This window comes from Thalia democratica, chromosome 1 (genome assembly GCF_965202585.1).
Source record: "Thalia democratica chromosome 1, ktThaDemo2.hap1.1, whole genome shotgun sequence".
Lineage (NCBI taxonomy): Eukaryota > Metazoa > Chordata > Thaliacea > Salpida > Salpidae > Thalia > Thalia democratica.
In genome coordinates, this window is record NC_139165.1 from 43,509,621 (window position 1) to 43,564,151 (window position 54,531).

The 54,531-nt window shown below is 26.2% G+C and overlaps 2 protein-coding genes across 3 annotated transcripts; one reads left to right on the plus strand and one right to left on the minus strand.

The window, feature by feature from the left end:
* The first annotated feature begins 9,346 nt into the window (after positions 1-9,346).
* Positions 9,347-18,788, plus strand: LOC145845722 (trifunctional enzyme subunit beta, mitochondrial-like). Of its 2 annotated transcripts, none has more exons than XM_082952804.1 (12): positions 9,347-9,420; positions 11,380-11,476; positions 13,266-13,380; positions 13,746-13,863; positions 15,401-15,522; positions 15,627-15,701; positions 16,032-16,212; positions 16,482-16,606; positions 17,002-17,217; positions 17,485-17,559; positions 17,719-17,883; positions 18,247-18,788. In XM_082952804.1, exons 1-12 carry the CDS (start codon positions 9,366-9,368, stop codon positions 18,283-18,285), a joined length of 1,383 nt encoding a protein of 460 aa, XP_082808930.1. In that variant the 5' UTR covers positions 9,347-9,365; the 3' UTR covers positions 18,286-18,788. The 2 variants fall into 2 exon arrangements, with proteins under 2 accessions (XP_082808930.1, XP_082808932.1); XM_082952806.1 differs by having other exon boundaries at positions 9,360-9,420; positions 11,383-11,476.
* An 11,909-nt stretch (positions 18,789-30,697) lies between these two features.
* LOC145833836 (trifunctional enzyme subunit alpha, mitochondrial-like) lies at positions 30,698-38,041 on the minus strand. Its single transcript, XM_082941042.1, has 17 exons — positions 37,961-38,041; positions 37,714-37,752; positions 36,833-37,034; positions 36,406-36,535; positions 36,096-36,183; positions 35,803-35,937; positions 35,230-35,477; positions 34,922-35,088; positions 34,551-34,721; positions 34,279-34,414; positions 33,863-33,949; positions 33,548-33,688; positions 33,228-33,377; positions 32,406-32,589; positions 31,956-32,095; positions 31,647-31,701; positions 30,698-31,280 (listed from the first exon to the last, which is right to left on the minus strand). Exons 1-17 carry the CDS (start codon positions 38,019-38,021, stop codon positions 31,132-31,134), a joined length of 2,283 nt encoding a protein of 760 aa, XP_082797168.1. The 5' UTR covers positions 38,022-38,041; the 3' UTR covers positions 30,698-31,131.
* Between the last annotated feature and the right edge of the window lie 16,490 nt (positions 38,042-54,531).

Below are 54,531 nucleotides of genomic sequence, written 5' to 3' on the forward strand. Positions count from 1 at the left end.
GGCGTAGCGTGGTATTTTGGTCAGGGGGTGCGCAAATTATTTTCTCAAAAAATCCTTTAAATTAAAACTTTTGTAATTAGCTATAAAAAGCTTTTTATAAGTAATTTAATTGAAATAAATTTATTAAGTAAAATAAGTTCGAAGTCTGCTGAATATTCCACCAATGCGTCGCTGATTTGTTTAATATTTATGGCGCTAAAAAGCATAAAAGTTTATTAAATTTTTAAAATGATTACGAAACCAGGGACAAAATGATGCGATAACACTAAAAAAGCAAACATATTATTTATAAAAAATCTAAAAAAACTCTAATACTTTAAACTTAACTTAGATGTATTAAGTTAGCTTGAAAAATAACTAATCTAAGTAATATAACATTAAACAGTTAGTTTTAAATAATTAAGTTAGTGTTTTTATAAACCACTAAGTAATATTTAAATTTTTTAATAAAAACTTATAAAAAACCAAATATACGTAAATTTATAAATAAACAGTTAAAAGAAACGTATTTTTCGGTAAAATGATAAAGAATAATCAAAAGTGATTAAATTTTTCTGTTAAAACTCAAAAAAATAAGAAGAAAACCTATAAACGTTATAACTTAATCAGTTTCAACAAAAACAATGGTATTTAGTACATTTTGTCTATTAAATAAACAATAAAACATCGTTTAAACGTCATATATAAATTAATTTTTTGTATGTAAATATCAAAATATTATTAATAGATGTTTTGATGAGAAGTTAATAGAAAAACTAGGTATAAATAAAATTTTACGTAAAAGAGACAAAAATACACTTTAAAAACATTTTGAATTCTACTTATAACTCTTTAATACATAAATGACAGAATATTAAATATATGGTCAAAACAGGTTTACCAAAGAAATTAAATCAAGGTTCGTACATTCAAAAACTTTATTTTAAATTCTTATTGGTTGATAACCCGTTTAGTAATAAATTTTATTAATTGTTTGTACTTAAAAATTTTTTTTTTCATTTGTATTAAAGCTGTTTTCATTGAAAACACTAAGAGAAAACAAAATTTTAAATAAAAAGTAACACAAAACGCTTAAAAAACATCTTGATTCGAGATTTTTATCACATATAAACAAAAAATAGTAAAAAAAATTCAAGCAGGTTTTTAGTATAAACTTACATTAATAATTTTTTTGGCGAAAATAAACATAAAAGTGTAGTTAAAAAAGTTTTAAAATTATTGAAAAACAAAACTCTAAAAATAATTAAGAATTAGTTTAATAAAGTAGTAAGTTTTATGAGATCCATATAAATTAGACATAAAATGAGTGTAAGGGGTAGGCAAAGAATTTAAAAAAGTTTATTAATTGTAGGTTAAAATATTAAGTTTATACTTAGGCATAACAGTATAAATTAAAATAACTATTACTATTATTTAGTTTAAGTAAGTCAATTATCTTGTTTGTTATATGTATTACCTTATTATGTGTATTACGTATAGTTTTTGTTTAGTTGTTTTGTATTTTTTTAAATAGCGAGTATTATACTTGATTAAATACAATGATTAAATTAATTCAAATATTGATTTAGTTTGTTTGTTATGTTAACAAAATAGGTACATAATTAGTTATGTTATCATACTTTTATTGAATTAGTATTTATAAATAAATTTCAATGCAAAAACTTTTGACAAATTATTAAAAATGTTACATTTATATTCGCAAAATGTGCGTCTAATTCACAGGCAACATGGACGAGCGGTCAAGGCGGCATATTTTTGCTCAGAAACACCTGTTTTAGGGTTCAAAGCCCACCACTGCCATATTTTAAAAATTATGTAAGTAAGCACATATAATTATAAAAAAATAAATAAAAAGCCTATTATTATTTATCTATTACATTCAAAGAGTATCTTCAAGAAGTACGCATCCGTGTAAGATAAGGATAAGTTTAAGGACATAGGGGAGTTAAAACACTTTTTTCACAACGTGATCTTAATTTATATAGTTTTTACCGAGCTACAAGATGCTATTTACAGATTTTAATAATTCAAAACAACTTTTGAGATGTAGCCGGTCAAAGTCGGAGGAAACAATAGGTTCCTTATGAGAGGCACAACTAAAACAGTAAATAACAAGAAATCAATAAGAATTTATCTCCTCCTAGGTTTTTAGAGATAACTACCTCAAATTTTTAGGAAATGTTCCTTGCAATGTTTAGAAAAGTCTTTTGCAAAAAAAAAATATAACTAACAAACAAAAATTTTTTTTTAATTTTTTATATATATACTTTTTTATAATTTTAATAATTCCTTGCACCAGTATTTTTAAATATTGCAAGAAACATTTCCTAAAAATTTGTGGTAGTAATCCCAAAAACTACTGGGAATACTAGAAGATATATTTTTAGTGATTTCTAGTTATTAGCTGTTTTAGTTTTACATCCCATATGGAACCTATTGTTGCCTTTGACTTTGACCGGCTATATCTCAAAAGTTATTTTGAATTTTTAAAATCTGTAAAAAACAACTTGTAGCTTATTAAAAACTATACAAAACAAAATCACATTAAAACATAAAAAATGTTTAAACTCCCCTACACCCTAAATTTATTCTTACAGGGGGGTTTACACTTTATTTTAATGAATAACTGACCTTTAACTAATAATTATTTCTAAAAAAATGTTTTAACTCCCCTATGCCCCTAAGTTTATTCTTACCTTACACGGATGCGTATTTCTTAAAGATACCCTTTAAATATAAAACATATTTGTTTTAAAAATTTAGTGAGTACCTAACATGGATGTAATCCCCTGCCCTCTACTGTAATTTCCTTTTGCTTATTTAATGGAAGAATCATAGTTATATAAATATACAAAAACATGGAAGTGATTGGCTTTAACCCCCTATACCCTTAAAAAAAGTTCTTGTGGCAAATTAGATATCTGTTGTTCAAACAATGTTTTAGATCCAAAACAAAGTTATAAAAACATTCAGAGACCTAAGTTACCCTGTGAACTTTATTTTATAGATTTAACCTGAACTTAATTAAAATTAACTATAACTGTAATTATTATAAGGTAATACTTCAAGAAATAATACTTTATCTTAATGAATAGCTGACCTTTAACTAACCAAAAATTAACTCAAATTTTTCAAATCAAAAACTAAGTGTGTTTCACAAAAAGTATTTAAAAAATTTAATAAACTAACTCTAATATGAAAAAAATTACCTGAATGAATAACTGACCTTTAACTAACCAAAAATTAATTAAACCTTTTTAATTTAAAAATTCATGTACATATTTCAAAAGTATTAACAAATAAAAAAAACAAAATATTTTTTTTAACAGGCTTACAAGTAAGAAAATATTTTTTTTACGAACTTTTATATTTTTATTTATTTTATTTTTAATATTATATCCATATTTACATGAAGAAAGAAAAAACATAAAGTAAACAAAGTTGTTCTAAAGTGTGTGTGCATGGTAAATGTGAAAAGAAGAAAATAATTAATATGATTTCCTCTAAAAGGTTACTAAACTAAAAATAAGTATGCTTTAAGAAAGATATGTGTCTGTGTTGTAAATGTGGAGAGAAAATATTTCAAAATGAGAAAACTTTGGTGCAACTTCATCCTAGGTAATTACTGTGAATTTTTATACAAAAATAATGGACCCCACCACTCATAACCTTTTATTAGCAGTAAAAATAAATAATCCTAAGTTAAATTATTATTTAAAATTTTTTTCTTATCCTACATATGTATTACAGTTAAATTGTATACAAATTTCTGAAACTAGTAAGGTTTAATATTTGAGAACAGACTTTTAAATTTTAAACTAAGTGTTTTGCTAACTTGTAACAACTTGTGGTGCCAAAATATGATAATTAGCATCAAAATTTACGGTTGGATAGTTTTATTTCTATGAAAATAGATCAGCCAATCAGCGACACATGTGTAGAATATTCAGCCCGTTCGAAGTAACTGTTTTAAAAAATATTTATATATTACAAAATTAAACAATTAAATAAAAGTATAAATTCCATTAGAATTACTTATACTTGCAAAAATGTAAACTTACTAAATAAAAATTGTTTTTATTACTTATAGTAAAGTTAATATCTTTAAAAATTAATATATTCAATAAAACGAAAGTATCTGTTTTATTTACGAAAAAAATATCAATCTCTTTAATATACAATACAACAGTGATAACAACACCTCATTGCACATAATTTTAATAAAGTTACACAGAAGTTAAAATAGACCAACTTTATAACTGTTATTACAGTTTATTACAACTTTGTAAAATAGTTAAAAGTATACTTTTTAAATTTAATTCATTTGATTGTATTTGTTTAAAATAAAACATCACAAACAAAGTTTATTTCTCATAGACCGACACGCTTATCTTATATGTTTACAAAAATAAAGTTCAGAAAACTAGCAGTAATCTTAAAAATGTAGGATAAAAAAAAAATTTGTAAAATTGTTTAATTTTTCTTTAAGCGTGACGTATTTTTGTAAACTTTTTGTAGAAAAATAATCTGCCATAAGGTTATACTACAGCGGTGCATTAGGTTAGTTGCGTACTTTTTGAGTCTTAATTCTTATGAAGTTAATGAACTTATAAAATTTTTCCTTATGGAGTTTTTCATCAACATCGGTGCGCATTTACAATTACGCACCGAATCAGTATATTGAGTAATAACATGTACTTTCCTAACTTGTCACTAATTGGTATTCAAAATTTCGTTTAACTTTTTGAATACTAGATAAACATAGTTGAAAAAAGGCAAATTAAGCAGAAAAAATAAACTATTAAGGATAAAGATATTACATTCTTTTTACATTTTTCTTTTTTTGGGTGGCACGCATGCGCCAGTGTCCCTCCCCACGCTACGTCCCTGCTTCTAACTACATATTTATTAAAGTTATACATGCTAATTCAAGCACATCCTTTAGCATGTTATATTTATAACGTGTTTTTTTATTATTATTCCAGTTTTGATTCTTATACATTGAAAAAGACCTTAGACTTTATATAACTATTCAAACACGTTATATATAGCGACATTACTAAAAAAAATTCCACAAATTGCACTTAAAAAAAATTATGCCGAGCAATATTAATTTCTATAGTCGTTACAAAGGTAGATTTAATTGGGACATAAATCATTTACCGTAGAATACTTTGTTATAAAAAATAGTTCGGATACTAAAAATACTTGAATTTGCTTTGAACCTGATTTAAACTAAATTGTATTAGCCGTAAAAGCATTTTACAAAAGATTGGCCAATTTTCCTTGCCGGCCGCAAAAACCTAAAAAATCTAGTAATCAAGAACAAAAGTAATTTAGGTCTAGAGTTTAATAGAATAAGAATTATTATAATTTTAAATTCCAAAGCTCTTATTAAAGAAAACTATGTTGTACAGTGCTAAATTATTTTATTGTTTTAATTAATTACAAAATCTAAAATAAAATTAAGTGTCAATGTCAATTGTTCCAACTCGTACAAAAAAAAATAATTGGACATAAATTAGTTACCATAATAGAAAATGGTTCCAATATTAAAAACTTAAATATTATTTAAACCTGATCTGGATTAAACTTTAGTAACAATGATAGCATTTTACAAATAACAGACCAACTTTCTGTTGCTCGCAAGTCGTAATTATTTAATTATCGTAGTTATCAACAAACAAAACTGACATTAAACTAAAAACATGATAAAATAAGCAACAAAAACAATTTTAGCTTAAATTAAAAAATTGTTTTTACCTTACTAATTTCATATTTCAAATGATTTTAAAAAATACAAAAACAAAAATTTTAACGTGAATTCCAAACGTATTAAAATTTTTAACTCGTACAAGAATAAATATAATCGGGTTTGATAATATAGTGGGAATTGACCGGGTAGGAATTATGTGGATGGGAATAGATTCGGGTGTGAAATGATCGGGTGGGATTTGATCGGATGGGATTTGATTCTGGTAGATTTGATCGGATGGGATTTGAATCAGGTGGGAATTGTGCGGGTGTGAAATGATCGGGTGTGATTCGGATGGGAAATGTTCAGGTGGGATTTGATTCGGGTGGGATTTGATTTGGGTTGGAATTGATCGGGTGGGAATTGTGTGCGGGTTGGAACTTAACGGTTCCCATTACCCCTAACCCTTACCCTTGGTTGGTAACTTTTTTTTTTGTATTTTTGTTCTATCTAAATTTTTTTTGCTCTCGTGCAAAATTTTCTTTGTGCAAAAGTGACCCCTCGTACAAAAGTGACCCTTCCTGCAAAAGTGTCTTTGTGCATATTTGACAAGTTCCCATTAAAAGAAGTTATGTTCAAAAAAATATTGAAATATTATAGATTAGCTGTTTTTGCTTGTACAAACGTAATAAAAATAAAGCATAATTTTTGTTATGAGAACTATTAAAACTTTTTTCTAAAATTTATTTTTGATTATTCAATGTTGAATAAATTTATATTCGGAGCATTAAAAACAAAAATTGAATTGTTAAAGAAACATTGCACAGTTTTTTTTTTAATTTCTAACAACTGATAGTACACAATGCTACTTATCTAATTAAAAAAAAATTATCGTTCTGGACAAGACTTAAAAGGTGTCCAAGTGGTGTGCGACTCGATTTCCAAAAGGTTTTTTCGTACACCAAGTCCATGGACCAAATCAAACATTTTCTGTTGTTCAACAAACATATACATATAAACGCTATTTTTTGGTAAAAATTGAGAAACAGCTAAAAAATTGATTTTTTTTTGTTCTACTTAAGCATCAGTTTTAATGTAGTCTTAGCTATACGTTTTTAGTAGCTTATATACACAAGAAAAACTATTTAAGATGAATTATTTTTTTTATTCTAAACCCTCCTAGAACTTCGCTATAGACTGATTGAATATACTTTTAGCAAAAAATTGAGCTAAACTAAAGTTTTTGTAGTTTTTTCAACATACTTCTATATATCTATTTAAAATGTCATAAAGCATCAAGGGATAGTCTCTGCTATCATAGCAGTTTTATGGTTTTGTAACAACAATAGTGAATAAAGTTATTAGTTGTTAGAATTCTCGGAATGAAACTTACCGAAAGTCATTCAAGCGCGAAGTCCAAAGGTTGTAGCTTCACAACAGCATAACTAATTAATATAAAATTTCATATATAGATTTAACTTTGAGGTTCTTAAATTATCTACAAATAAGTTTTTTAATTTCTGAGCTTTTTTTTATCACGTAAACTATTGGAACTTCTACTGAATATTTTGTGATAAAAAATAAACACTGAATAATATTTTTAACCTTGAACATTTTTTTTTTGTATATGTGTGTCAACTATCGGTTTTGATCTTTAAACTTCAACTCAAAGTATTTTCAAAGCTGTAATTAGCACCCCTACACTGTCAGGCCACAAAGATGATTTCAAATCAGACTTAAGTTTACGAACACACTTAAAATAATCTATTATTAATTAAACACTTTTATAAAGAAATGTGATTTTAGGAAAATAAATGAAGATTTTTCTATGATTACATTCTGTTAATAGTACTTTTTAAAAGAAGCCATTCAAAAAGTTGGTTTTATTCATAACTTCATCACTTTATGGTTAATTCTATAACTATTATTATAGTTTATTGAAGAACATAAAAAAAGCACTCAAAATATTTGGTCCCAGGACCTGGTGCACAAAAAACCCCTTTTGGTTTTTAAGTTGCACACCACTGATACCTTACTACTAATAAATTAATTATTTTTCTAAATATAAATACTGCATGTCTATCAAAATGTTAAAAAATAAAAGAATAATTCACTGAAAAACATTTTTTACTCTTAAATTTACAATCATTTGAAAATTTCTATTTTGTAATTAGTTATTTTTAGTTTTCTTTTGTATATGTGTTAACCACCAGGCTTTGATCTTGCAAGGTTCAGCTCAGAGAGTTTTAAATGTGGTCATCAGGACCCCTACACCATCAGGCTATTTTCTCTCATAAGAGACAAAAATATATAAAAAATAAAGGGTAGCCGGTTAACCTGGGATTTGAAAATTTATGCTGAAATAAACTAGAATTCTATACTTACAAAAATAACCTAAAATTTTGAACAAAAATCATCTAAATAGATTTATGCAAATTGTATATTTTATTCGCGATTGGTTTTGGTGGCAGGAGATTGCGACCTTTATAGAACTTAACTATTGAACTATAATCATCAAAAAAAACTGGAATTTTTAACATTTACATGTAAGATAAATAATGTGTTTTAGATACCTATCAAGTTTTATGATGTAACTACAACCTGAACCTTGTTTAAAATTAATTAATTAATTTATTAAAATAATTTTATAACAAAGCTAAAACTGTATTGAATTAAGGGCATAGGGGGGTTTACAGTTTTTTCAAAATTTGATCTTATTTTATATAGTTTTGACTAAGCTACAAGATGCTTTTTACAGATTATTAAAATTCAAAATAATTTTGAGATATAGCTGGTCAAAGTCAGAGGCAGCAATAGGATCCTTATGGGAGGCTCAGGTTAAAACGGCAAAAATAGACTATTTCACTAAAAATTTATCTTCTCCTTTTTAAAACAGTTTTTTTTTTGTTCTTTTGTTATAAACTTTTTATTTTTTTTAAATTCTTTCTGACAGAATTTTCTAAATATATCAAGGAGCTTTTCCTGAAAATTTGAGGTAGTTTACTTAAAAAACTTAGGAGAAGATAGATTTTTAGTGATTTCTAGTTATTTGCTGTTTTAGTTTGCGCCTCCAATAAGGATCCTATTGCTGCCTCGACTTTGACCGACTATATCTCAAAAATTATATTGATTTTTTATAATCTGTAAAAAGCATCTTGTAGCTTTAAAAAACTATATAAAATAAGATCAAATTTTGAAAAAAGTGTTTTACCCCACCCTCTTATGCCCTTAAATAGATTGTATTGAAAAAAGTTTAGCCACCTTCTGGCTGTTATATAGCTATATAAATTTGGTTTACATTTTTTTATGATAGTCATAAAAAGCTTGTAAATACTGTTTAGAAATATTTTGCCACATGTATTAATAACTGTTATGATCCTTTTGTTAATTATAATGCATCATATTTAATTTCATTTTTTACAAATCATCTTTATTATAAATAACTTTAATAATTTTGTTTCAAAAAAAAAGGGAAATATTGTTTAAAAATTCACAACAGTATTTTATTAATGGGTGCATAATAATCAAGAAAAATACCAATAATACACAAAATAAATATTAAATTTGTCCTTATAATTGGGCTCCAATGCAAACTTTTATTTGTTGTTAACATAACTCCCAACTAAAATTTGTTATGAATTATTTTTTTGCAGATTACTAAATAGTCAGAATGTATGTTAGGCAAGTCAAACAATTGAGCAGAATCAGCACTCAAGCAGTTGCAGGTAATTGTTATATGTTTTTAAATATAATCAAAACAACCATTCAAAAATTGATACATTGAGAATTTAGAGATGTTATATTTATTAATGAATAAAAAAATAAGAAGCAGATTTTAATATTTTGAATTGTATTGTTTAAGTTATGTTTCTTAAATTGATTTAGTTTGCTATTATTATCAAACAAATAGTATGGTATTTATAATAATTAACAAAATAGGGCTTATGAAACTTTAGTCTTTTGTGTTCTAGACTTTTATACTAAAACATAATTTAAATTAAAAATGGTCAATTACATAAGAACAATAGTTAGTTAAACAACTTATTAACACATAAAAGTTATAATAATAAAGAATTTAGTTTTTTCTACATTTTTTGAACTTATTTGATAAAGTTCTTCATAACATCATTATCATACCCCTTCAACCACCTCTTAGTTATAAACATGTTAATAATTTGTTAATATTATTTGTTTTCTTCAAATTGGTTAAATTTAAAAAAATTGTATGTAACTATTTCTCTTTTGTTTCCATAGTGAGATGGGTGATTAACTTTTTATTTTTAACATATTTAAGTTACTACGTGCTTTTACTTTTTTTTTATGGAAACTAACTTTCGAAGAAAAAGTAATTAAATTTTGTTAGTCTCTACATGCAATGTACAAGCTAAGAGATTTTAGCTTAAAAACTGAAAAAAAACTAAAAAAAATTACTGAAAATAATTTTCTTTTGTTTATTTAGCAATTCTTCTTAAACTTTTCCATTTTGTTTAAATTTTTGTCTAAACTATGTTTTAGGGGGGGGGGGGGGGGGGGGTAAACACCCTTTTTTGGTTTTTGATTTTATTTTATATAGTTTTTACTAAGCTACAAGATGCTTTTAACAGATTTAAAAGATTCAAAATAATTTTTGAGATTTAGCCGGTCAAAATCAGAGGCAACTATAGGATCCTTATGGGAGGCGCAAACTAAAACGACTAATAACTAGAAATCACTAAAAATCTATCTCCTACGTTTTTTGAGATAACTACCTAAAATTTTCAGGAAATGTTTCTTGCAGTATTTAGAAAATTCTGTCGGAACAGAATTTTAAAAAATAAAAAAATAAAGAATTTGTAACAAAAAAACTAAAAAAAACTTTTTTTTTGATTATTTTTTATATAATTTTTTTATTTTTTTGTTTTTAAAAAAATCCTTCGAACAGAATTTTTTAAATATATCAAGGAACATTTCCTAAAAGTTTGAGGTAGTTCTCTCAAAAAATGTAGGAGAAGATAGATTTTTAGTGAAATAGTCTATTTTTGCCGTTTTAGTTTGCGCCTCCCATAAGGAACCTATTGTTGGCTCCAACTTTGACCAGCTATATCTCAAAAACTATTTTGAATTTTTTAAATCTGTAAAAAACATTTTGTAGCTTAGTAAAAACTATATAAAATACGATCAAAAACCAAAAAAGGGTGTTTACCCCTCCTATGCCGTTAACTGATTTTTTAAACAAACAAATAAAAGTTTTTATGCTTTGCTTCATATACTATTTATTTATTAAATTTGTTTCAATAGTTTTTCAAATATTGCAAAGAAAATTTTCTTTAAGTTCTAGGTGAATTGCCTGAAAAACAAAGTAGAAAAAAGATTTCTAGTAGTTTTTGAAGTTCTATTAAAACTGGCTATTAAAAAATCATCTCTTTACGCTTATATCAGAATTTATTCAAAATTGACCATATCTCAAAAATTAATTGAAATTTTTATAATATATATATCATAGAATATACTTAAAACTTAAAATTATGGCCAATACTGGGTTTTATAAAAAAATTATGTTGGACCCCTATGGCCTTAAAATAATCTTTTAAGGAATTTCTAAAGTCTACTAAAGTGTAAACTAGTCTCTTAATTAAACAAGCACATAAAAATAATATGAACTATTTAACAGTAATAAAAGTACTAACAAGTGCTGTAAATTTTAGCAGGTTCTCGTTCATTATCAACAACTTCAAGAAACAGCAGTGAAAATGTTGTTCTTGTTGAAGGAACAAGAACACCTTTTCTAATGGCTGGTACTCAGTTAGTTTCTTGATTGTTGTTAGTGTGAAATTAAAATTTTAACTTATTGTTTAAGTAGTTTGTCAAGAATTATTATTTAAAGTTGATATTTTTTCATACTGTGTGTATTTTTCTTAATAAACTGAGAAGTTTATTTAATTAACAAAATGATTAATAACTGTTTTTCTATAGTGTGCTATAAATAATTTATTTTTTACAATTATTATATGCGCATTTTATTTTTTTTATGCGCTTTGGTTTTTTTATATATTTATCTATATTCTAGTTTATATAAAGTAATCTGTTTAGTTTTTTGTTTCTATAACACTGCTGAATTATGTTAAATGATAATTCTAAATTTGCTGCTGCTAAGTTTATTTAAAGATATTTAACTAGAAACAAGCTGAAAACAAGTTCTAATTGAGGTTTATTCAGTCTATTACACTACTGAGTTTCAGTTTTACGCAATTAAGGCCATAGGGGGGAAAACACTTTTTTTACAAAAATTAACTTTGGCTTTTGTATACAAACTACAAGCCAGTTTTTATAGAATTCAAAAATACCATTAAACTTTTGAGATATTTTAGTTTTTGTAAAAAATTTCCAATACAAACAAATTGATAGAAAATTTTTCAAGATCAATTATCATGGAAAATTTAAAGATCACTAAAAATCTATCTCCTCCTTCATTTTTCAAGCAATCTTCTTCAAGTTTTCAGGAAATGTTACTTATATTAAAAGAAAAAAACATTACTAATAAATTTTTATAAGTTAAAGAAATAAAAACAATATTACAATAATTAAAAAAAAAAAATTTATAATTTATTATTACTTAGAATCTTTAAAGTCCAAAGTTACGTTTTTTTATTATTTTATAAAGATAAGACTGTAAAAGTTTGAAGAAAATTGCTTGAAAAATGTAGGAGGAGATAGATTTTAAATAAAATAGTCTTTTTTTGCTGTATAGTTTCCCTTCCCATAGGGAACCTATTATGCGGCCCGACTTTGACTGGTCATATCTTAAAAATTAATTCGAATTTTTAAAAACAATAAAAAGCATCTTGAAGCTTATAAAAAACTCTATAAATTAAGATCAATTTGTAAAAAACATGGCTTACCCACCCCCCCCCTCTTCCCTATGGCCTTAATCATGATATTCTTGTTAAGAAGAAGCTATTTTGCACATAATTAAGTGTGTAGCAGTAATGAAATAGTCTAAAGAACTAATTAGTTTTTAAGGCATTTACTTTTTATACTCTGCCATGATTACTATCAAAAAAAATTAATAAATTCCCTGTAAATTTACAATATAATGTGGATTTCCCTATAATTTTTTTTTGAAATTTTAGTAGGAACCCTGTATATAAGTTATCTTTATATTAATATACTCAAAATACTATATAGTTAACAAAGCCATAGTATTATTTAAGGGCATAGGGGGTAAATCACTTTGTTCACAATTCGATTGTATTTTCATTAGTTTTAACAAAACCATAAGCTGCTTTTACAAATTTTGAAAGTTTAAAACAATTTTTGAGACATAGCCGGTCAAAGTTGGGGACTACAATAGGTTTCTTATGGGAGGCGCAAACTAAAAAAGCAAAAAATGCCTTTTTTACTAAAAATCTATCTCTATGGCAAAAAAACAAAAAAAAGTTTTGTAGCTTAATAAAAACTATATAAAATAAGACTAAATCGTGAAAAAGTGATTAAAACTTCTATGCACTTAATAAAATATTTTAATTGTATTGACGTATTAGCGTACAAGATGTTTTATAAGACTAAACATTTTCAATAAATGATAATGCAGATACAAAAACCTGATGCCTCACGACTTACAGAGGGAGGCCATTGTAGGACTGTTGAGTAGAACCGGCCTGCCCAAGGATGCTGTTGATTATGTCATCTGTGGAACTGTTATTCAAGTTAATGCTTTTTACTCAAAATATCCATTTTATAATAAGCATTAAATTCACTTGATTGAATTTATTTAATTTTGTTTTGACTTTAATCAAAGATATAAACACAGGTTGTAGATATAGTGTTTACATTTGTTATGTAACATTTTTCTGATCTACGAGTTTTAGAGTTATCATTGAACAAGTTTATTTTAAACTCAATTAAATCCATTTAGTTTTCAACTTTTTTAAACTGGTTTTTTGTAAGCTACAACAACAGCTGCTGCAAAGAAATCAATAATGTTATAATTATATATTGTGTTTGTATAAAAAACTTTTTTTTATATTCTATGTAATAAATAACATATAATTAAATGACAAACAATAATCAGGAAGCGAAGACGGCCAACATTGCAAGAGAAGCAGCATTGGGAGCGGGTATCTCAGACAAGACGCCCTGTCACACCGTCACACAAGCCTGCATTTCCTCCAATCAGGCCATCGCTACCGGTTAGAGTTATTTCACTAAAACGTAGCTAATGTTTTGAAGTGCTACAATTTTATAGAAAGTAATAGTTAGAGAAATATTTATGTTATTTTTTTTTAATGAGTATTTTTGTTACATTTTGTATATTAAAAAAAAAAAATAAAGGATTTAAAAAATGAAACAGTAGCTTAAGCCATAGCTTTTATTTAGAATTTCCAAAGTTTTGAAACCTCCATATGTTTACACTGAAAAAAAAGTTCTGTGCACACTACAATATTAAAACAAAGTGTTTGTACAACAAAACAAAAATAATTTGTTTGAGATTTATTTGTATTAGTGACTATGTTAAGTACTAAGCAATCAAGAACTATAATAACTTAAAAACTACCAAGAAACTGTCTTTGAAAAAATTCTTACATAAAAAAAATTAAAAAAAAATATTTTTTACTACTTATTAAGATATGTTTTCACAGTAGACTAATTTATGTGCACATTTTAAGAAACACATGACACAAAATTAACAACTTAAATTGGCACTTGTTTATACAGCAGCTAACAACGTTTCTGTATGGAGTTATTTAAATTTTTCAAAATTTAGCTTCAAAAATTAAAAGTGTTTGTTATTTTCCAAAGCTATTTAAAAAATAAATTCATTGGGGACATGTTTAGTAAATGGCTAATTAACACTTAATAGCTTTAATTAATTCAAGTTTAGTTTACAGTAATTTATGATAAAACTAGGGCTTAAATTTACACTGTTCTAAGTTGAGGGTATTAGTTGTATGATTACAAACTAGAGCTGGAGACTAATAGTGATTTTTCATTGTATACCAGGTATAATACACAAATAAACTAATTATTATACCTAACTTTTTAAGTTGTTATATTTTTTACAATTACAAAAATGTAAAATGTGTTAAATTATTGTAAAAATACTTTGTTGTTGTAGAAAAAAAAACGATCTATCGTGATAAAAACTTGTCTATAAAGCTAGTAACAAGTCTTATTAAGTTGACAGATAAAAACTGTAGTTATCAATCGCTTTCCTGCTTAATTTCAAAACAACGTAGGTGTTTTTTAAGTTTGTTAGACTTTTATTTTGTTATAGCGTATTATAGTACACATTGAAATAAAAAACAGTTTTCAATTTCAAAGTTCGATTGTTGCATTGTTCAAAAATATTTTAACCAAAAAAGTATACTACAACTTTTTAAATTTAATTTTATTATTGATTGGTTTGCAGCTTAAGTAATTAGTATAAGAAAAATGTGATGTAGTGTACAAAGCTTAAGTTTACATTTATTTAACAACTGAAATAATAATCTTCATATTTTTCTTTTAATGTATTTTTTTCCTGAATTTAAAGTACATATGATTTTAGTTTATAACTTTTAACAACCTTATAATATATATTCCAAACTCTTTAGTTAAAACAGTTCAACAATGTGCTTTAACGAAGTTTTACACAATCAAAGTCAGTTATAAAGCTGTTTCACTGGTCACAATTTTTTAAGGTTTGTAAATAATTTCTGTTTACAAGCTTCCATACAAAATTTTCAGGATTCAACATGATAAAGGCCGGGCAAGCGGAAGTGGTGATCGCCGGTGGAGTCGACTTCATGTCCGATGTTCCCATCAAGTTCAACAGAAAGATGAGGAGCCTCATGCTCACCCTCAACAAGGTGTGTATTTATTTTAATGTTAATAAATCTTTTTTTTTGTGAAAAATCATGTTTTTGGACTTTCATTATTAGTAAGTTTTACTCAATTTTCACTTTTCAAACAGACCAAGTCGACCGGTGGGAAGTTGGGATTGTTGGGGAAACTGCTCGGCAGCCCCGGAAAGTATCTCGCCCCTGAGGTTGTTTGAAAACCTAAAAACTTTATTTTTAAACTATGTTTTTCAAAATGATCTTCGATTTATAATTATCATTTATTTGACTTTTTGTTAGATATAAAAAACTGCTTAAGTTACTTAATAAAAAGCTTATTTAAATAATAATAAAAGTGCGGAATAACCATTTTACTTATATTACCAGCTCCCGGTGGAAATAAGTAGATAGTTAATCTGCACTTTTATTATTATTTACCATAATTTTTTTTTTTACTGAAAAAAATAACCTGATCAAACTTTAACGAGCTTGAAGTGACGACTAAACAGACGCCAGTACTTACCAATAATTTTAAACAGCTCCCGGCGATAGCTGAGTTTTCAACGAACGAGGTGATGGGCCACAGCGCGGACAGGCTGGCAGCAGCGTTCGGAATCAGCAGGCAGGCGCAGGACGAGTACGCTCAGAGGTCGCACATGTTCGCCAAGCAGGCCACCGAGGAAGGAAAGCTGGCCGACAGGCTAGACTTCAAAGTTCCCGGTATGCCGTGATTTTTACCATCACTATTTATGACTTTTTTCTATTAATCTTTTGATAGTAATTACTACTTAATTTTATTTAATTAGTATTTCTATGCATGCAGGAATAAAAAAAATCTTCAATGACTCACAGTTCTTTATTTAAAATTGTAATCTTTCTGTAACTATTGTTAGTTAATACTTTATAAATAAAGAAGTATTTTTTCATTAACGAATTATAAGATGCCAAGTTTAAAAAGTATTTTTTTGAATAAATCCCTCCTGATACAGGGGTCGCCGAAACTGTGACGGCGGACAACGGAATCAGGATAACCCCCATGGAGAAAATGGCCAAATTGCGCGCTGCCTTCATAAAGCCGCACGGTACCATCACTGCTGCAAACGCCAGCTTCTTGGTTCGTTTTATTTAATATCACTCGTTTTAGTTTGTAAAGTTTTTGTCATATAGTAGAAGTTAGTTGATAAGTTTAAAGAAATTAGCAAATCGGAAACAATAATATATATTTTATACTTCACTAAAAAAGTTGTTATGTTGTTTTTTTTTTAGAATTTGATGTTTTCTGTGATTTAATTATCTTAATAGAAATTCTTCAACAAAGAATTAGCCAAGATGATTTTATTTTAATGAAGAAAAATGTACAATGTTAAATAAGAACAAGGTATAAAAAAGACAAAAAAAATTTTATGTAAAAAAATATTAAAAAGTGTAAAAAGTCAGCCTAAAAGATTCATTATCACAGCCATGTAGCTACATTTGCACACTTTAATTATTAAACATATGTCAATACAGACCGACGGAGGAAGCGCAACCTTGATCATGAGCGAGTCGAAGGCCAAGGAGATGGGTCTGAAGCCGAAGGCCATCATCAACTCGTACGTGTTCGTCTCCCAGGACCCCAAAGACCAGCTTTTGTTGGGACCCGCGTACGCCACCCCCCAGGTGTGCAAGAAGGCAGGGCTGTCGGTGAGCGACATCGACGTGTTTGAGTTCCACGAGGCGTTCGCCGTTAGTTTGTTGTTGTGCATTTTTTGTTTGTCACAATTTACAAAGTTTTTTTTATGTGATTGAAAACTTACTTCGTTTCATCATGAAAACTTTGCAAAACTGCGTTATTAGTTTAAGATAGAAAAATTGCGTTAGTTTAAAAAAACAGTACTTTGCAACTGTCGTGCTATATATTCCAACGAACTTGTTTCGTTGGATATCTATAAACTAGTATTACTAGTATTTAATATTTTTTGAAAATCTTTTAACCCAAATTCATTGTTTCAGGGTCAAATTCTGGCCAACTTGGCTGCGCTCGACTCGGACTACTTCACCCAAAAATACCTGGGAATCAGCGAAAAGGTACATTTGATTATGTTTCATAACTAGGATAATATTTGTAGTAAAAATTTAAAAAAGCCTTTATGTAGTAAAAGTGTTGGTTTCAAATCATTTATTTTTTAATTTAATAGTCAGAATCTTATTTGAATAGAAAATTATTCAATCTTTTCATGATACCAGGTCGGCCAGCTGCCGATGGAGAAGTTCAACTTGTGGGGCGGATCGCTCTCGATAGGCCACCCGTTCGGAGCCACGGGCAACAGGCTGGCCATCACGGCTGCCAACAGGTTGAAGGCTGAAGACGGCAAATACGCTCTGCTGGCCGCGTGCGCCGCTGGTGGCATTGTTAGTTTTGTTACAATGACTAAATATTTGTCGTAAAATTTCAATATCATATGTACACTGTATATCATACATAACAAAAAATGTATAAAAGATATGAAAAAAATAAATTAATATGCATTATAAATATATTCGTTTTTTAATGATAATTAATATAATGCTTCCAAAATAACCTTCATTCAATATAAAATCTTATAAGATATAAAATTTCGTAAATAATAAAGAAAGTTATCACAAAGTTAACATGACATATTTTTAAAGTTTAAAGTATCTTTTAAAACTATCTGAGGTAAAGACTATGTTATTTTAAATTGAGTTATGTATAATAGTATTAAAAATTGGTTACATAATCACATTACTTTTCAGGGACACGGTATGATTTTAGAAAGACATCCTGACTTCTAAAGAAAAAAGAAGTTTCCGCAACAAACTTAAAATGTTTTAGTTTTATAGTATTTATTTCAGGTATTTCTTTAGAATATATTTTGTTTCAAAACTAAACAATATTTATAATCAAACTTAAATTTAAAATCTTTAATTATTTCGAAGCGTTAGTAATAGTTATTAAACAAAAGTCTTAACTCAACAGAATAGTACACATACAGTATGTTTTAGTGCATTTAAAATTATTTATGTTTTACAAACATTAAATATTGTTAATATGTTAAGGCTTTTCTACATTCGGTTTCTACTTTATTGTATTGTCCCTAAATTTACATGCACTTTTTATAATTATGAAAACTAGATTAATTCTTATTTTTAAATTGCTTTTAATTTTTTTTGTTTTGAAATTTAGGTTATTTATCCATTCTGGTATTTTATATTCAAAAGTAATACATATTTTAACTAAACTTTTTCAAAAATAAAACCATTATTAGTCAAGTTTACTGTTAATCAAAAGTAATTAGATCAATCGTCCCCAGCGATTTAGGTTTTAATTTCTTTTATATCGATTTTATTAACATAAGTTATTTTGTTTATAAAATGTGACTTAATTTGTTAACTTAGCTTAAGTTTCTGTAAATTCAGAAAACAATAAAACTTTTACAGTACTATTGTAGTCTTTTATTTAGATCTAATTGTCGAACTGTAATATAAATTATATATTAAGATAAATATTACATGCATATCTTATTCATAGCATTTTAAGGTAATTTAGAAGTCGTATCTCTAAACATTTATTTCTCTAATTTAAAAAAAATGTATTGTTTAATTGTTTTAATATTATAATAAGCTTAGAAGCAATTAATTTATAATTTTTATGTTTATGAAACCTTGAAAATAAACCAATTTTTTTCAAATGAAGGTGATAATAATTATGTCATGTAGATAGTACTAGTAAAGAAAACAAGTAAAATATATAAACCGGACAATAAACTTGACATTTATTTGTCCGCTTAATGCTAGTTTTCGTTTACAATAAGTTTTATCAAAAATTAGATCATTTATAGTTCTGGTTTGTAATGTATAAGAGATAATTCCAAACTTTAATGTAAGATGATTGATCTTTTTTGGCGGAAAATAAAATACAATTTAAGTTATTCTCTCTCCATCTATCATCGAAAACTAATTATTGTAAGTTAAATGCATTTATTTTTGAAAATTTTACTTCAAATTGTTTTTGAAATTAGTTTGAACTGAAATTATGAGAGTAAAAGGAATTAAGACTGTTGGACGCGTTGCTAACTGTTTTAAATTTATATAGTGTTTGAAATATTTTTCTATAGATAAAATAAATGTTACTTAACTTATTTGTTAGCAAATTGTTTATTTTATTCTTTCATTGTTAAACCCTCTTTTTTTACTAATGACCATATTTGAAAAATCTACGTAAATAAAAGTAATATAGCAATTACTACTAATTTTTATCTTTTGTTAAATGGTTGTTATACCAAAATGTTGATGTGCTACGCATTTTAGGAGCTATTCACCTGCGTAACGTACGCACTAAATCTTTAAATTAAGGGAATAAAAAAATAAAAACTACAACCTTAATTTGAACGAATGAAGTTAAAAAACGAAAACATGGTTAATGCTAATGTTACACAGTTTTTTCTAGTGTTTGAAAAAGATATTTCGTTTGAAATATAAAATTATTTAATAAACTATAGTTTGATCTAAAGCAGGTTTTCCCATTTTTTTTTCAAATTGCTCCCTTGAAGAAATTAAAAAGGCTGTTCCCCATCTGCAACTTCCCTCCAACAAGACTACCACTTAAATCACCTAAGACCTTTTTTTTCTTGCTCTTCATCTGCAACTCAAGAATATCTAGTGTAAATTCTAAAATTACTTATGAATACACATATGTGACCTTTTTTTTTTCTTGCTCTTCATCTGCAACTCAAGAATATCTAGTGCAAGTTTCAAAATTAATAATGAATACACATATGACCTTTTTTTTCTTGCTCTTCATCTGCAACTCAAGAATAACCTCCAAAAATTTTTGAGTTTCCCCGTTTACCGTTTACTAATTATTGCCCCTAAACTTACTAAAATCGCCCCCAGTGAAACCCTTGTCTGAAGTGATAAAGGTGAGCACTTAATTGATATCTCTCCTGTAATTATCAATCAAATACTTAATGTATAGAAACTTATAAAACTCCATTACTTTTACTCTATATAGTTTTAAAACAAATATGTGTTTAACCCTTACGTAAAGCTTTATTTTATTTATAAAGTTAAAACTGAAGTTTAATCATATTGAATGAGTCAAACACAACTAAAACTATCATATTTTTATGCAATAAAAGCTACAAAACTAGTTTATGTACAACGCTGGCATCAGCTATTTGTTTTATAACGTATGCTCGACCATAAACAGGTGAATAAATGAACAGTTCGGATCGTTTGGTTTTTAATTAGTTTTAAGTCATGATTACTTTTTTGGTCTCGGAAAGTGTTTAATTTTCTACTTGGTTGCGTGAGATGGAAGTTGAAGGGTTACATGACTATTGAAATAACGACAACTTAAGTTTTTATAAAAAAATTAAGAGGCTACATCTTAAAAATAATTTACATTTGAAAAGTTCAAAACGTTCATGTAAGTCATATTTTAATAAGGTTTTTTAAAGGAGAAATAAAATTCAAAAAAAAAGTTAGTTATTAATAATAATCAAAATAACTAATAAGGTCTTGTTGATAAAATTGCATTATTATAATTTCTTGAACGACAAAAAACTTAGTTTTAGGACTTGGTGAACGAAGAACCTTTCGGTTATCAAGTCGCATTAATTAAAAACGGTTTTAAAAGGTATACTGGACAATATCTCAGAATTTTATTAGTTTAAATGGCTCTGCACAAGTATGTAATATTGTAAAAAACTTAAAATTCAAACAAAACCAGTTGTGATGATGGCATTCAGTATAAACTATTACTAATATAAACTAATGACAAAATATCTTGTATTTTGGGAAAATATCAAATTATTATTTAGGATAATTTTAATCCAATTTGCTTAAAACTAGCAATAGTAGTACAAATTTTCTAGAAAAAATTAAAAAAATTATCAAGCAACTATTACGTATTTTATTTTTATCTAACCTATATAAACTATTTTAGAAAGCTGTACACAAAACCTCTTAAAACAACTTTAAAAAAATAGATATTAAAGTTTCACGAATCTCAGTCTAAGATCTGTTTTGTTTTGGTTATGTATTTATCTTTTTAGAAATTAACTACTCTAAAGATTTTCATCTTTGCAGATAGTTCTTAAAAACGGCAATTAAAACAAATTTATGTCTATAAGAACTGTTTTCCTTACTAAAAAAAATAGTACTACTTTTAGTAAACAGACTAAAAATAAGTGTTAATACTATAGTGGGTTATTGAACAAAAACGAAAAACTGCTCAAAATTTTTTGGTTTAAGCACCTGAATACGCAAAAAGACCTCTCGGTCATCGAGTTGCATATACATGCTCTTCCATCCATAAAATCATTTCAAGGCAAAAAAAATTATAACAAAATCTGTGAAACAATTATTATAAAGGTTTAAGTATTTAGGTATAATACTCTGTAAAAAAATTTCTTGATAAGAACTTAAAGTAACTTAGAAAACAAACTTATTAAAACTAATTTTACTTTATATAAAAAAATTTACTATCTAAGTATCGGTTTTTTGAAAAAAAAACTATTCTTTAAATTCCTGGACAAGACATTTAACTGTGTCCGTGATATATGACTTGATAACCGAAAAGTTTTGCTCGTACACCAGGTTCTTTTTGTTCTTTTTGTCGTTAACAAACAATGTTAGCCATTATGTACGGTTTGGTTTATTAAACAGTTAAGTTTAAAATAATTTGAGGCTTTTGTGTAAAAGAATGAAACGCTTAAAGGTATCAACTAAAAATGATGCGATAATTAAGTAAGGAGACTAAAAGTAGTTTTATAAAAAACTACTTCAAACAAGATCTAGATCTCTTTAAAATTTTATTTGAAAAAGTTTTATTAAAAAACACAGGTAAAGTTTATATCCAAATGGTCTTTTTAGGGAAACTACTTTGTTATTTTGGACTTGGAAAAAAATATCTTTGCTTAGAATACCTAATGTCCTGGACATGACGTTAAACTGTTCTGGTGCAAGACTCGATAACCGAAAGGTTTTTTTGTGCACTAAGTCCTTGGACCAAACTTTTTTAGTGTTTTTTGTCGTTAAATAAATAATATATAATAATTGCTTAAAATGATCTTTGAACGTTTTAGGTTGAACTTAAGGGAGATTTTACTAAAAATTTAAGTAAAAATAATGGTTTTAGAATTAACTTATTTTCATTCAAAAAATAGGTATTGTCGAAATATTTAAAACTATTAAATTTATTAACTAGCGTTTTTAAGTTAGTCAATTTAAATATATTCTTTGCAGATATAAAATCTTCTTTTTTAAAATTTATTTCTTCTAAGTTTAGTTAAAATCAACTAAGAATTAATTATTTCAGGGATTAACAAACAATTTTTTGCTACTGATTCTGTGGAAATGACTAAACAACAATCAAAAATTCCTATTCAAGTTATGTTTAATAATTATTTATATCTTATAAAATGAGAGCTAACTTTTTTGCGTATTTTATTGTTTAGTCAGTCAAGGTTTGAATTCACACTATAAAACACAAATTATTGGTATGATAACAACTTAGTCTCCTACACACTAAAACTATATCAACAGAAGTTCTAAAACATAGTAAATTCACTTTAAAAAGATTACGCAAAATAGCATCAAAACAAAATAAATTCACAATAAAACACAGAATATTTTCTATTGAGAAATGTTCAATTCACAGAGCACTGTCGACTTATTTTCAACTCCGCATTGGAAAAGGTTTCTTTCATTATCCAACATATTTCCACTGAACGTCAATTGTATTTGATTCCGTCTTACCTTATATGTTCCATCTATTTGTATTTTAGCTGCAATCCTCCACTTAAGATCCGCAACCGTTTGGAGCCTGTGGAAGAAGAACTGTTGCATGAACCAGATTTTGGGGTCGTTAGAAGGACGCACAACTACCGTAAAATTAGCCCACGAAAGAGACGGGTCTCGGAGCCTGAGAATAAATTGAAGCCGTTTGTTCTTCGGAATTGCCTCGCGAATTGTACGATCGTCTTCAAGACCTTCTGAGCTCTGACCGCTCATCCAGACATGGTAGCTGGACAAGATCTGCTGCTGCACAGGTATACCACACTCATTATAAATGCGAAGTTTGAAATCTCCAACGGTCGCGTTTAGATTAATATTGAAGCTCAAGTTTGTCCCGTCAAATATCACAATTACATTATGGTCGTCCATGATTACAAAATAACTGTTTAGAAATGTGGATGTGTTTTAGTTTACGTTGGTTAGCTATGTTAATAAAGATTTCTTGTTATTCAAAGACGGACAATATTATTAATTTACTTGAGATGACTATTTAAATTAGATTTAATATTTTTATGAAAAAGCTTTTTGAAAAGTAGCTATACATTATATTATACTTTTTAGATCATGATTTATAAATAGATATACGAATTTTAAACTGTAAGTGTTTACTACACTGAGTTATTTTAGACAAAGAGTGACTTTTCACATTAGTTTAAAATGTATTAGCTTATAGAGGAAAAAAGTCATAAGCTAAGCCTAGTGTTGTTAAAATTTATTGAAGTAAAAAAGTATTTAAGGTATCGACTAATAATTATTGATTTAGTAAAAAGGCTATTTTATTTTAAGAAAGTAAAAAAATTCTTTTTAAACACACAATTAGTTTATGTATATTAAATATAGTAACCAGTTTTCAAGAGTCTGTTTAAAAAAACTCCTTGAAAATAAAGCTTTACAGATCATCTACATATAAGTTTTAAATTGATTACTTAATGACTTATAGTTAATACTAATCATACTAAATTTCCCTATATTTATAACTTAATTAACAAAAGTGTAATACATAACTAAGTTCGACTTCATTCAAAATTAAAAATCATAAAAAAACTGTTTAGCCTGTAAAAGGCTGAAACTAGCAAAAAGTTGAATTTTATTTCAATTTTACCTGGTAAAAAAACGATAAAAAAAATTCAAAAGCATTCCATTAAAAATATTCTGTAGTTCAACCTTTTTTTGACTTTAAGATTTTAAAAGACTTCGTAGATACTGTTTTAAGAATAAAATAATTTCAGTTCATTCTCTCAAAAACTTTATAGTTTGATGATTGGTTATGTTTCAAATCATCAAAAGCAGTAATTGTTTGTTAAAATTTACATTAGATTATTAACAAATTTTTAAATCCGAATAATTGTTTCTTTTTCGTGACTAACAAAGTACTTTAATTAACTATACTCTAGTAAACTTGTACGGGTTTAGCATATCAAATGAAAGTTTCAATGAGCTGATGACAAACTTACTTTTTTAAGAACTTCTTGGATTTTTCCTATGTTAATTCAAATTTTATTTGAAATTGTAGCACGAAAATACCGATTAAAAATTTAATTAGATTTATAAAAATAAGTTAATTAAATTAAAATAAAAAGTGTTTATTTTAAAAATGTTCTACAGTAATTATTGAAAATTTTTTTGGTTTCTATACTTTAGTTTGAAGGCTTGCTCTTTCTTTTAGTAAAACTTTAAATTCTTTAAGAAAATGGGTTGTAATTACTCATCACTCAGCAGGTAATAATTTCTAGGTTGTTAACATGCATTTATTGGTCAACTTAGACGGAAGAAAACTAGTAAACGGTGACGTAGAGCTATCTATCTCTAAAACTCAATTTATTATTTAGCATATTTACAATATAAGATTATAACCATTAACTAATTTATTTTAAAACTAATAAAGTTACACATCACATAGCCTAAAATGGGTAGCTGTATGCTGTTTGAGTTTTTGCTTTAATTAATGTTTGATAAACTTATCACCTAGTGCAGGGTTTCCCAAACTTTTTTTTCACTATGTCCCCTCTAAAAAAATAAAAAAAGTATTGGCTGCCTCCAATAAGATTTCTTTAAAAATCAATATTAAACTCACTAAGATCTTTTTTTTGCTCTTCATCTTCAATTTAAGAATATATAGCGTAATTTTCAAATTATAGCCGTTTGTACGGCTTGTACGGCCCCCTAATTTTCCTAAACCTAATTTTTTTCCGTAATATCTAGTAAACTTCAAAACTACTATTAAAAACGCCTAGGATCTTTTTTTTTTGCCCTTCATTATCAATTCGAGAATATTTAGTGTATGGTTCAAATTATGACCTTGAGGCTCCCTAAATTTCCTTCTATTATCTAGTATAAGTTTCAAAACTACTATTAAAAACGTCTAAGACTTTTTCTTTTGCTAGCAGTTTTCCAATTATTATTTTACTGATTAGTCATAAAAAAATATATCTCTAAAATAAGTACAAAATAAAAAAGTTAACATAAGAAACCTTTAAATTGTTAAAAATTGTAATAGCAATTGTTAAAATACCGGTAGTTAAAACATTATTAGTTGTTCTCAATTAAGAAAAAAATAAAAAGGATAGTTTTGTCATTGTCTCTTCAGAGGGTTAGCAGTTTTAGGAAAACATTTATATAAATTAGTAATTTACTTAATATTAAAAAATGCCATGTAAATTGTCTTTTAATGTATTTTAGAAACATTTAAGAAAAAAACTACTACGAAAAAGACTTTATAATAGGTTTTGATAAAAAACAATTGAGCTTTATTGGTTTCTAAAAATCATTAAAAAGTAACTACTAATAGTAGAAGGTATGCTAAACGTTGATATATACTGAAAAAAATATCAATTTAGACAAATTTTGTTACTATGGCCAACTTATAATTAAAAAAAAAAACTTAAAGTTTACCATGACAAAAATAAACATCAGCTTTAATAACATAAAACATACATTTTAGCTTTAACACTTATCATGTTGTATATTTTTTTTTTTCATAAAGTTATTACTAACAAACTTAAGATGTATATATCTTTTTATATAGTCTCAGGTTTTAGCTATTACAAAAGATTTATTTTTAGAAGTTTTAACGTCAAAATTGTTTTGAACATCTGACATTCTGTTTTAAAGCCATAAACTTTAGCAATAAAAAATTAATTTTAAGTTTATGAAATGTTTTTGAAAACTTTATTTGCTTAAGATTTACTGAAATATTCCTGTAAAAACCTAAATAAATTAAACTAAGTAGGTTAGTACGAATAACTAAAGTAAAAATTTTAACATCAACTATATAAAAAAAATCTTCTAAAGGCATTATTTATTTTTAAACTAAACTATAATTAAAATAATAGTTTACTTTATAAAAATTTTGATTAATGTTTTATGTTACCCTTCTAGTAATTACTTATAACATCTTTAAAAGTTACAAATATATCAGAATCTTTTGCTTCTTTGAAACAAGAAAAAACTTCAATTTTGTGGTTCTATAGCCATAAATAATATTTTTTATCAAGCTTTAAAGTTTTCTTTAATTTGTCCTTTTTAATGATACTTATTTACTTAATACACATATTTTTAGTGATTCATTAATATTTTTATATATATAAAACATTTTGTTACTTGCAAACGAAAAATGTAGTATATAAAAAAAATTACTTCTAAAGCTAGAAAAATTTTTAATGGATAACAACTCATTTGTATCACATATAATAAAGCATGAAAAGTTTTTATGTGTACAAGGTTTCTAGGTGTCTATAAAATTTAGAATTTTATAGCTTAGTTAGCTAAAGATTAAATAAGGTAGAAGTCGAATTTTTAGCACATGTGAAAATAAAGATAACTAAGCTTATCTTCTGGAATTTTAAACCATAATCCTTTGAAAATATATAATCTTCGAAACAATATTTTTTCTTTTAAAGAAATAATGCATACTTTCACAAAAACAACTCTTTATTTTTTTTTTGTTGGTATCTTCACAACTGTTGAAAAATTTTGTTTTGAACTAAAACGTGTACTGATTTTTTTTCTGTAATTTAAAAAAAATCTAAATGCTTAATCTTTTTAATACAAGCAGTAAAGTGTTACTCTCTAAACTTCAACAAGCCCAAAGTATCAAAAATGAATAATGACATCATAATCATTTCGTCATCAAGCGAGTACGAGGAAGATCCAAGGCAACGAGAAATTGATGACGTGTTGAAGCAGAAGCAGCAACTTGAAAATGGCACACTACCAGCTTACGTCGCAGCCGTGAAACACCTCGAGAGAAGATGCGAGGAACGCAAGGGAATTGCTGAAGCAAATTATGAAAAAAGAAAAGAAAGAATCGATCGAAAGATAAGTGAAGAAGAAAAAGAACTTGTAGAAAGCTTTGAGTTGGAAAAAGAGAACTATAAAAATAAAATGATAGGTAAGTTACAACATAAACTGAGGGCTTTAGAAACAGTCAAAAGAGAATCAAATAATTGGAAAATAGGTTCAAATTTTGAAAAATTTGACGATCTCATACAAAGACATGTTGAAAAAATTGTTGATCACGAGCACAAAAGTCCAAGCAAACGAAATAGGAGAAAAGTGACGAGATTTGGAGTTGTTGAGGAGGAGCCCAGTGTGACCGATGAATGCCCAACAATAAAAAGTATTAAAAGAGGATTGTCTAACAGGGAAAGAAGTGAAGATCTTAAGAACATAAGAGCAGATGAGGAAAAACAAAAAAGTATGGTTGATGAAAAAGCAAAGAAGCAGTCAATATTTGTTAGTTTATAAAACTAAAACGCTTGTCACTAACAAGAACAATTTTAAACGTCGTTTTCTTGTTAACTCGTAGCTTAAATTGATTTGCCTATAAAATTTTTATTGGTTTAAGTTTGAAAACTGTGTTTTATAAGTTATATGTAGCTAAATATTTTGAGCTTATAGTTAAAGCTACATGCTTTATATTAGTAGTATGTACTTGTCTTAAAATTTAGTTTATTTAGTTGTTTTTGTTGTTGTTATGCTTTATGTCTTATAGTCTCTAAACTTTGTTGATTTGTCTTTTTTAGCAAGCTCTTATCAAAAATAAATTTATACGTCTAATAATTTGTCAACTGCTTACTAGACGTTTATAAGTTTTACAAATAGTAGAAATTCAATAGCTATAATATAACACTAAACATTAAAAACAGTTTTTTATTATATATAGATTGAGAGTTATAGAAAAAAATTGTTGGGTAATTAAAAACCTACTACAAAATTATTCGAAAATATAGTTGATGATTTGAGATAAAGGGATTGAGTATAAATGACCACATAAATTTAGTCGACAAAGAAAATAAAATAACTGCCCGGCCCATTTAGCTCTGTGGTAGTTGAATATTGCTAGCTATAAAAATTATTAAATCTTCTATTTCTATAAAAGTAAAATTTTATAGTAAATTATGTAATAGTAAATCTATGATTTTTTTAATGTTGATAAAACACAGTTGTACGTAAAACCAACTAGAGTTAAAATTTTAAAATGTTTGTAATAAATAAAATAAACTTTCATTTGCTTTGTACAAGTAATTTTTAGCAAAAGTATAAGAAGCAGGTCTGAATTTCTATTTGCAGGCGGATACGTCCCGTGGGATGTACTTTGTTAACCCTTATTTTATTATTTACAAGAATATTTTACAAAAAAAAAATAGTTTTGCATGGCGCCTTGTTTGCAGAAGTTGACACTTATACACAGAAATAATTTTTGCTCTTGTATTTTTTATTTGCACATGATTTTTATTAAACTAAATTGTCTAAAAAATCTAATTAACAACAAATATATGCATTTTATACGTAGCAAAGAAAAAATCAATTTAAAAGTTTAATTATAAATAAAAAAGAACTAAACTGAAATCTAAGAAAAACTAAACTAAAATACAAGTAAAACTAAATGCCTGCATATCAATCTAGAAACAAGTTTTATTAAAATAATGGTTCTTTTTAGACTAAGCTTTCTATTATTATTTTGATCACTTGTTTGATATCAGGTCTACATATCTGGTACACTTACAATTCCCAACATTTTTTTCCATTAAACCTTTACTTTAACTGTTACCCCCTAACCATTGGTTAGTAATATCTCAGATTTGATAGTGGGTTGGAACTGAGCGGTTCCCACATATCTACTCTTTTTTTTTTGTGCTTTGAAGGACAAAATTGTTTTAACAAATGTTGCTTTTAGTATCAAGTTTATTAAACAAAAACGAAGACGCACAAAAAGTTTTTGTTTAAGGGCTTATGTCTACGAAAAGACCTCTCGGTCATCACGTTTTACTTTTCATGAAAATTTAACTGCAAAAGTTGTAAAAATAAAAACATGTCTAGAAATATTAACTAATTTCAAAGTAAGGTAATGTTTTAAGTATGTGTTCAGTTCAAATTTACTTTTTTTCTTAGTGTTTAACAAACTTACGCTAAAAACTTTGCAACTATACTCCAGCGTAATGATCAAAATGACTACTTGGGGCAGTAACTTTGAAGCTTTTACTCCTAACATTGTCACCAAGCAAATGCTATAAGTTCTTAACAGTAAAAATATTGTAAAGATAGCAGGCAAAATCAGTAAAAATTGCGAGAGAATATTCAAGCAGCGCGTAGAAAAGGTCGGGCTAAAAATTCAGTTGTGAAAGCAAAATGAACAAGCTTTGTAGAAGTAAATTCAACTAGAATTAAACTGTTATGTCATTTATTTTTTAGCTCTCTTTGAGTAAATACTTAATTGAAATTTTAAGAAGATTTGTAAGAAAGTTTTATCTATGTTGTGTTAATGTATTTAGTTTTGCATAATAGTTAAAATAAATGTAACAAAAACTTAAACAAGTAAATATAATTACGAAGAAATTGTTTTCATAAGTTTTGTGAATAGAGTGTTAATAAAATATTTTACAATAGTTTTTACATACATAAATATACTCAACGAAGTATCTTTATCCTAGAATACTTAACTTTAGTTCGAGCTTTTTAAGAAATACAGTTAGGTATGTTAGAAAACTTAATATTCTTTATTATTAATTTAATAGAGTTTTTACCGGGTCTATTTAAATCGTGTCAGTATTTTTTTATACCGTCAAACTTATGTACTCTATAGCGATCTGATTAACATTAGTAATGAAATTATACAAAAACTTCAATTAAAAAAATTAAATAAGAACTGTGTATGCTTATTTTAAAAAAGGAAGAACTTAACAAATGTGAAATTTCGCTGTTACATTTTTTAACCAAATGTCCTTATTCAATATATTTTTTTAATATAGTATACCTCTAAACCAGTTATTAAGACTAGTATTAATTTGTTAAGTTTCATCAAAGTATCGAATACTACTTTGCGCTTATTAAGTAAAAACTTAATTTGTTTTTCTCTTACTTAAAACCAACAATTACATTTATGTAAAAATAGTTTTATTAAATTAATCTAGAGAAACAAAACGTAACGAAGTTAATAAATACAAAACAAATTTCTTAAATGAAATATTTACTTAATAAAGTTCAATTAAATAAAATTAACTAAGTTTTAAAAACTTCCGTATAAAAAAATGAAATATATAAAAATTAAATTTGTTATCATTGGGATTAAAATTAAAATTTAGTAACAAACACTTACTACTATTGAATAAGTAACAATTTAAATAACATAATTTCAAGCGTTAAAAAAAAGCTCTGCATTACAGTTTTCTAATTTGGTTAAGTTTTAAGTACAGAAACCACTATAACAAAATGTTTATAAGTTTTAAAATTAAAATATAAAATAAAATCCGTACTATTCTCAAACTCTCTTTAAAAATATATAGAAGGTGGGCTTTTGCTAAATATAAAAAATCAAAAACATTTTGGATTTTAAACTCCTTATGACTTGTGGAACTTGAGGGATGGGTCTTTGGCGTGCTTGAGCAGAAGGTCGCACGGTTGGAAGGCGACCCCGTACGCGTCTGCGAACCTGTTCATATTGGCCACAAGCTGGTCCGCCCCGTACAAATCAACATATCTGAACGGACCTGTTTGAATAGTAAAGTGTGAAATATTTGTTTTTTGTATATTATGGCAGATTAATCAATATATTGCTATTAGGTCTTATTGATAACATTTTTAAGTAACTCTTTAGTTAGTATACGTATGTAGATAATCAAAAAAAAAAATTAGAAATATGAACAAAAAAATTTGATTATAATATAAATTACTAAACACGTTTAAACTTCAAGTTTAAGAATTATCAGTAACTTTTATTATTAATTGAGGATCTTCTGTTGATTGTATGGAGACTTAGTTTTTTTTGGAATTAAAAGCAGAATTAAATTCAGAGCTTTGTATTTTATGAAGATAAAAATACTATCAAGCTTATTAATGTTAAACTTTGAACTAACCTCCGAGATTTGGAGGGAATCCGAGTCCGAATACTGCACCAACATCACCGGCAAGCTATTGTAAAAATAATATTATCAACCATTTACTTTGTTGAAACCGTTTACAATACTTAAATGGGAATTTAAATAGTTTTATAACAAAAATATTATAAAATGTGAGTAATTGGTTTTTTATGTTTTTCTACTAGTACATTCTTGATGATAAGCAAAAAAATTAACAAATTTGAAAATAAATGAAAGTTTGAGTAAACTTGTATTTTGTTTAAAAAGCACAACATGAAACTAATTTTTAAAAAGCAAGCAACATACGGGGTCGGTGATGATTTCTTCTTGGAGGCACATGACGGCCTCGTTGACGAACCTCGAGATCAGTCTCATCTGAATGTCCTTGTCGGAAGACACTGCTGGATTTGCAGTCTTCTTGAACTCCTTCAAAATATCCATTGCTCCTGTTGCACAAGAAATATTGAATTATAAATTGTATAAAACTACTTTAATAACCATGACAATTATTAAGGATAGTTTGTATTAATATAGTATACAAGTAGTAAGATTGTAAGTATACATAGTTAACTATATTAAATTTATATTGTAACAAGAACTTTTGTTACAAGTCTGTTGAAAAAAAAATTTGAAAACGTTATTAAACTACAATAAAATTGATTGATTAAATAATAAAACAAAACAACTATTTTATTTTTTTATTTACAACTTGTTTTAAAAAATATATACACATCGTATTTTTGTGTAATGACAAACCTTGGTTGATTGGCCTCATCTTAGGGTTCTTGGCGTCGTACACGTACAAGCCCTTGCCCGATTTTCTCCCCACAAATCCCGAATCGACCATTTTCTTCAGAACTTGAGGATCGCCCCCGGCAAACCTGTCGCCGAACGCCCCGCCCAAGTACTCGCTCACGTGGTGCGCCACGTCGACACCTACCTGTGTGACGTCATAATACTTGTTAGTTTTTAGGTTTCAATTTTCGTGGGCACTTAATCAAAATAATTCAATTTGTTAAAACTAAAACTGTTGCTTTTAATTCTTATAGTAATACTAATGAATTTATTTACTAGAAACTTTCATGTAGCAGGCTTCAGCAGGTCTAATTAATGACGATTTTAATGTGACTTTTTGAAAAAAAAAAAAACAAAGGGATAGATAAGCTTTGAAATATAACATTAAAATTATAGCAACTTTTTTTAGACAATTCCTATTTAACTGATTCGAATAAATTTTAGACCGTGCGGGCCCTGATGTAGATAGTATGTTATCTATTTTTAGTAAATTTCAAAATAACAATATTGATTCCAATAACTAACTAAAGCAGTATTAAAATAAATACAAAATAAGCACAGAAAAAATAGTTACATACACTATTGCGAACAGTTTAAAAAACTAGTAAAAAAACAATGGCTTATAAAGCATTAAAATATATCTACATACGTATGTTTTGCTAAGTATTTAAGGTATAAGAAGCTTTTTAGTAACAAATTTTTTTTTTATTCCTAGAAAAAAAGAGTTATACTATAACCAAGTAGCAAAATGACTGATAAGAAGCTTATTTCGAAACTATAAACCTCGTCAATGAGAGTGGCAATTCCGACGGGGAAACCGAATGCTTTTGCGAGCGAATCAATTTTTTTCGGCTCAACACCTTCCTGCAAAACTCTCAGAACTTCGCTCAGTGTTGGAGCTAGCAGCCTTGTTGTGTAAAATCCCGGTCCGTCCTGCAAATATTGTTGTAAACAATATTTAAACTACAAGAGATGTCACAAAGTTAATTCATTTACTTAACTCAATACTCTACACAGAACAGTAAATCTAAAATACTTTAGCTATAAATTAATTCGAAATAAACAATCAAAACAAACAACATTTCAATTCATCAAACTCTAACCTTGACAACAATGACGAGCTTTCCTTGCTTGAGTCCGACTTGAACTGCTGATGCTACAGTATCCTTGGAAGTTTGCTCGGTTGTAATAATTTCTAACAGAAGCATTTTGTCTACTGGTGAGAAATAGTGCATACCGATAACCTGTTGGTATCAAAATTAGTTAGTTATTTGAATATTATCATGCATGAAAAATAATTCTTTAAGCATACATACACTACGTTTTTGTTGCGAATACAGCAGTTTGATTTACTATTTATAAATATCAAGATTAAATGTTTATTATAATATTACAAAAATTATGTTAAAAAAACAAACTTTCTCTGGTCTTATACTGGCTTTTGCGATTTCAGTGATTGGAAGAGCGGAAGTATTTGAAGCAAAAATGCAGTGCTCTGGAATAACCTGTGATTTGTAGTTGTTGTAAATTATTTAACTTAATTTCTATAACTTTATATGTATTTACAGACAAGTTATTTTTAAAAGTTATACAATTATAAGTAATAGTGGTACACTTTAGAATGTATAAGAGACTCCCTTTTTTGTTTTGATATTTGGTTACTATACTTTTCATATACAGTTGTATAAAATATATTTAGTTTGAACAATACTTGTTATGGATTTTTTTTTTATAAAAAAACGTTGTAGTTGTTAAATATTTATCTATACCTTTACTGAAAATACTTAAACTAATTATTTGTAATCGTTAGTTATCGTACATCAAGTAAACTTACGGCTTCTGTTTCCTTGACAACGCGGTGTTTGAGGTCAATGTCTTCAAATACGGCCTCGATAACCATATCTGCGTTCGCCAGGTCTGCGTAATCGAGAGTGGACTTCATTGAGCCTACGAGCTGGTCACGTTCGAATCTATCATAAGGTTTATAATTTTCAAAAATTTATTTTAATTAAAAAACGATAAACTGACCATTCATTAATAATTATAGGTTAAGTATTGGTAACGTAACCTAATTTTCTCTTAATAGACATTAAACAATCAACTAACGTTGAAATTTTCTTCTTTTTGCTCTGGAGGTTGTATCCCTTGTAAATTTGCTCCTGACCCCTAGCAAGTCCCTTCATACTGGCATCCTTCATAGTGACGTTGTAACCCTTGTTGACTGAAACCTCGCAAATACCGGCACCCATCAAACCTGCGCCCAACACAGAGATGTTCCTGAATGATGGAAAATATACGCTTTAAAAAACTTGTTTTAAAATGATTTTTATGGTATGAACAAAACAAAAAATTGAAATGATAAATATTTTACAATAATGCATACTAGAAAAATAATATGATGTTAATGTTTTTTAAATTTTAAGAATATTACCACCACGAGTGTATTTTAGTTGGAAACAAATACAAATATAACTTACTTTGCAGTCTTTTCTGGAGCTCCATACAAGTTTTTCTTTGTGTGAGTTTGTCCATCGAACAATCCAATGAGAGCTTTGGATTCTTTTGAATTGGCTAATTCACCAAAACCAGTGGCTTCAGCCTCATACCCCTTGTCAGTTGGTCCAACAATTCCAGCTTGAATAACCTGCAATGTTTCATGTAAAATAATTAAAATTATATAAGCTTTGTGTTTAATATAAAAATACTGTACTAATTAAATGTTGTTTTTAACCTAGAGAATTCTTGTTAAAATTGTACATAACTTGTAAATGAAAAAAAAACTTACATCAGCAATTTTGAGTGGAGCTGGGTAGAGACCTTTTGTTTGCTTCTTAACCTTTCCCTTGACAACGTTTTCAAAGAAGTAGTTTCTGATTGGACCAACGGACAAGGCAGACTTCATCACCTTGTTCTGTGTGCTCTCATTGGGCTTGGCCTTCTTTACGCTTCCACTCACGAGCCCCTTTGCTGCCTGCACGGCTACTTCTTCCAAATACTGCACTGTTGCCAACTCAGCGTCTTGAAGTCCTGGTCCTGACAAATTTAATTACAAATATAAATAATTTGATAGGAAAAAATATCAAAATATAAACATATTGATTAAAAACAATATCTAAGATAATAGATAATAATAAATAACTTTTTCTGATAATGTGTAGAGTAAACTTCAGTTAAATACGAAAATTCTGACCAAAAACTTGAACTATAAAGATCTTTATTAACTTTGAATTATTTTTCTGATAAAATATATTTTATAGAACATAAATGCGTGACTTTAAATATAACTTACTATAAAAAACTTAGTGTAATAAGTTTGTCAATTTAGAACTTAAACTTGTAACTTAGAAATATGGCAAACCTAGAGGTTCAACGATTTGGTTAACAAGACCCATCTTTTTAGCTTTCTTTGCCTTGATGTTTTTGCCAGTCAAAGCCATATCTAAAGCAGAAGGGATTCCAACAAGTTTTGGCAGTCTCTGAGTTCCACCAGAACCTGATTATATTTTATTTAAAATAAAAACTACAAAATATATATTAACCAAAAACAACTGTTATGAAAATATTTAAAACTGAAAATATTAACTAGTTAATTGTTAAAACCTCTCTAAAAATGCATAAGTGTTTTTTATTTAAATTTAATTGAATACATACCAGGTAAAAGACCAAGCATAACTTCTGGCAGTCCAAGATTTGTTTTTGGGCTATTTGTGGCAATACGATAATGACATGAAAGAGCTAACTGTTAAATATTTAAACAACAAATTTATAATGTTTTCTTAGTAAATAGTAAATAAAAATTGTTGTACTTTTTAATAGTATACCTTATTTGTTATTCTAAAACATTTATCTATATAACTTTAAAAAGCGTTTATTTTCAACTTCATTATTAGTTAGTCAAACACCATTATAACTAAAATAACTGCAATAATAATACTTTTTTAAGAACTCAAAAGTATCTTACTTCAAGTCCACCACCAAGAGCAGCACCATTGATAGCAGCAACAAACGGCTTGGGACTCTTTTCAATTCTCATCATAAGCTCCTGTCCTTTTCTGGCAATTGCTGAGCAATCATCAGCTGTCTTTAACATGCTGTAAAAATATTATACAGACCAACTATACAAATAAAGCATAGTTACTACATTTTAAGTCAAAAAACTTATTCAACTAAAATTTCCACTTTATATAGAGAATTAAGAGATAGAGAGCATTAATAATTAAATTAACTACAAGTGTTTAAAATTTTTCTAAAATATTTACAAATTTTATTATTATTTTTACTTACATACTTTTTCAAAAAAAAAAAAACTACCACATTATACTGTAACTTATACAGAATTTATTGTGTACATGTTTTGACTTTAAAAAGACAAGCACAAAATTTATTACTTAATATCTGCACCAGCAATAAATCCATTCTTCTTTCCGGAAATCAAAACACATGCCTTAATTTCTGGATTTGTCTCAATACTTTCTAATATTCCATCTATTTCTCCTATCATTCCCTGTCCTAAGGTGTTCACTTTTGAATCTGGTTGATCTATGGTTACTATGCCAACTTCATCTTTGACACTTAGATTCAAAATGTTACCTGATAAATTTATTTTTATTTTAATGTAAAATAACTTTATTATTCATAAAAATTCTGTTTTAAAAATTAAGGAAATATTAGGGTAAACTACTTTTTAGAGTTTAAAAAAACTTCAATACTTTTTTATTATTATTAGTAGAAATTACTAAGTAATTTTCTGTATAAGTTATTCATGTGCTACTATTGTTTTACAACAATTATGTTACAATATAAACTGAGACACCTTAAATATTGCAAGGAAAATTTCTTAAAAGTTTAAGGTACTGATCTCAAAAAATGTAGAAGGAAATAGATTTTTATTTGTTTACCTTTTTTTTCTCTTTACATAAGGAACTATTGTACAACTAGACTTTAAAGGGTTCTATTTTTAACATTAGCTTGATACTGTAACAAACAACTTGCAGCTTAACTAAAGTTCTACAAAATAAAATTAAGTTGTAATTATGTGATTTACCCTCCCTATATTTGGTGTTACTTATGTATTCATTTATTAAGTTAACAATTTTCTAAAAGTTTCATCAAAAAAATAGACTATAGAGCTTATTACAAAAATTTTTTTTTTCTAATAAACAATTATTTATGTAACACTGATTGTTTACTTGATTTTATTAAATTAAAAAAAAATAAATATAAATGCTATAAAGTAAAACAACTTTAATATCATAATAAAAAAACATACTTTTAGAAGCAGATAGTCCAAAGGATCTGCAAGCTGTGCCTAAAAAAAATATAATGTTTCAGTAGTTTATAATTTAAAGATAAAAAATAATCCATATGTTTTGCTCTTTTGAAAAATTCAAAAATGTTTATCACATATGCTCATAAAAGATCAGCTATTTTTCAAACTGTTAAAAGTTTGTCTTCAGAATTTAAAAATTAAGTATAATAATAATATCGATAATATTTTTAAGAATAAACAAACTCACCAACAGCATGTGACCATACATTAGGCTTAGCTACCTTAACACAGCGGAAAAGTGAAGACATTTTATTAATAAATTAACCTTTTAAAACATTAAATTCAAACAAAACTAACTAGATTATTACAAATCAAAACTTAATATTTTCATCAATATAAGATTTTTATTTCAAACAAACAAGCTTTAATATTTATTATTTATAAAATTAACAATCATTAAAACACTTTAATGTAAAAGAAACAAAGTATAAAATATATACAACTATATACTACTGTCTTTTTTAACCATAATTATATGCTAAAAATCAATGTTTTAAGCCTAATATGTTTAATCCAAAAAGAAACTGTTAAACAAGCTCTATAAATGTATAGAAAGAATAAGATTAATTTATGATTATTAAAATACTTAATTAACTTTATTTTACAATATTGTGATCAACATAAATTATTGTACTGATATATTAGCTTTATATTGTCAAATAAAAGCGATTAAATATTTTAGTTTTATTAGTTTCTGATAAATAAGTTTAATTCTATTCAAGTATTTATAGAATACAAATTTAGCTGAAATTTATGGTCAAAAATGACATCAAATATATTACATTTTCAGTTTGATATTGGTGCAACATCATCCTAGGTAATTACAGTAACCTCTCAGATCTTTACGCACTCGTGACGTTAAGCAATCTTGTTTAGTTACGCATTTCAGAATTCTATAAAATTCAGAAAATAAAAACTTTCATTATTTTTAATATTGCACAAATTAGGTTTAATAAATATTTTTGAATTAAAATATGTTTTTGAATGCTAACACACCTCTCTATATCTTAAGACTTTGTAAATTTATGTTCCTTGACTAATTGATAAACATTTAGTTATACCTCAGTATATCAGAAATTTTGTTAACAATAAGAGATTAAATCAAAATTCTGAAATAAACATGACTGTGTTTAATAATAAAAGTATAAAAAAGTAATGAGAGTTTAAAACTCAAAGAAATAATACAGCAGTCTTGCCCTATATATTAATAAACACCATTTTAATATTGTAAAGAAATGCTAATTATAAATTGAATTTGCTAACTAGAAAAGAATATAAATGTCACATATAAATGAAGATAATTTTTACTTATTATTAAAATGGTAAAATTATTTCTATTTGTATTATTTTTTTATAGAAATTCAAATCCTTTTTTTAATATATGTATAGTTTTATCTGTTGTTTTCATATTTATAATTTAAGTAAACAAATAGTTAAAAGTGGGAAAGTGCCCAGTCTGCTTTTAACTAAAAGCAATATTAAAAAACAGCCATTATAGTGAGTATATTTGGTACCTCTCGTTTCTACGATCTCTTGCACTTTTTCTGTGGACACAATGTGCGTAAATAAGCAAGAGGTTACTGTACCCAGAAATCTAGCTCCATTTTAAAAAGCTAACTGCAAATAAAAATAGCAATTAGTTCATAATAGTAAAGTCTTGCAAAAATTTGACAGTCACTATTTTGGCTTAGACCTCCCTCAACCTTGGGTGAAGAGGTTCAATCTCAGACAATACAAATTAGTATTTATTGTAAATAATCACTTTTAATATTTTTTTGTCCAGTTTTTTATTTTTCAAGTTTTTTTTTAAGTTACAGCCCTTTTGAAAAATTATACAAACTTGAGTTGTTGGAATTTGGGCTATTTTAATTTGAACAGTCATGCAACCCTCAACCTTAACAGCTAAAAAATATTTTAAAACACTAAATTTAAACTCTTAAACAAGTTTTTAGATTATAACAGACTAATAACTCGATAACTTTAATCATATATATTAAGTATAACATAATCACACTCAGGAAAACTATAAACCCTAGGTATTTTTTTGTACATGTGTAACCCAGAGAGCTTTCAAAGCTGTCATTAGGACCCCTACATCATCAAGCCACATAGCTTAAAGGAATCTGTAATAAAAACAAAGATATAAAAATAAACTACTAAAGATAAAATCTAATAGGTTTTAATAGTCATTTTACAATTTAAAGTACAGATACAATAACTTTAACACTTATATACAAAAAAAACTCACAAAAAACTAAACAGTAAAACAATTAACAAATTAAATACAGCTTTTACAGTGTAAACAGTATAATGTTAAACAAAATGGTCAAGGAAAAATAAAATTGTATTTAAATTGTTTCTATCAAATATATAACTACTGCTTTACAACTTCTTACTTGCTTGACCTTTAAAAAACTAGCGGTAGGGAGTACATCACATTTGTTTGGTCATATTGTAAAAATCTGTGAGTCCATACGATTTGGATGTGTTTTTGTTTCATTAAAAAGAATATTAAAAAAAATTGCAAAAAAAGTATGCCACCCAAAAAATAATTTCAACCCCAAAAATCACATACTTTTTGATTTTTTGACTTCAACAGTAATTAAATCACTTATACATATCCTAGACTTATAATGTATATCTTAAATGAAAGCTTATAATTAAAGGCATACAATTAAAAACATTTCACCTGCTTTTGAAATATTATAACGTCATTATTACACAAAATATGAAAATTTTGTCTGTTAAGTTGTACTTTTTTTTTAAATATCTTCTGTTGTTTTACATTTAGTTTTATTAATTTTAAATGTAAAATGTGTGGAGTCAGCTAGCCAGATAGATATTATTGATGTAATGTCATTTCAATTGCATTGTAATGAACTGCTGCAATTATCTACATTATTCATTGTTGAAATAAAGAGAATACTTAGAGCTTGCTGCAGTTATGAGAAATAAGGCTTATAATCAATAATGCAAAATTTCTTCAAAAACTTAACAAGTTACTGTTTTATGTGTGCAGTTACTGCTTTGTGTAGCTGATAGAAGGAACTCATGAACTTATCTTGAACTTATTTATATTTGCTAGTTTTAGGTTTTTTTAGATAAAGAGTTAATCTTTTGAATTGCATGTTAATTGCTTTAAATTATTTGAGTTACATTTAAATGTTAAATAGTTTATTAAGCTTTTTATAGTTTATTGCTCACTAAAAGATTTTATTTAACTGTTAGTTAATTTTAGCAAGGTATAAACTTTTATATTTATAATATATAAAAGCTAATACCTTGATAGGAGCACTACATTGGCAGGACTCCTAACCAACTACTCAGAATCTGAAAGACACCTTGCTGGATTTGGAAAGTGTGCAGCAGTGGCAAAGTTCAGGAACAAACACTTCACGGCAAAAGGGATAATAAATGACTGTACATTACTTATATTTGATTCTTTTCAAACTAAACATGAAAAAAAACTTGACAAAGTTGTAAAACTTCTGAATGAGATGGAGAAAAAGTTTTGAAGCTTAAACAGATAAAAGGCAAAAATAAAAAGGGTAAGAAAAGGGACCAATACCTGCAGAGGCGTCTCAAACTGTGTAAAAGCTGGTGTGGGCCTGTAGTGAAGTGAAAGAGCTGCATACTATTATAAAACCCCATTCTGATTAAAATGAAGTTATTGTTTGTAATGAGTTAATTTATTTTAAAGTCACAAATCTAAAGTGTTATACAATCCAGAACTTTTCTTTGTTAAAGTCTTTATTTTGCATTCATTAACTTGATGTTCAATGTCATATAACATTATCTTGCCTCTAATAAATCAAAACTTTTTAATATTTAGTTAATTTGTTGTAATGCTTATTGAATAATTATTTAAGGGTTTGTAAACATCTATAGCTAAATGAACTATGACATCAAATATCCCGCTAATATATATACCACATCACCTAAATTTTTAAAGATTTATAAATAATTCGCAAATCGGTCCAGGACACAAGTCAATTGTTTTTACTGGTGATTTTTTTCCCTGCATCAGAGTTTTAAATTTTCACTGATGAAGGACGGTTGTCCGAAATTAATTTGAAGAAAACGTGCAATAAACTGGTAGATTTTTAAACCATCGTTAATTTATTTTTTGTATTTCTAAATTTTTAAAGGTAAGTTAATATACCTAAAAAATTTTGTTTTAAAATAATTTTTCTAATTAAAATTACTAACAAGTTATGCTTTTAAATTTTCAAAAAAGCACCATTTTATAGACAAAATTTGCATATTTAGGGTGATTATGACATTATAATACATCAAAAACAGTTAATATGTCATTAAATCTATGTCAATTACTTTAAGCTTTCTTTAAGATATAAATTATAAGTCTAAGACATGTATAAGTGATTTTATTACTGTTAAAGTCAAAAAATTAAATAATATGTTATTTTTAGGGTTGAAATTACTATTTTGGGCGGCATACTTTTTTTATTGGAAGTTTTGTTTTTTTAGATTCTTTTTAATGAAGCAAAACCCATCCGAATTATATGGACTTATAGTCAAGCAAACATCACCCAAGCACTCCCTACCCCTAAAAAAATGTTTATCTTTTTAAGGAAAGAGTAAGATCGATTGTTTTCTACCATGAAAAAAAACAAACATGCAACTAGTATTAATCTAAAATATAACTTAAAACTGATAAAAACATATAAAATAATTTTAGTTTCACTTTCAAACAGTTATTAAATTGTAATAATTCTAAGTTGTGTTAGATTTATTTTTCATTAATAAAACATAATTAGCCTAATAATACAATATAACTGATTAAAGTTGTTGTTATTTTCCTTTAAGAAAAATAATTTCCACTGGTAAAAAAAGTTTCTATACTTTTTACCTTTCAAAATAACCTTTTCCTATGATATTTGTTGAAAAGTATAAAAACTTCTGATGAAAACCCTATATAATAATTGACAGAATGAAAATTTTACTACAGCAAGGACAGAATTTTGAGTGAGCTGTAAAAAGCAAGTGTTCAATATTCAGTCACTCTGAACAATGTTTGCCTTTTTAAAGATAGGACTGTTAAATAAACTCATCATTAAATTGATAAAAAACGAATAAATGCTTTAATTTGTTGTAAAGTAATTGCACGTTTCTTTTTTTAAATTTTAGTTCAAATCGTAAACCCGATAAAATACATAGAATAAAGTTTACAAGTAGTTTAAGAAAGTAGATTAGCGAATATGTGAAAATCAAAATCATTCAAGCGCTAAGTCCAAAGGTTGGACTTTCACAACACTACAGCTATTTTCGACAAAATCCATGTTGTTAGGTAAATCAAACTTATGAAGTCATTCAAGCATAGAAGCATATTTGAAATTAAGTGTTTTATTTAAGCAGCATTTGTTGCTAAGGATTTTTAAGAACTGTGTTGTATCATAAGTGATAAAGATGTACTGAGTATATCCATTTTGGCTCAGTATATGTTAATCAGTTTTTTAGCTTTTATCAAATATAATTACGAGCATAAAGTTAATTTTATAGGCAAATTTATTATTTTTCAAAAAACATAAAACTTTAATGTCAATTATTTTCCTTATCTTAAAAGCTATCTAAAAATTTTTATTTTACAGAACGCACCTTTGTTTTTAATTTAAAAAAAAATTTGGTTTGGGGTTGGAATTATTTCATGGGGTCCCTCCAAAAATAAAGTTTTTTTTTTTTTTTTAATTATTATTATTGCCTTAGAACCAAAAATAAATATTAAAAAAAAAAAAAAAAATCCCTTATTTTGCATGTTATTTACACTCTTAAATGTTTATTTTATAAATAATGTTAATATCTTTTACGATTTGGCCCCAAAGCAAAATGATGTATATTACACTATCATTTGCCTTGGCCATTTCCTAGATAAAAAATTGATAAAAGGAAAAAAATAATAAGAATGTGAATTACAACAAATTTAATTAAATTATTTTAGTTTAATTTTTTATCTAGAAAATGGCCAAGGCAAATGATAGTGTAATATACATCATTTTGCTTTGGGGCCAAATCGTAAAAGATATTAACATTATTTATAAAATAAACATTTAAGAGTTTAAATAACATGCAAAATAAGGGAAAAAAAAAAGTAAAATAAAATATTTATTTTAAGTTCTAAGGCAATAATAATAATTAAAAAAAAAAAAACCTTTATTTTTGGAGGGACCCCATGAAATAATTCCAACCCCAAACCAATTTTTTTTTTGTAATTAAAGACAAAGGTGCGTTCTCTAAAATTAAAAAAAAAATTTAGATAGCTTTTAAGATAAGGAAAATAATTGACATTAAAGTTTTATGTTTTTTGAAAAATTAATAAATTTGCCTATAAAATTAACTTTATGCTCGTAATATAATTTACTATAGTTATTTTTTATAACAAAGTCTTAAGCCAATACCAGGGATAAGTTTCATAGTTGTTAAATCACAGTTCTTAAAAAACTTAGTCCTAAAAGAAAACAAGTCTAGCTTGTCTAAGTAAAACACTGTTCATAAACTTTTGAAACTAAAAAAAATGCTAGTATAATATTTTTTGTTCTACTATTGAGTATTACATGATCATTAAGTACAGCATAGGAGTTGGCAAACTGGCTAGTTTGAAAATTTTGTGTCAACTAATTTAATATAATTTTGTTTTCACAAAATATTTTTAGACTTATCCATTATCTTTCAAAGATTTGCCTAATTTTATTGGCTAAAATATTGATAAAAAATGTTTTTTATGCACATAAAAATTGTTCCTTTTTTGACCTGCTGACCCCTGGTATAATAAAAGCTGAACAAAAATTAAATATAAAAAAAAAAAAATTATTTTACATAAAGTTTAATGTAACATTCACCAATTTAACCTTTCTAATAGAACTTTAATCAGTTTAAAACATTTGGAACAGTTTTAATGTTATACTTAACAAAAAAATTTGATAAGTACACCAAAACTTAACAATGATTGTCAAAGTGATTTTACCATTGTTGCAAACTAAAGGTAAGCAGTTTTATATAGTTATATTAAAATTTAGTTATAATATAGTAATAATCTTTAAACCAGTAAAATAAGTTGATAAAAGTTGTAGAAATATGAATAAATAAAATAGATACTACAAAAGCCTTGTTAGTTAATTTAAAAGTAAAAACAAAATAAACTACAAACTGTTAAAAACTAAAATAAATAAAACATAAAGAGTAGTTAGTTTTTTTTTTTTTTTACTTTTAGAGAAGTATTTTTTCACTTATAAAGTAGTACTGTTATTTACTTATTGTTTTAAAACAGATATTTTTTGTTTTAAAAGTTGTTCTTGATTGTCTGCAACTTATAACTATATAATTTTTTTTATTACATATGATAAGTATACTAAAATTAATAACTTTTAAAATATAGTAATTAATCAACTTAAGCCTTATTTATACTAGGACTAAGTATTAAGAACTAATTCTAAAACTAATAGTATATTATACAGCTTGTATTTCATTGCAACAAATTAAAACTAAATAAAAGAATAAAATGAATTTAGTTATAGGAGATGGAACTTAAATTTAAAGTAAAAATTTTAAGTAACTTTTTGTTACCCATTTTCTAATAAAAGAGCAAGTAGAAATTGTAAATATTGATAGTATAGTAATACTAAAAAAGTATAACATCAAACTAAATTACCTGTTTACTGTATATAATTAATCAAGAATTGGGTAGAATTAAAAAATGTTAAAGTGCTCTATGATGTCTTACTAAACTAATATCTGTTTGGATAAAATTCAATTTTGAATACAAGAACATTTTTATAATTCACTCTCACTAGGTCTTCAAAAAATGAAATAGTTGTTTATATTTTTCAGATGAGAACTTTTTCCCAAATTGGCATGGTTTATAAATTGTTTATGGGTAATTTTTGTGTAAGTATATTTTTTAAGTTTCATGTAAAATGTTAAAAAACTATATACTTTATAGTTACAAAATTAATAAATTACTAAAAATAAAAAAAATCATACAACTTTAAGGGGTAAGCCATGTATTTTACAAGTTGATCTCAATAAGTTTCTGAGAAAATTGACCCCGAAAAAATTGCAGTCCATAGGTTTGTATGGCAAATTTTTTACAAAAAATAAATATCTCAAAAGTTAAATGATATTTTTGAGTTCTAAAAAAACTGGCTTGTATTTTGTACGTAAAGCTTTCATATAAAAGCCAAAGTTATTTTTTGTAAAAAAAAGTGTTTCACCCCCTATGGCGTTAAACTACTTTGTTAAAATTTATTTAGTTACTAGACATTTTTTCGTTTCTTAGCATAATATAAAGTAGATTTTGAGATATATGCAATAAACATTGCTGTATTCACAAGGTATTTTATGAAGGCTTAAACTGAAAAGACAAAAAAACCATTTCAATAATAATATATCGTTTTCAATTTTTTACAGGGTTGTCACAAACTCAGGATTACTCAGGCTTGTTCTGATATTTTTTATAAAAATGAGACTAGTTTTTATGTTTTTAATATAAAATATTTAAGTTCATATGGGGGTCCAGCACTTTTTTTTACAAAAATTAGGTCATAGGGGGTAAACCATGTTCTTTACAAGTTGATCTTATTTTATAGAGTTTTTTCTAAGCTTCAAGATGCTTTTTATTGTTTTAAAAAATTGAAGTTATCTTTTGAGATATGACCAGTCAAAGTCGGGCCGCATAATAGTTTCCCCATGGGAAGGGAAAACTAAAACAGCAAAAAACGACTATTTCATTTAAAATCTATCTCCTCCTACATTTTTCAAGCAATTTTTTTCAAACTTTCACAGTCTAATCTTTATATAATAACAAAAAAAACGTTACTTTGGAATTAAAAAAAATTTTTGTAAAAATATTTTTTTTTTTAATTTTTGTGATAAAAATTTGCAGTCCATACGTTTACATTGAAAAATTTTTACAAAAAATTAAATATCCTAAAAGTTAAATGATATTTTTGAATTTTATAAAAACTGACTGATAGTTTGTACTTTAAGCTTTCATATAAAAGCCAAAGTTAATTTTAGTAAAAAAAAATGTTGGACCCCCCCCCTATGGCCTTAACTTAGGCTCTTATTTAAAAGTTATAACATTGAGAATGTGCTTAAAAATACTTTTTAGACAACAAAAATATTTTAATAACTTTTTAGATATACCAATACTGTAAAAAAGAGTCTGATACGTTTGTATGAAATCATAGTTTTTCAAGGCAATTTTCTCAGATTGTTGAAAAAATCACTAAAAATATCATCATTTTTAAATCTATTAACCTCGAATTTTAGATAAATGTTCCTTGTATTATAAGAAAAAATCCTATATAACAATTTTTTTAAACTAAAATTGTTATGAACAAAAAAATAAAAATTTTTACTAATAGTTATTTAAATTCCCACAACATAGATTGTTTATTATTAACTTAAGATAAAACTGAGAAATTTTGAGGAAGATTGTTTAAAAACAGTAGGAGATGATATATATTTAATAAAATAGTCTTTTTTACCTTTTTAACCTTCCATACAACGGTAAAAAGCAACTATTAGCAAAGTTGAAGATCTTTAAAATAAGGTAAAAATGTAAAAAAATGCCTCACTCCCTCCCCTATGCCTTAAGTATTTTTGTTATTAGTTTGGAAATTTTGGATAAGCTTAATTAAAGGAATATAGGGTAAACACTTTTTTTTCACAATTTGATCTTATTTTAATTAGTTTTTACTAAGCTACAAGATGCTTTTTACAGATTTTAAAAATTAAAAATAATTTTTGAGATATAGCTGGTCAAAGTCGGAGGCAACAATAGGATCCTTATGGGAGGCGCAAACTAAAACGGCAAATAACTAGAAATCACTAAAAATCTATCTCCTCCTACGTTTTTTGAGATAACTACCTGAACTTTCAGGAATTGTTCCTTGATATGTTTGGAAAATTCTGTAGGAACAAAATTAAAAAAAAAAAAAATTTTAATTTTATATAAAAAATAAACAAAAAAAAGTTTTAATATAAAATTTTAAGTTTTAAATTTTTATTAAATTCTTTCAGACAGAATTTTCCAAATATATCAAGGAGCATTTCCTGAAAGTTTGAGGTAGTTATCTCAAAAAACGTAGGAGGAGATAGATTTAAAGTGAAATAGTCTATTTTTGCCGTTTTAGTTTGCGCCTCCCATAAGGAACTTATTGTTGCCTCCAACTTTGACCGGCTATATCTCATAAATTTTACAAGCATTTTGTAGCTTAGTAAAAACTATGTAATGTAAGATCAAATTTCAAAAAAAAAAAATTTTAACCTCCCTATGCCCTTAAGTTTGAATAATAAAAAGCTGTAAGAAGCTACTTATAGCTTAATTAAAATTCTACAAATTAAGACAAGTTGTAAAAAAGTGGTCTACTTATATACCCTTTATTCAACTTAAGAAAAAAAAAATTGTTTTAAAGCAATTGTTTTTATTTTTTTAGTACTTTTAAAATTTTCTAATAATAAAGAGTTAAAATTGTATCTTATTTGTGGTTTAATTTGTCCTGAACAAGACGTTAAAAGGTGCTTGTGGTATAGTTGCTACGTTATACCCAAAGGTTCTTCCTGCACCAGGTCCTAGGACCAAATATTTTAAGTGATTTTTTTATGTTGTTCAATAAACTATAAATAGGGCTGCTAAAAAACCTGAAATTTCAAACAAAGATCATTAAAACAACCTGGAATTTTTGATAGTTTTTGCATGTTCAGTAGTAAATTCTGAGTTGACACATAGATATCATATAGATAAAAAAATCGTCATCACAAAAAAAAAAATTAAAGTAGCTTTTCAATGTTTTTATACTATTTAACACAGTGTCTTACCAAAAACTTAACTTTGAAATAAAAATAGACCCAAAATTGTGTACTTTTAAAAACCTGGAGGAAAATTTTAAAACCTTGAGAAAATTTGTCAAACACATTTGGCGACCCTATACGTAGACCAGTTTTGCAATATAAAGTTAGGTATAAAGCTAAAAAACTATTTTACGTTTTAATTTAAAAAATAAAGTATGTTTAGTACAGGTTTGTGTTATGTGACAAATATTTAATGTAAATGTTTAAAACTACTTATAGTTGTATAAAAGCATTAATAATTATATATATCAAAATTTATTTAAGGGAAAAAATTTAATTAAATTCCACGAATAATCAACTATGTACTACAATTTGTTGTGCAATTAACTATCTATATGTTAAATGTCCTCAAAGGTTTTTTAATAATTTCACATCGTATAAAGTAATTTGGTTTGTAAAACAACTTAGCATACATTTCAAAATTAACTATAGTCACTGCTTTAATTTAAACAACTTTTTAAAATGAGCATGATTTTCAACTTAGATTAGTTATAAATGTTTCTTTTTTTTTTTACAAAATAAACTATCAATTTATTATAAAAGTTTTTGTTTTAACTAAGCTTTATAAAACTGTCAATAAAATCACTAATAAATTTTTGCTCAGATTGAAATTTCTCATGTTTAAATTAAATTTTTACCAGCAAGTTTTAATTTTCAATATACATAACAAAAATAATATTTTTATGGTATACTATTTAGACAGAAGTTAAAATAATTATTTTTAACTTTAATGTGTATGTGATAACAGATTCTACAAGATATTGGACTCTCTGTAATACATCTTCTCAGAAAATTAAGCAAAAAAAAACACTCATTTAGAAAATCCTTGACTTAAATCACACAGTTATTTCAGACCATCATTCTACTCTAATAGCTACTTGTTTACTTTGTTAGTACATAAAGTGTTTAAGAACAATTCAATAGCTTTAAGTTTGTGTATTATACTGTTCTATAACCATATATTTATATTAGTTTTTATATGATTGTTTTTGTATGAAGTCTTTTTTAAATTTAATTTATATATTTGTTTCAAAAATTTATTAAAAAACTTTGTTTTAATTTTTTAATAATAGTATACTTGGTAGTTAAGCTTTAAAAGCTTGAAGTACAAGCTACATTTAGCAAAACTAGTCGTAAAAAACAGTCGTTTTTTCAAAAATTTTTAAATCATATTTAATAATGATTAATTTAGTTAAAATATTAGTACTCTGTGAAGTTGTAAAAGTTTTAGAAAATAAGTCTTTCCATTAACATTCTTATAAAATGTTATTTTTTCATTTAATACGGAAATAGTTTAAAAGTGATTTGTGTTGATAAATTCAGTTGATTTATTTTATATTGTTTATATTTTTTCAATCAGTATCACTAAAAAAAATGATTTGTCCTTCAACTAACTTGTAACTTTTTCTTTGATCAAATAATAGTATGTACCACACTTTCATTATTATTTCAATTAAGTTAAGGGCATAGGGGGGGTAAACACCCTTTTTTGGTTTTTTGTCTTATTTTATATAGTTTATACTAAGCTACAAGATGCTTTTTACAGATTTTAAAAATTCAAAATAATTTTTGAGATATAGCCGGTGAAAGTCGGAGGCAACAATAGGAACCTTATGCGAGGCGCAAACTAAAACAGCAAAAATAGACTATTTCACTAAAAATCTATCTTCTCCTACGTTTTTTGAGATAACTACCTCAAATTTTTAGGAAATGTTCCTTGCAATATTTAGAAAATTCTGTCGGAACAGAATTTAAAAAAATTAAAAAATAAAAATTTTATAACAAAAAAACTAAAAAAAAACTGTTTTTTTGTTTATTTTTTGTATAAAATTTTTATTTTTTAATTTTTTTAAAATTCCTTCCGACAGAATTTTCCAAATATATCAAGGAGCATTTCCTGAAAGTTTGAGGTAGTTATCTCAAAAAACGTAGGAGAAGATAGATTTTTAGTGAAATAGTCTATTTTTGCCGTTTTAGTTTTACATATAAAAAATATGATGTACAATCTTTGCAATTTTCAGTAACAAAATCTTATGGTTTAACTTTTGATAATAGTTTTAAATATTTTTATTTTCAAAGTCAGTCTTTTTTGTATTTCTATTATAAATACTTTTAGTACCACATGTTTCTGTTTTATTTTAAGTCTTCGTACTTTCCTCTGATGTTTTTAATATTTTTTAAAGTTTTTCAGTATAGTTTTCACGTTTTTAGTCAAATTCATTCCTTTACTTTAACATGACCATCAAGTTAATTGGAATTCTTTTTAATTTTAGTTGAATCAACTAAACAAACTTGGCAAATTTGTTTTATATTTCTGTTTGGTTTAGACTCATGGACTGTTTTGATTTACTTTAAATGATTATTTCAGCCGGTGAAACAATCTAAACCGTACAGATTTTAACACGACAGGTCAAAATTTTAAACTATTATCTACAAGAAGCTCTTGGTCGTCAAGTTTACTTGGTATTTTTGTAAGCTACAACTAAGGTATTCACTTAGCTTTTTTTTATGATATATTATCTTGGTCAAACTTGATACTTGAAATAGCTTTTGTTTTAATTTTTTTCAGTATTCCTTAGTAGTTTCCATGCTAAAGATTTTTGAGATGGTGAGCAAAAATTTTTTACTTTTATAATCCATTGTTTATAATTAATTTGCTTTGAATCTCAGTAATACCTTTCAAAGTTTAAGTTTTGTAAAAATAGGGTTTGCCTTAGTTTTATTTTTAAGCAGCGTTAGATAAGCTTCTTAGTTTATTTTATTCTGAAATTTATACATTTCTTAACTAACTGTCTTTTAGTTTGTTAACTTTTGTCTTTACTCTTTTTTCTCTTTTGAGATTATTTTTTCGTATATATTTCAGAGAAAGTTCTTTATCGCTTACTTTTTTATCTTAAAATTTTACGCAACTTGATTTGAAAAGCTCATTTAAGTCAGTGTTTCTCAAAATGTGCGAAGGAAGTTAGTTGCGATATAAACATATTATTAAAATTAGTGTATATCACTTTGTTTTATTTTTACAGCCATCATTGACATTTAACAAACTAACTTAAAGCATTGTTTAGCAAAAAAAGTAAATAAACTATAAAATTATATTTTTATCTCATTAAAACATGTATTAAATTATCTTTTTGGCACATTTTTTTCCTATGATCCACTATGCATAGTTGTTAAACATTTTATATCCACTAAAATCAACTATAATTTGCTTGATTTTAGTTTAATGAACTATCAGGTTTTTGAAATTTATATGCTCTTTCATTTATTTGTTTTTTTAAATAACTATATCATTATTTAGAATGTCATTTTATTTTTAGAAGTTCTAGGAAATAATCTCAAAGCATTTGAAAAATGTTTTGAACTGTAAAATATGCTTTTTTTCTGCCATATTTTTTATAAAAATTTTTACAAACTATTTTGAAGATGGAAACATTAGATGTAATTACTTTTCGTTTGTTTAGAAAATTAAATTGGTTGAAATAAGATTTTAATTAATCTTTATTATCAGAAAATTTTTTTGTACACCAGGTCCTTGGACCAAACCTTTTGAGCGTATTTTTTGTCGTTCAATATTAACTTTTGTTCAAATAATACTGTTTTGTTTTTAAAACTCAATTGTATGTAAAAATAATTTTTAACATAAACTAAAAAACCATATTATTATATTTTACAAACCAGTGTATGTTTTTATAAATTGTAATACTATTGTTATTAGAAAGTTTCTTAATTTTTTTAAAATAATTTAATATAAATTATAAATCATTACTAATAAGTATAAAATATTTTTACAAAGCAATTTCAAAACTAAAATAAATTAGTAGTATATTATTTAAAATTGTAATTTATAATTGCTTACTTAACTGCTTAGGTTATTTTGTTATGAACACAAAACACATTTGAGCAAACATTATGTTTTCTTACTACTTAAATTTACAAAAAAAAAGTATTGTTTTGTTCATTTAATCTTTGAGAGGCTTAAGAATATTTGAATATAAGTGACCAGTAATTATACAATAAGATATACAAAACACACAATTTCAATAATACTAGATATATTTCGAGCAATTCTCATCAGTAGAGTACAAAGCAAGCAAGAGATAAGATTTTTTAAAATTTTATAGTAATCAAGAGATTAATAAAAGACAAAAGCAATTAAAATCATTTAGGTTTACTTACGTTATAATTAATCTACAATAAAACTAAACATCAATATAATAAGTACGACACTTATAAAGTTTTACGTAAATAAAGAAACAGTATAGTCAAAAACTTTTTGCTGACAAACAGGTTTCCTTAACATAATACAAATAGCTTCTAATTTAATCAAATCGAAAACATTACTACAGTTTATAATATTTAGATTTTAACTGTTTGCACTTGTTGAGCTATTAACCAAACGTTCTACAACGGATGAACGTTTAGATGCATTTAAAACTTTGACCAAGATTTCTTCCTTCTTTTCTGAAAAGCAAAATTTTCCACACTCTTTCGGACATGCTCTTTTATCCTTTTCCTTAGATTTCTTGTTGTCAACCCAATATAGCTTGCTTTACAACAGTAGCTGTATTGGTGAATTACCATACTTTAAGTTTGATATTAGATTCTTAACACCTGGTGTTAATATTGGTTTAGAGGTGAAGACAACTCTAGGGTTTGCTGCATTATAAGTATTTCTTATCAACTGTCTAATTTTCTTTTTTAACATTTTTAAGCTTTTATTAAAAATGGAATTTTTCAAGTAACTACACATGTTATACACTGGTTTGAAGGATCCTGTATAATTTTATATTCGGGCAATTTATGTATTCTTTTCAGAAAAGAATCCTTATGGATCCGTAAAACACGAACCAATGATATGATCTTGGTAGTTACTAATATGTTTTTAGTCTTAACGTATTATATGTGTTTAGTTTACTATAATTAGTTTTATTGTAATAGTTTTAAATAATAGGAAATTTAAAATAACGTTTAGCAGTACATTTTACAAAAATATCACAAAAGTTTAAACTATCTTAAAAAACTATTTAGAAAATTAATTTTTGATTGTGTAATTGTTAAGAACTTCTAATTACGTTAAAGACATTTAATTGTTTTCTCAAAGTTTGCATCGTGCCTATTACTTTTATAGGGAATTTGATATTTTTGAAAAGAGCTTTAATGAGTTACTAAAAAAGAATCCTTTTAATACGTATTATATCTTAAATAGTTATCAAAAGCTATTTGTTTAACTTTCTTGTGTGCTACTTTCAGATAAAACAGTTTTGAGTCGTATCAAGATTAATTTGAGTAGCTTAAAGCTTATTACAGCAGTTTAATAAAGTTTTTGAAAATTTAGAAAACTACTACTTTACACTATTATAAGGTATTTTACTAAAGACTAGTTTTTAAAAAGTTTTCTAAAAACAATAATAGAAAAATTTGTAAAAAATTTTCAGTCGATTAAAGATATGCTTAAAATAAGGGCGGGCAAACTTTTGAATAAGTTTATTAAAATTGTTTAAACAACTTATTTTAAATACAGTGTAAAAAATATTTTGTGGGGCAGATGGGTTTGTAAGGGTTGCTCTATTTACTAAAAATAAATGTTGGATAAATGGACTAAGGAGATATTAACAAATTTTGCTTATCTTACGGCTCGTAAAAGTCCAGGCTTTGGCTCTGATGACATTCGTCAATGCTTTTTATTTTCATTTTTAGACTAAATTATCTAACTTCTGGGAATTAAAAATAAAAGTTCCGAGTTTCCAGCTAGTTAGATAGATACCAGTAGTTTTAAAAAAGGCTGTAAAATTTAATTTCCTTACTTATAGACCAATATATATGCTATAAATAGAACAGAAAAATTAGAGTAATGAGTTAATACTTAAAATTAGCTTAAAAAAAACAGTA

Bases quoted from the DNA above. Each gene is read 5' to 3' on its own strand.
- LOC145845722 (XM_082952804.1), top strand. From the start codon at position 9,366: ATGTATGTTAGGCAAGTCAAACAATTGAGCAGAATCAGCACTCAAGCA. The intron at 13,864-15,400 runs GTTAGAGTTATT...CAAAATTTTCAG, and splicing joins CAATCAGGCCATCGCTACCG to GATTCAACATGATAAAGGCC. The intron at 15,523-15,626 runs GTGTGTATTTAT...CTTTTCAAACAG, and splicing joins TCATGCTCACCCTCAACAAG to ACCAAGTCGACCGGTGGGAA.
- LOC145833836 (XM_082941042.1), bottom strand. From the start codon at position 38,021: ATGTCTTCACTTTTCCGCTGTGTTAAGGTAGCTAAGCCTAATGTATGG. The intron at 36,536-36,832 runs GTAATAAATTTT...ATATTTTTACAG, and splicing joins ATTGCTGGTGCAGATATTAA to CATGTTAAAGACAGCTGATG. The intron at 33,378-33,547 runs GTTAGAGTTTGA...CAATATTTGCAG, and splicing joins AGCTCGTCATTGTTGTCAAG to GACGGACCGGGATTTTACAC.